This window comes from Lutjanus erythropterus, chromosome 19 (genome assembly GCF_056507025.1).
Source record: "Lutjanus erythropterus isolate fLutEry1 chromosome 19, fLutEry1.hap2, whole genome shotgun sequence".
Lineage (NCBI taxonomy): Eukaryota > Metazoa > Chordata > Actinopteri > Lutjaniformes > Lutjanidae > Lutjanus > Lutjanus erythropterus.
The window spans coordinates 14,471,462-14,543,550 of NC_139335.1; positions in this window are offsets into that span (position 1 = coordinate 14,471,462).

Sequence of the window (72,089 nt, forward strand, 5' to 3'; positions counted from 1 at the left end):
ACGTTTGCAAATATAGCCACTGGAAATGTTAAATGCATGGCTTTGTGATCTTTAGTAAATTCCTATAGGCCCATATATCTCATTAATCTATTTATAGGAAGTCATGTATAAAATATTTCACCATCTTGCTCCTCTCTCCATCATGCCTGGCCTTAAGCTCTAGTTCAAACAAACAAATGTAGTCATGAAGCGTACCACAATAGCCATGGTAATGTCATTATCAGCACACATCAACTAGGAATCAAGGTTAGAATAATAGCTTGATGTAATGAAAGGCTGACATGTAAAACTGAAAAAAGATAATAAAATAACTTGAGGGACTTGACAAGTAGAAACTAGACAGTTTTTAATCCTCCCTTCATGCCAGTCATTCCAGGTCTTTATCACATCTTACATGAGGAAAACTACAGTTATCTAGTTTTCTTATTGTTTACTAACTTATGTCATTTGAACCGAGGAAACATGACAAATAGGGCACATGTCAGTGACCAAACCAGTCATTATAACTTGCTAGAATTGATAGTGAGGGTGTCTGGAGAAAAGTCCTTCACACTGCCAGGTTTAGCACGGGCGACTCCCGCCACTGGTGTGGTACGTGTCCAAGAACAACTTGTCTGAGGTTGCTGCAGAGCCAGAGTCTGACACAGTGATTATAGGTGGTGCTCTGGGTGAGGAAAGCTGCGGTTTTCGTGCTGAATATCTGAGAAATCCATTGTGTGGTTCACCTTTTCTGAGGTAGCGCTTGACTGAATTATTTGCCATAGGGAGGAAGCGGACTGTTACTAGGAGCTATATCTCAGCCGTGCTGCAGCGCGGATAGGCCCGGGTGTTAAGAATGCACATTCACATATGTGTTATGCATTTTGTTGTTTGAACAAGATATCGGAATAAGTGCAGAATAATCCGGCTGCATTTGTTAAAATATGGGTTGCACGTTATTTTATAGTCAAAAACTTGAATTAATTCTTCATTCGACAGTGTTAGATCCTTTATTAAACCCAAACTAAACTCTTTTAATGGGCAATTAGAGAAATTACTGTACTGTAAACTAAAGTCTCTTATTTTTGCACTGTTGCACTGACGCTTATTAGCCCTTTTTAGAGGGTAATTAGGGACAGAATACAACAAAACTATGCTGTAAACTCAAAAGTCTAATAAGGACCTAAAAACATTTTAGTTTACAGTGCCGTTCTGTGGTAACGTGCCCCTAATAACCCTCTAAAACAGTCTAATAAGGGTCCAGTAGATGGTCTAAGACTGCCTAATAAAGAACATATATATAATTTAATACAAAGTGACTTATTACATGTTATTACTGTATCGTTAGGTGTATGGTGTCTAATTTAAGCATAGCTGTGTTTGTTTACTGACTAATAAAGAACATATTATTCTAGTTTTTGTCTAATTTAACAGAGTACAGTGTTAAATTCACAAACTGCAAAATAAAGTGCAACCAAACTACGTAATTTTGTACAAAGATTTACATGAGTGAAAGGATGATTAGATCTGAGGTGATCGCCACTTTAAGATGTCACTCACTTTGCTTCACTGTTAAGGGACCTCTGAGGAGGAAATAAACCATAATCCACACTCCAATGGAGCCATTGTATGTGGCAGCACTTACCTCATGTGTACCAGCAGAGACCCTCCACGCAAATCTCCATGATGGAGGGATCGAGATGTGGGTTGCGCCTGTGGGTTTGGAAAAACTATATCTTTCTATCTGAAGAGCCATAATGTCAAGCACGTTACAGTCCATCAGCTGGATACCTGCCACAAATAACTTCGACCAAGAGGTCTCCGGGGAGCCGTATCGCAAACTTTAAGTTTTTTTTCCCCCCTCTCTTTTTAGACAGAACTGCCTTATGACATGCTACTCACGCAAGAAAAAAAAAATCATACACTTGACAAGTAACATCTCTTTTTTTTGTGTGTGTTTGTGTGTGTGGTGGGTGTGAGGGTGGGCCGGCATACGTGTGGCATGTTTCGGGGAGAAAACAGTAAGCACGATGCGTGTACATGCGGATTGTCATGACGTGTTTCGTGCTGCTCAAGACACGTTGTAAACTCTATCAGTCACCCAATAAATCCTGCTGGAGGGAAAACACAACACAAGATATATGGCTGTTTAATGATCGCAGGCCGAGGTGGAGGTGTAGCTGACCGGACTGAGCCTGAATGGGGTGTACGGGTTCAGTGGGGGTGTAATCCACTGGGGCTTTATGCTCGGCTCGGAGAGTACCAGCCTACATGGGGGTAGACACAAGGCCCTAGTCACAAGGGGTTAATTGTAGGTGTTTAAAGAGCACATGTCGTTAAAGAGCTGCTGGGTGGAAAGAGTTCTATTTATACATGGCAGAGGTAATGAGGTGAAATTATTCTGTCCGACAGAGATGGGATGTGACCACAGCAGGCTGGTGGAGACTCTCCTGGCCGGGCTCGGACTCTCGAGAATGTTTTCAGTCCAAATACGGCCGCTGAAACGTAAGCTTGTTAATTAATTCCCATTTACATATGGCCAGCTGTGGTTTCCATCGCGCCCCACAGCCCGGGAGCCCTGTCACAGCAGCAGGCGATTGATTGACTAATTAATGATTCCCCAGATGCAACAATTAAATCGAAATTAACTTAATAGGCCTCAGTAATGTTTTCATGAAAACATAAACATTGGCATACATGGCTTTGACAAAGGTTTTTATTCCTGTTCAGTTTTAAAGTTTTACTGAGGGAGGTACACTTGTGTAACTCTTAACTTTACACTAATCTGTGTGTTTATAGCGCTGTAGCTCTACTGTGAAAAAGTATGTAAGACTGATTAAGTGTAAATATCCCTCAAGTGATTAAACAAGCAGTATATGATCCACTAGAGGGAGCAACTCCATAGGGATCAGATACAAAAGACATTAACACTGTTAAGTTGAAACAGCAAGGCATGATGTGGTTTATAGATATTATCATGAGTTACATGTAATCAGGATTTTGTAACCAGATTACAAAAATAAGTAACTATAATCATCCCAGATTAGATTTGAAAAATGTGTATTTAGATTTGTTATGTTTCAAGGATTACTTGATTACATTTTTGATTACTCCTTTAAAAAAAAACAGCACTTTTCAAATTCAAAAATTTCAAATAAACTTTTTTCATAATAAATAATACTTTATTAACCTGACTTATACCTGACATACAGAATTTCTTAGACAGCTGCTCGACATAAAAGAAACCTATGCAAAAATGCATTTCATTTGCATTGAAAATGTTTTGAGATGTTTCATTTTGTGGCTGTGTCCAGTTTTTTAGTGACAGAGTTCATTTATTAGGGGATTTTATTACTTCACATAAAGAACCAAACGACCACTTGATGCACTGAATTACAATATAACATGATACTTGCAAAGAAGTCAGTAAGTGACTAGCAATTACAAGGAATTATGATACTTAACCTTATAAATCATTATAAAATGTTTTATAATGTGTTATGAAGCATTATAAATGTTTCTCAATGGCTGTAGTTATATAGAATTATACAGTGCTGGATGCATATTACTCATTGTAATCATGTTTATAATGCATACCTCAGTGTCTGAAATCTAACTGTTTAGTCTTAAGACTTGTCAGTATAGTTAGAACTGTATGTTCTCTAATTTTATGACTCTAACCAGGAAGTTCCTTAATACATGGAGTTTGTGTATTTCTTTATTTTATGTGTTCTTTTTATTCATATGCACTAAAGAAAGTGCAGTGATGTAACGTAACATTACTGCAGTAAGTGGTTGTTTTGGGATGCATTTTAAAAGTTGCTCTTTCCTCAGTTAATAGAAAAAACAACACGCATGTAGAGTGTACTTCACTGGTCAGTGAGGTGTGGTTCCTGACCAGGTCTGTGACTTGTTCTGCTGAGTTTTGATGGACATTGGAAGGAATACAGCCCGAGGACGTCCACAGGGAAGCATTTGTGGTTGCCAGAATCTGATCATTGGGAAGGCGCATGTAACTGAAGAAAAAAGAAAACAGCAAACTGAGCAACCTGCCAAAATCATCATGCAATTTCTGGAGCACTCTAAAATGCCAAGGGAAGCCGGATCTCCTTCCCTTGCTTGATAGTTTTCTTAAATTACGGCTCAGCTTCCTTTAAATCCCTGTAAAGCAGCATTTTTTGGAGTGAAGAAAACAGAGAAATAGCAGAACACTGGAGAGAAGTGAGAGTTTTTGCTAAGGTTGTGATTAATTGACGCACACAGCAATGAAATGTCTGTCATTCATACAGCGTTTTCCCCTGGCGCTCAGGTTACACGGACTGAACCAGCGTTTGTCCATATAAGCGAGGGCCCAGTTTTTACCCTTCCTGTCTGCCTGCTGGTAAAGGAGAGAGGCCAGAGCGCTATGGCATGACGGTCAGTGGCACCCACCCTGCATTTCCATCGGCGCCTGCTGTCCGCGCCAAGCTGAAAAAGGTGAGATGGCTGATATATAAACTCACACACATAAGGCCATCAAAAATAAGTTAGTGGCCACCTCAGTCTGGATTGATAGACTTTCAGAAAGCAGAAAAGTGGATTAAATCTTTTTGACAAGCAGAATGGATCCATCCTGGCTTCAGCAGGAATGTAAACCGTGTAAGTTCCCCGGCTGCCTTAAAATGTAAGTTAATTGAACATGGGTTAAATTATTGGTTTAAAGTTGTCTTGTGAGTTTTGAAACTGCAAAACCGACTGACCCTCCAATAAGACCCCAACTAGGGTGCCGCAGGCCTGTCAAGCTATGCATTTCTCTACGCGTTGAAGTGGTGCGCGAGGCTCTAAGACGAGCAGTATTTCGCGAATCTGGACTGTTAGAGTCTCTTTGTAGTCTTCATAAACATGAACACAACATAAAACACAAGAGCACACGTGTCAGGAATGGATTAAACTTTGTCTTTATCTGCTCTAACGTAAACTGCAGATGTGTTGGTGTGTGACTTCCCATTTCGGAAACTTGGAAACGTGGGAATGCGCTATTAGCTCTCATGGGTGCTGTCTTCCTAGAGTGTCCCGTGTCTCACTGATCTGGCTGTGTGACCGCCCCAAAATCAAAAGCGGGCCAAGACTTCTAAGGGCTAAGTAGTGTAGTGTATGACTTGACTGATACTAACCTTTATCTATCCATTACTTATCTTGACATGTATTAAAGAGACACAGCGAGTTTCCATCGTGTTTCTTTTCATCAAACTATAAAACAGAAGGGTCTGAAGACAGTTTTATCTCTCAGACAATTGCATGGTGTGAAGTTTTGAGGTGATCTGAAATTAAAACTAGAAATTTTAAAGAAAACATTGGCTGATTCCTCCAAGTTTCTGAACAGTACGGTGTTTTACAGTGTACTAATACAGCCCTTTTGACCACAAAATACTTGCAGTCCTTTGGACAATACACCCCAGGCTTGAAACGCTTGCTAGCATGACACTTAATATGTCCCTGTGATACTGTAGCAGAGGAGAATAAATAAAACTCATCAACACTGGTGTCATGCTTGCAGTTGGCTCGCTCAGCGTCGATAGTTAAAACGTCATGAGCTGGACACGTATTTCATTACGTGTGCTTTTGATTTAAGTACAAGACGAGTGACCTGCCTCAGGCAAACCCACACAAAACAGTGATTCACTGCCTTTGTGTAAATATTCTTTTTGGCTCTTGTCTTTCGGTTGCGTCTCAGTATGGCTTTTCCAGAGTAAGGGTGACCTGCCGTGGTCATATAGAGCCTGTCTGGGCCCTCCTTGCTTCATTAATTCATTTCACCTTCACAGAAAAAAATACCACTTCACTTTCTTAAAACTTAGATAACTAGTATTATGTTATAATTACACAGCTTATACACTTACCTATTATCATCCTAAACTTAAACTAAAATGTTAAATAACTATTCTGCTAAATAATTAATGCGAGGCTGAGTACAATCCCCAGATATCAGATGAATGTTCTAGCTTTCCTTAAAGCTGTGTAATCTTATGTAAATTATTATGTCACTCAGTGGAATTAACCGTAAACCAAAGCATTAAATTCTGACAGCAGACAAAGTCTCAATTCAGACGTTTCATTTTGCCTTGAAGTGAAGCCCAGCAGACAAATTGAGCCATAAGTCATGATTAAAAGATTAAAAACACGACTGCATCAGTCACATTTGTCTTGGTATGTGATAAACTGCTTGGTAAAGGAAACCTGATAGAGTATTGATACACTTAGATACATTCAATACATTTAAAAACATACACAGTTTCCTGGTTTGGGTGTTAAAGGCAGAGTACTTCTTTTCTTTTCATCATTTCATCATCATTTTCATAATTTCATCATTATTGATATAAATGTATTGATTAAAATATCAGGAAGGAATGTAAAAATAAAATAAAACAGCAAAGGTACAAAGAGAAGCAGAAACGGTGGAACAGCAAATAAAATCACTTAGACACTTTTCTCATTAAATTAATATAAATGTCTCCTGAGACCCTTTTTTATATTTTTCAGGAAAAAAAAATGTATGATTAAAACGTGCCATTTGTCTCTAATACACTTAAAAGTCAGATTCACAAGTTCTTTCTGAGAAATGAAGAACTTTTCAAACTGAGAATGTAAAATTAATTCACTTGTTTGTATCATTTGTTAGTGCGACTGAAGGGCTGTTGGTTCATCTTAATATCCTAACATTATTGAACATATTTTGTCAAGTACAAATGAATTAATATCAGGTTTATTTGACAAGAAAAGTTTATTTGTTTTGGATCATTATAAACTCCCTCATTTTTTTCTTGTCAAATTCAGCCTTTTTTTTTTTAAGATAAAACAAATCATTTATTTTTACAGTGAATGTGTCACCAGTTTTTAAAGAGTAAATTTAGCCTTAAAAAACACACTTGTGCTAATTGCTAGTAAATGAGAATGATTTCATCCACATTAATCGAACTGAGAGTTTAGAGACCCGTGTCTGTTGATAGCTATTGGAATTACAATTGCTCTATAAACTCTATTATTTATGGATCGAATGTCTGTTCTTTTGCAACATCCAACTGAAATGTGTAATGGACTTGGCTGCATCAACAGACACTTTTTCAAATCCTGATCTTTAATGACTTGTCAGGCTTTTAAAGGAGTATCCCGAGGTCATCACATCATGTGGTCGTTGAGAACAATCATAATTCACATAGTGCTCCAGATGTGCTCCCTTTGTCAAGACAGAAAGAAGTTGTAAATACTTTAAAGCATATGTGCAGTGTATTCACAGACAGTGACAATGCACAGACTCAAAAGACGCACTACAAGTGTGTGGTGGTGTCTCTATCTGTATTATTTTATTTCATTTTATTTTGGTACATTTCTGGGTGTGAGTCTTTGGCCAGCGGTCTGATTTACTGTTTTGTTCTCACTGATGCTGCTCCCTCACTTCATTCACTCTCTACCTCCCTTGGGGAGGAGAGGCCAGCTTTGAATGGTGCATTTACAAACATCAATCAAAAAAATTCCACATTTTCTACCTTTAAAAGTCTAGTGTTTAAGATTTAGGAGAATCTATTGGCAAGCTATGGCAGAAATAGTATACAGTATTCATAAGTATTTTTAATTAGTGTAAAATCTTAGTGTGTTTTTGCTACCTTAGAATAAGCCGTTTATATCTGCCAGTGGAGTAGGTCCTCTTCTGTAGAGTCTGCCATCTTGCACTGCCATGTTTCTACAGTAGCTCAGAACAGACACGCCAAACACTGGCTCCAGATACAACCTTTTGCATGAGCTTTTCTGCCACCATAGGTAGGCTTGGGTGGTATAAAGGTACAGCATACCAGCGTATTAAAAAACTGCAGTGGTATGATATTTTAATGCCAGATGGGTGGAAAGGGCAGCACACCTAAGCTTAGAAATATGGCATGTGGAGGATGAACTTACAGGACTAAAAATACAAAATTCGTCTGCACTCAGAGTATTATGAATTCACTCCTCCTGATTTTAGCGAGTGTGAGCTAGGGTGAGTTGGCAGGCTAATTAATGTCTATGGTGGCCGAGAGTGATGGTCAGTGGTCACCAAACAGAGTAAAAGGTGAGCAGTGAAGCTGTCATCGTGGCAGTAAATGCACGGTGTAGGTTTGAGTTTTTCAAGGCCAAAGCAGAGCTCCTGAGTGTGTGTTGTTTCCCAACTGTGGGAACAGTGTTGTTATGATGATCAGCTCCACATACGTAAAGGGAGCACCGTCTCGAGTCGAGTTTAGCTGCTTTACACGAAAAATAAAATGTCAGGAGGGTATGAAGGTATGAAAAAACAGATACCACCCTGACATGTTCGGAAAGGGAAGGTGAGGCGAATTTGTTATTTCGTTGCTAGATACCACCACGTCCCACACACTGGACCTTTAAATACACTATAAAGTGAGTCTAACATGCAGCCCTTTTTGTCCCTCTTTCTACCTCAAAGCACGTAGCTGCGGCTGCAGAGGAAAAACTCATCAACATGTCCGACAATTAAGCCACATTTCATCAACACCAATCCCAACAGGAGTGATAGGACTATGTTTGCTGTGTTTTGTTTTGGAAACCCTGCAGTGGCCTTTTGATGGGAATCACAGGTCTGTCCTGGTTAGGCAGCTGCTGGAGACATCACCGTCTGCGTTTGCATGGCACCCGCTGAGAGGCCCGAGCACCATGGGAGAGCTCTCCCAGATAATTTCCATAAATATGAGTAATGTGCCCCTTTTCCACTTTGGTGAAGGTCCCTCTGGGAGGACGTGGGGATAAATGCGTACGCCGTGACATCCGCAGACCAATAAGTTATCCGCAAATGTGTTTCTGCATTTACAGAGATTTGTTTATTACAGTTTAGTAGCAAAGACCAACATTTTAATGAGGGCAGGATTTGACCCCCTGACTGGTAACGGCTTCCTTATGAAAAAAAGACATGTCTGGGTGTGTTAAAGACACAATAACTCATATGCTTGAAAACTGCTATGTTTAAGTCATCACCTCCAGCATATGGTGTCTTACATATAGGCACACACACAGGTAAGGATCTGGAGACTCTGCTTTAATAACTCACAACATTTCAACTTAACAATCTCTTCAAATTATCACATCTTCAAAACTTGGATATTTGTGTGCAAAGTTACTTGTAAATGAGAGAGAATACAAAACAAAACAAAACAAAAAAATAATAATTGGATAAAGAATTCAGCTCAACAAAATAATGTCTGTAAATTAAGCAACCGCTAAGGTAAGAGATTCAGCAGCGTAATTCTAAAACCAACGAGTCAATTTCCCCAAACTCTTGAACTCCACGGTTATTTTCACATTTGTAGCCCCTTCTTTCTAGTTTTATTTTCTCTAAACAGTAATAAAATAGATACTTTATATCCCAGCGTCACGGTCCATTTCATTTAAGACTGTCCTCCATGTCATCTTCTCTGTTTTGGCTAAGCTCGCACTGTAAACCTTATATACCTGCTTTAGGCACAATTAAATCCACACAGAAAGGTCTGCATGGGTCAGAGCACAGCTCGTCCAAAATCAGAAGAAGCTCAATAAAACCCAATGTTTCTGCCAGTGTTGTCGTTCAAGTAGCGCAAGAGAGGGATGGTAATAACTTTTTATAATTGTATGGACAGGCAGGAAGGGAAAGAACATAAAAACAGTAAAAACACAGGCTCAGCTTCCTCATGATAAAGTAGTATTTTTTACCTACTGTTTCTCATATGTGTTAGTTACAACCCCTACAAGATAGAATATATACAGGAGGACCCCCTCATGTATGTCCCTTGACATAATTTGACATTTCCTAATTTTTTTTTCCACTTCTACTAAGTTATGTCAAAGAACAACACAAGACAAATGTCTTAGAAAGATATCAGACATGTATTAAAAACATTTTACACCACGACAACACAGAATACCCATAATACACACACACAAATATCAAGAGAGTGTTTGTATCGAAGTGCTTACATGAAATAAAATCCAGATTCTGATTATCTTGGATAATGTACAATAAAACATTATAAAATATAAAATATAGAAAATATAAAATAGTCCTAATCAAACAACAAAAAGAACAACAGGATATAATATTAATGTAATCAATTATTATTATTTAATTAAAGGAATCTGAAAACTTTTCACGGTCTCCCTGGCAGAGTGTCGAACCAGACCACTGAGTTAAAGAAACATTTAATAGTATATCACCACATGTATGTGACATTTCAATCAGCATTAATTTTTAACTCTAATCAATGTGAAACAGGAAAACAAAAACAGTCATTCCAGCCCAGAATGGAAATTTCAAAGCAGGACAACGTGGCTGGCCTTCATCTCTGATTTTATGATGTATTACATAAATATATTACAGATTTCTGCTGTGCACATTGCAGCAAATACTTTGGCAGAGAAAATGCATCTTTACTCAACCAATGTTGCTGTTTATTGGTGAAAAAAAGGAAAGAAACGTTAAAAATACTGAACTGAAACCAAAATTCAGCTCTTCCCCACTGAGTTTTGGAAGCCTCAGTTCTTGTGTGGTTAGATAATATTCAGTGCAAGAAAATGGGAGAAATAATGACAATATTCCGCTTACATATAATAGCTAAATACTGAAATATAAACACTATATTTTAGAATCATGAAATAAAAGAGGAGCAATTACTTCTGCAGCTGTCAGGGTTTAAATAAATAAAAAACTAAAAATGGCTCCTATATGTTTCAACGAGTACTTCAGCTCCCAGAATTCATGTCACCCCGTTCCCACTGTAGTCATTACGGATGTTTTCCCCTGTGGGAATAGCAGGGTCAAAGGGCAAGACCTCCAGAGCTTGTGATGGTTTACACTGACTAAACATGGCATAAATCGACTCCTCGGACACGAAAATATTTGAGTTGATTTTGGATTATTGTCCTTTGAAATGTAATTTGTAGTTCTGTGCTCACCCAGCTCTTCACACACCTTCCTATACCTCCTTTCCATCGCTTCCACACACACTGTAAGTTCAACTGTGCTCGGGACAGTAAATCAAACTCCTCCGAGGAAACCATTTATAAAAGCCTGACATCCGGCTTCCGTTTTCTGATTGCTGATTACACCTCAGAGTTTTTGAGTGCCGCTTTGCTAGTCACCTTAGGACCGGCGCAGGACAAGATCCTCCGAGCTGTAAATTAACCACATACATTATCTATGGCCCCAAAATTTGATCCGCTGATCACCGTCTCCTCTTTGCAGCGGGCGATGTGAGGCCTCCTATCCTGGAGATGATGAAAGAGAAGAAAGCTCTTAATGGATTTACCAGCGTGCTGAATCCCTGCCTTGTCTAATATTAAATCACTGCTTATATTTCTTACAGCTGGCTAAGCCTTGAATGGCAACTCAGGCAGAAGTCACAAACCGGTGGTGCCTAACAAAAATATGGATTATACCTTGATATAAGTCAACATTAGGCTTTAGTGTGCGGCAGTGTGGACACATTAATATTGTTGTATGCCCTCGGTTTGAGTAAAGCCAAGGACGTAGCTGCACATCACATGCATCAGAAGGTCAGGGACTTTTTACTTTAATGCAGTGGCCTTTCTGAGGTCGGCTTTTAAGCGTCACATGCAAAGAACAAAAAACAATAGTCCCGTGGCTGTTTTAAGACTTAGGATCTGCAAATGAAGTGTATCGATGGTGACATAAATCAGATTGATTGAATTTTAATAGCGGCATCTCCTCCTCTCACAAAGTTGAAGATGAATCCACATGCTCACAATGTCCTTTGTGCAGGCAGGTCAGAGAACGTGCCTGAGACAAGATAAAGTATCGTAAACAGAGCTCTAGTATCACGTTATTTCACAAAAGTCTCAAAGAGCTGCCTTTATCATATTTTCAATAGATGATCTAGTTATTACGTCTCTGTCACTTGTTTAGTACAGTTTATTCTTAAACCTGGGATACACGCTAACATTATTAAGAGGCCACCAAGCCCTTTAATCTGGAAGCCAAAGTATATTTTTGGTAAGTTTTTGGTGATACACTTACGTAAGTTTAACAAAATTTAACATAGACACAATTTAACACAACCGTGATACTTGTGTTGTCCACTTTTCCCTTTAAATGTGATGTGGTGTTTCCTGAAGGCACTGATTACAATGAAATCCAGTTAGACTTCTTGGCAAGTTGCATCCATTTACTTCAAAATTTTTATTGCTGTTTTTTTTTTCATAGTCTTTTGTGTTTCTGGTTCTTCTGTGAGGATCATGCTAGCAGTTTGAGTGGGCTTAGTAGGTGCAAAGGAATTGAGGTGTTTGTGGAATTGTTTTTTGCTGTTTTTGTTTTTTATTGAAATAACACAAATAATTCTGCATATTTAGTCATTAGTAAATATTCAATCTGATATGGTACACAAACATACTAGATGGTAAAACATCCTGAACATGGAAAAATATCAAGAAATACAGGGAGTTGGCAGGGTCTCTGCAGATGCAGCCACCACCACACATTTGTAGTGAGTCATTACTGGTAATTATGGTTTATGTTTTTGAGTCTATACATAATTATGAAAATGTTGCATACTATGCCTTTAAGATTGGGCTAATAGTTCAATTCTTACTTCAGAAGCTCTTTCTCCTTTAGCTCTGACATTGTTTTAAATCCCATTCATGCTCAAACTCTTAACGTGTTGTAAAAAAAAAAAAATGGGTAAAAGGCCTCTTTCATCAGTAATTGATAGGTGCTTGTTTTGGTTCAGCGGCCCTGTGTCACTCTTGCCACTATGCGTTAGGAATATATCAGAGCTGGAGCGGTGTGTGAAGGTGGGGAGATGGTGGAAACAAGTGTGTCATGACCAGAGAGAGTGACACATACGCCATGCTTGTCAGGATGACTAATAGCCCGGGGCAACAGGTCTCGCTGTGGGGTGTTAACAATCAGCCAGGCCTCAGGTTGTAGCCTGACAGCCAGCCATGTGACTGGGCTACAAGTTGGTCACCTGCACTCTGTATATCCTAACAGAACCTTTATGTCAACTACTGTAAAAGATATCATTGTTCCATGCTGTTAAAAATGAGTTGCACTTTATTTTACATTACACTAATAAGACATAACAACCTATACTTTGTATCAATTAGACATGAACTACAAATTATATGTTCTTTATTAGACTTTATCAGAAGGTAATTAGGGACACATTACAGCAGAACTGCAATGTCATGTTTTCTTTCATCCCATCAGATGGCGCAAATAATGTTGATCAAACCTACCTGCTCATAAACAAACATCAAATTAAGAATACTGAATCTGTCCTTGTTATGATATGTTACATATATTTACATTTTAAAATAAGATTTTTTCCAGAACAGCCTACATTAACTGCCCGATCAGCCCTCACAAAGCTGATTTTCTTATGAATAGAAGTCAATTAAATCTCACAACAAATTTCTGGTGGTCCTTTTTTATTGTCCTGACACATTCTACATAACTGTTTACAGGGTGGGCAAGGCTGTCTGCCCACACCATATAAAAGCAGCTTAACACACCTGGAAAATAAAATGCCGTTGGAAAACGCTTGTCTTCCAGGGCAACATAAAATCCACCACCTCTGCTCAGGAGTAATTGGCTGTTAACACTGTTTTAACAAACCTGAGCTCCAGTGTTACACTGATGTGCAAATGAACAGGCATAATTGGAAGAGACGTCAACCAGTGTTGGCACAAAGAAAACCAGTAGTCACTTGAGTGTGGGTGTGGAGCCGTGCTGTATTTATTTTATGTAAATGACGTCACTGCTGTTCGCACTCTGGACGGTAAACAAGATCTCTTCCAGTGATTTTTTTTTTATAGATAGTTATCTGTACAACATGTACACCTATCTGTATCTGTACGGCATGTTCAGCATGTTCAGGTAGGTGTATTGTATTTCAGGTGTTGTGCAGCCAGTTAACAATTATTTCACAATGGATATGAAATTCCAGAAAACCAGAGATGGGAAGTGACAAAGTGCAAATACTTAGTTACTGTAATTAGGTCAAATTTTCAGTTATCTCTACTTTATTTGACAAAGTCATGACAACATTTTACTTTTTATGTTTTAACACAAATATCTGTGCTTTCTACTCCTTATCTTTTCCAAATCCATAACTTCAGTTTTAAAGGATTTGAGGGAAATTTTCGGTTATGTTAATATTGCATCATTCAGCTTTCCCAAACTCAAGATGGACAAAATGACAATTTCTCTGTGTATCCATCACTGCATATTAAGCATGGCAGAAGTAACAAGACAAAAAAGAAGTAAGAAGACACAACAAGACGAAAAAGATGTAACAACAAAAAAACAACATAAAAGGCATAAAAGATGAAAAAATTACATAAAAGACGAAAGAACAAAAAGACAAAAAAGAAGTTACTAGACAAAAAAACAAAAAATGTAAAAATGCAAGATAAAAACAATGTCAAAGATGTAAAAGTTTCAGTTAGCTTTGCACAGAAACAGCAGGTGTACTGTAAATGTATACTTGAGTAAAGAGCATGTGGACTTTCGCCACCTCTGCAGACAACCAAGTTTTAAATGTCAGTACAAGATACATAGAAAGTAGTGATTAAGACTCAGTTGTTACCTATATCATGAGCTATTCAGTGTTGCGGATACTAAATCTTTCTGTTTTTTTTCTGATCTTTTTACTCTCACAGTTCTAAAATAAACAGCCTTTAAACAGTTTTTATGTTGTCAAATGCATGAATCTTGCGCTGTCAACATGTAGGTTTAAGATGCACACAGCCAGCTGTATATAATATCAAATGTTCTGTGTAATGACAGCATGTACTGCTAAGTCTGGTAGAAAACAGGTCTCTCGAGTGCTGCTCAGCACAGTGCTGACGTGTCCACTCCGGTCTTAATACTGTACGTGCAACCTCTATACCACTGGCTTTCATCAACCGATTTCAATATTGAGAGTTAAGAGATTGTGACACACACGTAAAGGTATTTTTTTCTGTCAAGATGCCTTTCTACTTGTACACAATGATAGAGCAAGTTCTAGGAAGAAATAGTAAGTCACAATCACCCCGTACAGGAAGTTGGCCAACAGACAAGCTTCTTAGTTTTCACCAAGGCGTCTGACAAAGCGGTCCAACCGGTGGCTGTCTACAGTTAACACATTGTTTCACCCATTCTAATATTTCAAGGTAATTACTGGGCGAGACATTTTTCAGCATTGACATGATTGCTTAATTATCTAACACTGTGCTTAAAGGCCCAAAAGTTATAATTTCACAAGATTATATGTGACTGGTCACTGTATGTAGAGTACTACCATGCATTTGTGAAGATGTAAAAGGGAACAGTGTTGCACAGGGGCTTGAACAGGCAGGTTTTGACCCCCTATGGGTGAGTGCGAGCGTAAATGTCACTCTGAATTGATGAACTGCCTTCTGTGCTGACTTGTCAAATAAAGATTCTCAGCTGTGGCACGAAGACTTAATGATCCATGTGATCTGATCTGAAGCGTTAAGCGTCTTTAAATTGTTTTAAAAGCCGTTCCCAGTTATCGCGATTCATAATTTCACCTATTGTTAACTTCTACAGTGTGAAAAACTTTCACAGTACACTTATGAGATGCAACAAGCTGTAGTCTGCATTAAATTAGACAAAAAACAGGAATAATATGCTCTTTATTAGTCAGTAAACAAACACAGCTGTGCAGCGTTCTGCGAGGTGAAATTACTGTTTGTGTGCAAAGAGTCTTGGTGGCTTTGAAGAGAGTAGATGGCGGCTTCAGTTCCCCATCAAAGAAGGCTGTATAATAATATTTGTGAACATTTATTTACACTCAAATCTTTGTGGATGCTTAATGAGAAACTTAACTTTGATATATATATTCTTTAATATTTGTTAACAGCAATAAGCTACTGTAGCTAACATTAGCCTCACAGATTAGAAAGTTTCAGCTGCTCGGCTGCTTCCCTCTCATTCAAGACTCGTCTCTCTTCTCTTTATCCTGTTCTTGGAATCCATTGCTCCTCGAGCACATGCATGTAAATTTGACAGGCATATAATTGGATATCAAGATGAAAAAATGGCAAATTCTGGGTATCAGGTGGTTGATTGGTACATGTCAAATAATAACTCATCGATTACTAAAATGTTGTTGCAGGATGTAATGTAGTTACAGTGTAACTTTTGGAACATGTGACACTGGACCAACCTACCGAGTGAAATTCCAAAGTGTCGCCATCCACACGTTATTTTAAATCTGCTGGTATGTTGTCCCAATGTTATCCCTTCCACTTTCTGGAGATGTTGTGACGTGTTAGCAATGTTGCAACAGTGTCATTACACAACATGCGGGAAATGTCATGCAGAGGACACTTAACAGACAAAAAAAAGTCATATAGCACCAGCATAACGAATGGTAACACTGTAACTGTAATGTTGCAATAACGTAGTTACAACATCACAAATGATACGTCACTTTGGCAACACTGCAGGGACATGCTACGTTTTTAGGGACATTATACTGAGCAGTTATTAAGCAATACCTAATTACTTCATAATTACCTGACCTGATAATCTTGTGCACTATATTGCAAAATGCCACAGCTTATTACATCAGTAATTTTTGTAGTCACACAAGTATATTTTCAGATGAAGTATCTATAGGTTAAACTCTATTGTGTATATGAATATGCATGAATTTTATGTGGTTGTAAAATTGTGCCTTTAACACATGCAGTAAGGTGACTTGTGCTTGACTAAAATCTGGCATAAACGCCATGTTATGTTAAAATCTAAATGATATGTGTATCGTATTTCTCTCAGGGCAGTTGTTTTTGTGAGTCATGCAGTAATCTGAGGGGAATATTTTTCCTCCAATCCAGAGATGTGACTGCCTGAGGTCTTGGCAAAGTCCCGCACAGTCCGGGAAAAACTCTGCTGAGCACTTGTGATTAAGTGTCTTTATTTAAGCCCATGAACTCAAACGAGCAATCAGAGCCAAACCGAGGCTCCAAACTTCCTCAAAATCATGTTGCTGGAAGCTCTGAAGAGTGTTACTGACCGCCTATCATCATTTCTCTCCTGTCAGCTGGTACTGCACATTATACTTTAGTTGTTAGATTCACTAACTTTGCAATTAAACAAAAGACATTTAAGGTTTTGCTTTCAAGTATTGCCTTTTTTTTTCCTGGGAAAGGCAATACTTTGATATTTCTGCCAAAACTTGAAATATACTCCTCTATACAGGAGTAATTACTGCTATATTATTATTGTAGCACCTATTGACAAAGGAATTATGCTTAATATAGCAAGGTCATGTCCTGGTATATAGTATTTTCCTAAACCGACAGATCTGGGACACTCAATCCAGACGTCTGCAATGGCCTCATTTCATTGTTCTACTGTGCTATCATGACTGTAACTATGCATATATGCATAATATTTCACACATGCATACAAAATAACATTTTAATCTATCCCAGCACTTTACAAATTTTCTGAATTCTGCACTACTTGAAGAAGCTGGTGCACAGAGGGAAAAAAAGGTGCGCTGAGAAAAAGTCCTGAGAACAGGTTGAGAGATGCAACACGTCTGGATGATAAAGCATGTTTTGTTTTCTGTGGTTTTTGTGAATGAATTTATGTTCCTGTGTGCAAGCAGCCCAGGTCTTGTCTCTACCTGTTTGACGGTGAAATTCCCACATTCTCTCTGTCTTGCTCACATCACTCGCCCTGATGAGCAGATAATGTCAAGGAAGTTGGATCATGGACGTGTTTTTATTTAGTCTCCTCAACGAGGTGTGATAATATGCTCTGTGATAAGAAACAATATACAACACCGCTGCCTCAATTCAACAAGCAACTGTCTTCATTTGTTGTGTAATTCTAAATAAACTACCGAATCCTCCATTAAACTGTGTAACTTATCATAAGCTTTTAACAAACAGAGCTTAAGTGGGACTGAAGGGATGTGATTTTATCGGCCTGCGTGTGACACACAGGTATGACACCAGCTGGGGTGGGTGGGGGCCAGAGGGGGTGTGGGTGCGCAGCCGTGCTAAACGCTATTTTTAGAAACATTTAAAGGGTGGATGAGGTCAGAGCACACCTCAGGGGTGATTCAGTGGCACTAACTTGTGAGACTGCGTCTGGCTGGTCAGCACAGATGTTGAAGCACCAGATAAACACCAGGAGACACTGCAGATCACTGGTTTGATTTTCTCTGTAATGATAAGCTGGGTAATTTTTGACTATGGAGAGTGGTTTCATATCCATATAAGGGATGCATGGATCGATTTTTTTTTTTTTTTTTCAAGCAATGATACATCGATACACTCAAGCTTATCGTTTGGTATCAGTTCCTTTAAACCAGACATTCTCAGTTTTTCTGAGTCAAGGTGCCTTTACAAGATCCCTCACGTGTCCCTTTAGTTAATTAATTTAATGGCAGAAAGGAAACGTAGCATTATGTGGTGTAAGGCTGCAACTAATGATTATTTTCATTATCAATTAATATGTTAGTCATTTTCTCCAATGACTGTTTTTCAAAGCCCAAAGCGACATCCTCAAATCCGCACAAACCAAAGATATTTGGTTTACTGTCCCAGAGAGCTGAAGAAAATTTAATTAATTATCAAAACAGTAAACAGTTAATTTTGCATTTGACAACTAATCAATTATTCAGAAATTGTTGCAGCGCTTGTGTGGGACAACTTTTCAGCTGTAGATAAAAGTACAGTAAGATGCGCTATTTATGACAAGAAAGTGCCACGCAGCAACATGCGTAACATCTTCAAACAATTATAAACAACACACCTTGAAAGTTATAAGGACTTTTTTTTTTAACCCTTATTAGTACAAACATTGTTATTTAATTGTACTTATATTTGTTTCTGTAATACATTTGTATTTAATGGCCAGTATGTTCACAGTTTGTGTTTTACTTTCTAAAAAGTGGTCATTATTTTGAAACATTACATACCCATTTAAGAAATTTTCAGGAATGGTGTTAATAAAATTGTGACAAAAAATTAATTCTGAATGAAAAAAATGTAGCATTTCCTATCTCTAATGTATCTTCCTCTTATTTGGTATCATGTGCTCTACCATAATACACACATGACACAGATGTTATACACATTTATGACAGTTATGACAGGTGAGAATAAATATAATAACCTTTATTTCGTTTTTTTTCTACAGACAAAGCCATATCAGAAATAAAACATTAGACACAGATAATACAAAAGGAAGGATAACATAACATATAACTGATCAAGACGGTTAAAGGAGCAATTCGTAACAAATTTATGCCCCAAAATGAGTACCGCTGTCCAAAGAGGGAGTTGGACTCATAAATGGTGTATTAAATAGTTTGAAATCCTATGTAAAATATAATATGTGCTTTAAGTGGGTTGTTTCCCCTGTCACCTCCTCCTCAGACTCGAGGAAGCTCAGGCAGGCCGCAGGAACACTGCAGGAATGCAAGCTATATTAAAGTGAGAATCAAGCATTTAAAAGATTAGCTATTTAGAGACAGAGATGTTTATATAAACGTTTCTACAGGGATGATTTCAGAGGAAAGTGTTTTGCAAGCCTGAGTTGTTTTTTGTGTTAAGCTCACATATGTCACTCATACTGTGCATGAGAGCACAGCCAGGCATCTTAATCTTTTTGTTGATGACAGACAGAATTATACAGTCAACAGCTGGGAGCTCTGGGAACGCTGCTCTTGTTCTTGTGTCTGTGTTGTATCTGCATGTACGGATATTTCTGCGTGTGTGTCCTGCCAGTATAGCATTTCTGCGAGAGTGTGTGTATCGCAGCAGGTTCAGACGTCCAACACACTAACCTGTTTAACTCACTCGGCGCCTGAGCCACTGATGGGGGCCCTTTACTGCTCCTGGTTGGTCCAGCCCCTAAAACAAGCTCCCGGGCTGCAGCAGCGGTTAAGACCCAAACCAAGCCTCCATTCACCTCATCAGGCCGGCTGTTTATTTTCAGAGGCATTAGAGGAAACACTCGACAGAGCTTATCAGATCCAACAGTCGTACGTCTTTGTTTTTTTACACACAGGCCTCTTCTCAACTCAGCCTCATTTTCAGTAATTGTTTTCTTTCTTGCTTGGTAGAATAACACGGAGGGCTACATTTAACACAAGTTGTAAGGGAATCCGTCAGTGTAAACAAGGCAGATACAATGCACACTGGGATTTTATCTGAGCCTTTTCTGTTATTCTGTGTTTTTTAAGGGCAGGGCTGGAGCAAATATTGGAGTGTACGTGTGTTAAAGTGAAATTGGTCGAAATGAAATATAGGCTGTTTTGACCCAGAGTCTTCAACGTCTCTGTTTTCCTCAATTACTGCTTCACTAAACATCAGATCCACTCTTGGCTTCTATTGGCTCTGTGGAGATACCAGACTGATGCCAGACTGATGCCAGACTGATAGGCATCAGGGTAAAAACTGCTTAATTCTTAACAGTATAATTATATCAGATTTCAAACTATTGTTCCGTTTTCTCTCAGCTAATTGTGTTCACTAGGGAAGAATACTCTACTATTACTATTAATACTATTCGTGAGATAATTTTTTTAATTAATGAGATAATTTTTATGTTTAAAAATATCAGCTGTTTCATTTGAATTTTTGTGATAATTTTTCACATCCAATAAAAATTAGGCTGTTTTTTTGATTTCACAAGATAATTTTTCATGCAAAAAGCAGTTGTTTCTGTTTTTCTGAATTACTGAGATAAATTTTCATGTACAAATCGGCTCTGATTTTCTCATTCATGCGTTAATTTTTCATGTAAAAAAAAAAGAAATATTTCTGTTTTCCTGAATTAATGAGATAATTTTTCATGTCAAAGTAAAAGAAATTTTTTCTTGTAAAAAACAATTGTTTCTATTTCTCTATTAAATAATCTTTAGGTAAAAAGAAATTGGCTTTGTTTTACTGAATTAAGAATATTTTTCTCATGAAAAAATCATGATATTTTTATTTTTACATAAAAATTCAGAATTCAGAAAAACAGAGGAATGTTTTTTGCTCAAGCGAATGCAATAAGCTTTCATACTTTTCTTTTGGCAGTTCAGAAAATATTTGCTTGTTAAAGTGTGGTACAGAAAGTTTGCTGTGACGATGAAAAAAGGCTGAGTTGTTGTGACACTGTAGTACACATGTTCAACATGGTGGCAGTGTTGCACTGTCTTTGGGACACCTGAAGCCCTCTGTGCCACTCCGTACCAAGCAGCTGGAGACAGAGCTGAGGATTATGAAGCAGCCATGTGGATCAACAGGCTGATTTTTTACCAAATTGTGATGTACAGAGCGCCACATGTCAGCTTGAGCGTGGTGCAGATTGTGATGTGGAGATACACACATACACGATTGTCTGAGCTCAGAAAATGTGCTGAATTATGTAAGATCTAATCATGTCTCCTTATCAAAAGAGACAGCCTCGCTGGAGAAATCAGTGAGTTTTCAGCAAGCAGGAAATGTTTGCAGTCACTCATGACTGACAACACAACCTCTGTTCAGCCTCGAGGTCCTCAGACAAGCCAGCGTTACAGCCGAGTATCAAGGCAAACATCATTCAAATCCCCCAGTCCACCTCCTCATGCTGCCAGCAGGAGTTCTCGTAGATGGGCCTGGCTCCGCTCTGCCAACTGCGCCATAAAATAAACACACAGTAAATCCAGCGTGATTAACATTAATCATGATCACGTCACTGCTAATGCACTGACTGAGGGCCATACAGTGAAATCACACTGACCGAGACGCTTGTCTTCTCGTGAGGAGGGGGTCGGCGCAGTCGAGAACGGCGCTGTGATAACGAATAAAAATCCATTAAATGTAAAAAAAAAAAAAGTGCAATGAACGAGTTTCGGAACGCGAATGACGTGATCCGAAATGCACAAATCAACATAGGTGTTAGACACGGTAAACTGCACTTTATTTGCTTGACCCCTGCATCTGGAGTGAGCACTGCTTTGAAAACATGCAACTTTTTGGGTAAGACATTTATTTAAAAGGCTCTTTTCAACTGTGGCAGTGCCAGACACAGTTTGACTAAAAGGTCCCACAAGGCTTGTAACTTATTGTCGAGGATTGGATTTCAGCTAAAATTAGCCATCAGACCCAATTTATTACTCTGATTGAGGACTCTGAAAATGCCAGTAACGGGCTCTCCATTATATAAGCTAAGCCCTGAGCTGAAGATATAATGTTGCAGTTTAATTCAACCCACATCACTTGCGAGGCAAATGTGTAAAAGTGGTAGTAATGGTAGCTTAGGTTTCCCTAAAGTATTGAACTGGCCTGAGAGGCTTGGAAAAACAGCAAAATCCCCTACCAATTTTATGGAGGTGGCAAAACAAGCGTCTTTCCTGAGGTGACTTGACTTATTAAACCCACTGGAGACCGAGAGTTATGAAACGATAGGCCAAACTCGAACTGGCACGTTACGGCTCGGTCAGTTTCGGGACAAAATGCACCTCAGTCTGCAAACAGGATCTGCTCACAGTTAAAGAAATGTTCCCGTCATTTCATTCATGATCTTAATTAAAAATAATTTAGTCCTGGCATGGTGAATTTAACTGTAATGTGTTTAAGTTACAGTCATCAGTGTCGCAGAGATGCTTAATAGCCATTCATAATGAAATGGTTCTGTTTATGAGGCGCGTCACATTAGTTTACAATCATAAATCATTTGTTCATCTGTTGAACAGAGTGCGCAGCTCTGTACTGTAAAAGACCTCTCTTAAATGTACACTGTAAAAAAAATGTCTGAGAAAACTCAAGCTACTGTCCTCACTAAAGATTATTAGTGATTGAAACTTTTTCTAAACTTACTCAAACCCCTCAAAATTTGAAGTAAACTGGTTTGAAATTCTGAGTTGAGATGATTTACTTTTCTTCTTTAAAAAATAACTAACTCTAATTTTTGAGTTTTAGAGATGAAGAAATGTGTTAAAAGTTGTTGAGTAAATTCATTAAAGTGAAAGCGAATAATGGTTAATAATTTAAAGGTAGAATCAACAGGATTTGTCCAAGCTGTTTGCAAATGCACCAGAAATTTTGTTTGTTGTTATCTGACCCTCATTCCTCAGGCGTAAGATTTTGACATTTTGGGATGGTACAATGTCACAAGCACAACAAAATATTAAGAAATACATGCAGAGGGCAGAGTTTCTGCAGACACAGCCACCATCACACATGTCTAGTGGGTCAGAGGTCTTGAGAGGGATTAAGCTCATATATATTGGGTTTTTTTTTTTCAGGAAAATGTTGCATATTGTGCCTTTAAAACTTCAAAACGTATCGAAGCCAACTGCCTTAAAATTCAGAATTTTTTCAGCTTCTTTTTAAAGTGTATACTTTTCTCTGCTTTATTAGAAATTGTTTATCATTGTACCGATCTGTCTTAAGCGAACAGTGGCAACAGTGTTTCTCCAGAGGTTTTGCACACAAGCTCACCTGAAGACAAATGTCCTTTTGATTGAAAAGTCGTTTGCTCCTCACTGTTTAAACACAGGTGTTGATTCTGGTGAAAATGACTGCTGCTGCTGCTGCTACTGCCTCCCTCCCTGCGTTTGCTCGTTCAAATATGAAACAGGCCAACTGGTGCCTCTGCTGAATACACTTAGGGCAGGACCAGTGGACACTCCGGCAATTATCAGAGATTATTTGTGCACTACAACCCCCAGGACCCCACCCCAGCGCACACATACACTCCCTCTCTAGTTTTTTCCACCCACCAAACTCAAACAACGCGAGCAGCAGAGGATCATAATAGTTTGTAGTTTTGAACAGGTCCACCGCTTGAACGTGTGCACTGGCGCTGCTGCCAGGAAACAGTCTGTGCTGCCGTACCGCTGCAACACATGAAGACAGGCTCTGCCATGGCTCTGGACACAAACAAGAACACGGGCCAGACGTCCCTCTCTCCACTCTCTTAAAGAGAAAGTTTTGGATTTCTGGGAGTTAGGTCATTTGAGGTATCGATAGTTGGCCTCAGTTTGGAGAAGCAGAGATGAATACTGCTACAGGTAGCTAAGGAATGTGCTGCTGCGAACAGGGTCAGCAGCAAAATGAATTTTAGCAACTTAAAAAAATCAATACCAGTTTAAATGTATGCTATATTTTCAGCCGGCTCTGTGGGCGCCAACGCTGGTCACTACTGCACAGACTCTGGCACCAAATGACGTCACCAGTGCAAGATGGCGACGCGTGTATCCAGGATATTTTAGCTTCATTTTTTGTACCATAGGAGGACGTGGAAAGGTGTCATCCATCTTTATTTTGTTGTTGACCTTGTTCACAGCAGACTGAATGTGTGCCGACTGCCGTCTGTACCGTATAGATTAGTACTTCATACAACCCCCACTTAAAAAAAATAAAATAAAAAAACTAAAAATCCTCACTATCCCCTTAAGAGAGGGAGAAAGAAAGTGTCTCACTCTGCAGCCTCCTGAATGTTCACAGTACATGCAGACAACAACAAGGAAGCACAGAGATATTGCTATGACAGCAGGCGTCAAAATGTGTTAACAGCCCTCTGTGCTTTCTTTCGTTCCGCTAAGATTATCTGAGTAGGTTTTACTTCCCAGGGTGCAGTATGGATTCCTGCGCGTCTGTGGTTGGCACAAACTGCATGTCTCGTGGCACACAGACCCTGGCCCGTGGCACTGGCATCCTTCGAGCCCACACCCAGTGCCATGCTGCACACTCTTCACCACTGACATCCTCCACTCTGACCAGAGACTGTAAACACCAATGGAATGGACCACACACACACTCGCAATTTTTGAGTGAGCTGCTTGGTGCAGGAGCATGCGTGAAGGAACACACACACACACACACACAAAACTGGACTTAAAGGCCCAATCAGAAAGGTTGCCTTTTTTATGAGCATGTAAATTACAGATCTTCATGTGTATTTTAAGAGTTTGACAAGCTTTTCAAACATGAGATTGTTTCACCTGTGTGTTTACAGCCATCACTGATTTAATCCACAAAAAAGAGTTCTGCACTAAAATGTATTTTACTTGCACTGGAAATGTTTTGAGATGTGGAACTATTTGTTGAAATTTTTGCAACTGCATCCAGTTTTTTTAGGACAAGGTGGTAGTAGTATCGTAGTATCCAAAAGTATTCAGATTAGATTACATTTTCTGTAATCCAATGAATTACTTAATATCTTTTTGACTGTATGTTTGCTTATTTTACTTCAGTGAGCACAGCAATATCTCAATGAACAGATTACTGCAATTTTGAAAACGTTATTTGGTAAGAATGGACATCCTTTTAAAAAATCTGAGACAATTAAACAACAATTGAAAGAGACAAAAATAACAGGTATCCAGTAACAGTTACATAATATCCTAAACAGCAGTGGTGTAAATCAGGGTGGATGGCACAGTAATGCAGTAGGAGAGGCGCTGCAGGAAGTGGGCTGTTTGTACTGCACGACAATGTGTACTTTACAGGCCTCTGCGGGTTTGAGCCGCGTGTATATAATGGCCAAGTTGTACAGTAGCTGACCACTCGGTGACAGATGCCAGCTGACAGGTGGGACCACAACACCTCTTCTGAATCTTAGCGCCCAGAGACCAGAGCTTCATTTCTCATTTCTGCCAGGCGCTGCAGCCACTTAGCTGTCCATTCCTGTGGAAAAGGTTACAGCTAAATTTGCACGGACACTGAAACTATCAAACAAAAAGGTATCCTGTGAAAACAGAAAACCAATAAATACACTATGCTGTCATTTCTGGATCATAACAACAGCTACAATTAGTTGAAAGCCCAAGACACCAATCAGTCACTGAAACTGAGTTCTCCGAGTTCATCCTGCTACAAGCTTTGCAGACTTTGCAAACACTCTGGGAGCTCCAGCATGCTGCTGTTCCCTCCAACATGCAGTCTCAGTTGGTGGGATTTACAACCCCAGGCAGGGCTGAGAGTGCAGGCAGGGAGGTATAGGACCTCTGTCCTGACCAAAACTTCCCTGCTTTCTCCATTATCAGCAGCAGGTGTGCCCTTTAAAAAAACAAGGTCAAGTAGTTCCCCTGCGCTTGATTTGAAGGGTGAAGATGAGGCAGGCGGTTCCTATCAGCTTACATTCATTGGGCCCTTGGCTGCCACCATGCCCTCCAGGTGACTCCGCTCATTTATATTGAACTTCTGTGGTCAAACTGGTTTTACTGGTATGGCTGCTGCAGCGCCCTTTGCACTAGAGCTTACGTCAAACATGCGGTGCACAGTAAACAGCTTTGCCAATCCATCTAAATATTAGGAGAAGGAATGAAAGAGGGACGGGAGCAACGCCGTTCATGACTCAAAAGGCCTTTCACGTGGGTCAAGGCAGACTGAATCGCTCTCGTAGCTTTGAGGGAGTTGCCAGGCTGCGTTTGTTTTCTGACTAGTTTTAAATAAACAAGCCCAACTCCAGATTTAATGAACAGGAAAAACAGGCTGATGAGAGAAATCAATTTATTTAAGGGCTGATGCCACATGATAAACAGTGCATAGACATTTCTGGCAAGGATGGATTTATAATATCTCCCCCCCATAATTGGAATGCTGTATTAAATGTAAATAAAAATGCAATGCAATGATTTACAACATGACTGTTATTCAGTGCAATACTGTACCTAGACAATATTTAATGTTTGAAAAGGTAAACTTGATTATTTCTCATAAATATGCACTCATTCTTAAATTTGATGACAGCAGCACTTTCCAAAAAGGTTGGGACAGGGACATGTTTACCACTGTGATATGTCACCTTTTCTTTCAGCAACACTCAGTCAGCATTTAGGAAGTGAGGACACAAATTGTCGATGTTTTGAAAGTGAAAGTCTTCTTTGCTTGATATATGACTTCAGGTGCTCTGTGGTCTCTGTTGTCGTATTTTGCACTTTGTAATGCACCACACATTTTCAATGGGGGACAGGTCTGGACAGCAAGCAGTCCAGTCTAGTGTCCAAACTCTTTTACTACAAAGCCACCCTGTTGAAATATGTCTTGGCTTTGTCTTACTGAAATAAGCAGAAGTGTCTCTGAAAAAGATGTTGTCTGGATGGCAGCGTATGTTGCTCCAAAACCTGTATGTGCATTCAGTGTTGGTTTTCAGCCCTGATGTGCAGAGATTTCTCTGAATCTTTTAATAATATTATGGATTATAGATAGTAGAGTTCCTGAATTCCTTGCAGTTTTGTGTTGAGAAACATTCGTAAACTGTTGGACCTTTATCCCACGCAGCTTTTCATAAAGCATCAAGGATGCCCCTTTAATACCTAATGATACTGTCACCTGCTACCTGCTCACCTGTTTATTTGTGGAATGTTCCATACAGGTGTTTTTGAGTATTCCATGATTGTCCCAGTCTTTTACTGTCCCTGTCCCAATTTGTCTGAAACATGCTGCAGACATTAAAATTCAGAACGAGTGTATATTTACAAAAATAATAAAGTTTATCAGTTTTGAACAGTAAATATCTTGATGTTTTACTGCATTCAGCTGAATACAATGTGAAAACTTCAACTTTTTTGGAACTGATGTTTGTAATTTTATTTAATGATACTAGCCCAGCCGTTTCATGAAAGCTATGGTAATTCAGGAGATTATAGCTCACCTGTAATGCGGCTGGTTTTGAGGCTATGAAAGGACTTCTGTTTGTTCACTTCGACGTCCCATAGCTGAACCAAAGTGAATCCCCCTCTTTGTCAAAGCAACATTTGCATGAAAGCTACCAGAATGACACAGATCAACAATAATACACAACCGCCCTACTCAGATGAAAACTGCTATCTTCATGATCTGTTGACTTTGTGAACAAATAAGATGAGTAAATGTTAAAATGTGTAAAGCATAAGAACGGAGCAGTTAGAGGGTAAATACAACAATGTCAGAACAGCTGTGAACGCAGCATGTCCTTTAGATGAGCTGGTGACCCAAAAAAATAAACAGATCTTTGTGTGAAAGTCGAAATACAAGTCACACTGGATGAGCAACAAATCCTTGAATCCTTAAAGCCTTTCACTTTCTGCTGTAAAACTGTATGTTAGTGTAATATGAAGGTCCCCTATATGTATAAATGTGTATGTGTTTGATCTGGGCCAGCTGATATTAGCCCAGTGCATATAATTGGTACTGATACATACTGATCTATGAGTTAGTGAGACAAGTCGGTATAGAAATGCCAAAATAGACGTAATTTAGAAACAGTGTCACCTTTGTAAAGTTTGTCTGTCTGATAAGCTGATTCAACTTTAAAGGTCCAGTGTGTAAGACTTAGACGGATATATTGTCAGAATATGGAAGAAATTTAATATAATACTCATAAATGTTTTATAATGTATTAAACCGTGAAAAAATAATTAGCAACAGTTTGTAAACATGTTTATCTTCTTCTACATATATACAGAGATTTAACAAAGTTGATGTACTTGCATGATTCTTTCACTTGTTAGTAATCGTAAGTCCCTCAATATAATTACTATGTGTCTTTATACAGAGTGTATTTGCGACACTGTCTGTGCTCTATATGTGTGGAGTTTTGTTTGTGTGGTCCGGTGGGCGGTGGAGGATCATTATAATACCAAGTCAGGTCAGTTTAAGTGTAAAAACTAGTATTTCTATTAAAAATAGTGACGTTTTCGATTAGTTAATGGGGTACTCTTTGAAATTAAGATGCTCAAAGTCACATAAAATATTTATTTAACCTTTATTTAACCAGGCAACCCTCATGGAGATTAAAGCTTTTTTTGAAGGTGGTTTATCATGTGAGATTTAGATTTTGTTTAATTTTTGCTACTCCAGAAGGCCAGTTAGACAGTGATAATGGGAAAGATAATAAATAACTCCCTATAAACATATTTATTGTCAGGTAAATCTCAAGTAACAAGGAGCTCATCACTCACCGACACAAAGTGCTCAGGCAGAAGAGCCTTTTACGCCACATTAGGGAAAAGAGAAATGTGCAAGAATAACAACCGTGTCACTGATGATTTTTCAGGGGTTGAAAAGGAGGAGATATTATAAAGAAGAAAAAAAAAAGATTCCATGACAGTATCCAAGACTGGCTTTCAGATCAGAGGCTGCAAAGCGTTACAGCTTTCAAGGCTTTTATCATCCCGAGCGAAGGGCGGCCGGGTCGGAAGGATAAATGAGGAGCTGCACTCCACTCTGGTGTCAGGTGGGTTTCAGGTTCCTGCTCCCCAAAATGTTTTTAGTGTTGACTTTCACCTTGTAGCCTGCCTGCAGCTCTCCTGGGCCTACTTATCATGTACAACAAGAATGATTGATGACCGGGGGGAGTGATCATCAGCTTCGAGGGCTGATGCAGCAGCCAGCTCATAATTCTTTGACTGTGAAGAGATTAAATTAAACTGGAAACCAGAAGCTTTCCTGATCTTCTCGGAGAGTCGGTGAGTCAGTGTAGAAACAGGTGCTTGATTTGTTTGTCATCCATGTTAGTTTATGTAAATATACATCCGTTTGACACGCCATCTACTTTTTCCCTGTGTTTTGGCCTTTTTTTCCTCAGCTACATGGAAAAGTGGAAAAGCTTTGTTAATGTTTAAACTTCCAGGCATGATCATTTATTCACATCTTTAAATAATAATTATTTTCTTTTTTAAATTGAAAACGCATAAACCGATCTGTATGTTTTTCGTGTGGTGTACTTACTGAGGTTATCACAACTGATTTACATGTATGATGAGTAATATGACTGAATTTGAATGTTTTATAGAAAAGAACAGGCATTCAGTGGTTAGTTTGAAACAAGGAAACACAAGGCGTGAAAAGAGCCAGAACAACAGTGCAAACATAGATAACGTCCTTACTCAGTTTATAGCTAAGCAAATATATTATGGTAGTCAACTCTGAGCTCCAGCTCAGGAGATTATGCTGATTTGCTTTTTACGGTTTATTTAAACCAACAGTCAAAAGGCATTTTCTGCACCTGTGTCTCGTCACCATGTGTAATATTCTTCAGCTTTGGTCACTGGGATTTTTATAGACATATATATTTTTTACCAACAGACCAAAAAAAATATTGGATTTCTTTGGAGGAAATAAAAAAAGCGTCGCACATTCTTAGTTTCCTTATGGTTAATCCTGTCTCCTAGAAATTAGTTTGTATATTACTGAATTGTTTTCGTAATAACATTGTGGCCACAACATAATTCCTGCCTAGATTTTGTTCACAGACGATGTTTCTTTAAAATAATACATTTAATAATATATTTAACACACTGGATCCGTCTGGGGTTCAGTCAGGCGTCCAGACTCCTGCAACAGAAGCATTTTGGTTAAGTATTAATAAGTAAATTTTATGTCTCACGTCACTGCTGACTTTTGAATATTGTTGTAGTCACTAGGACTAGATAGTGTATTGCAAGACTGCAAATGAAATGAAACATATTGTCACTGAACCTTTTAGTTACAGGGTCAGTATTAACAATTTTGCAACTTTCTGGGTAAATTAATGAAAACATTTCCTCATTATGTTGAAAGAAAAAGTATTTTGGTTGTCGCATATTTTCCACATTTATCCCTAAAATGTGACTCTTCTCACCAAAGTTGGTCATCATCATCTAACTTTAACTTATTATGTTGTCACCACTACCTTGTAAATAGTGAATAAGATAATCTTTCTGTTAAAATAGGACATTTATAGATTATAAACCAAATAGTCTTTTTCAGCTATTCTGTTTGACAGATACATTGGAAGGCAGATAGAAAACACTACAAGAAACGTATGGCATGCAGCAAATGCTCCAGGTCATATTCAGATCTCCAAAATGTGATACAGCCAATGCAGCCAGCAGGATTTAAAAGATTTTCCTGCTCAGCACAAAAGGAAATATCCACCACATGACTTTGCACAGAGTTGTAGATCTCACAGCCTTTGTTTTCTGCACATTTAAACTGAATAAAATACTGGACATTGCACACAGTGACGACACATACGGGGCAGGCAGGTGGATGGACTCATTTGTCAGGCAGGTGAATGGTCAGACAGCATGTCTGTAGACAGGTCCGGCTATCCTGGAATGTGCCTCTTTGATCCCAGGATTATGGTTTCATCGTTTGGGCTGGGCTCATCTGCTCTTCTCTGATCCACGGGGCCCCTCAGATCCTACTTGTCTGTCATGATATGTAGATCATATCGCCTGCATGGTTCCTTCGCTAGGATTAAACATACCTACATTTGCAATATTATACCAGTTATGAATTATGAAAAATGTTCATGTGAGAATGTCCTTTCTACCAAGACCACAACTGCAAAAAGTTAGTTTTGAAATAGTGTGTGTAGTAGGCTAATTACTCATGCAACAAAGTGCTTTATTTCCAACCATAAGAGGATGACTTTTAATAGAAAAAAAAAACAAAAAACAAGAAACAAACAAACAACAACAACAACAAAAAAAAAAAACTCAACGTACACAGAAACAAAATTAATCCCAGAAGAGTTTAGAATTTTTTGAACATGTTAAATTTGTACAAATCCCAATTCCAAAAACTTTGGCATACTAGTGTTTATACTACAATCATGTGGGTTTGAATGCAGTGCCACCGGAGGGGTCAAAGGTCACAGGCATTCACTGTTGGTTTTGTGCAGAAATTTCTCCGGATTCTGTCTATCTTTTGGTGATATTATGGATTGTGGTTGATGAAATCCCTAAATTCCTTACAGTTTTGTGTTAAGAAACATTGTTCTTAAACTGTTGGACTATCGGCTGTCACGGTCTTTCACAAAGGCCGTCCCAACTTTTTTGGAACATGTTGCTGGCATCAAATATTGAATATCTTGTCATTGTATTGTGTTTAATTGAGTACAAGGCAAAAAGGATTTGCAAATCACTGCATTCTGTTTTTATTTACTTTCTACACAGAGTCACAGCTATTTTGGAGTTGATTTTTTTTTACTTTTTCAGAAATGAATCAAATAAAAATGCAGCAATTTTCATTGTTTCTACCTAAATAACATAAACACAATGTAGAATGTCAAAAACCTACCTGCAGAACAGAATAACAATAACACTGAACAATAATGGAGCTTCTAATTGGTGCATGAAAACCTGATCAAACGGACTAACCACCCGATTACCAGTATCAAAGGAAACTACTTTACAAGTACCATTTTACAGGAGTATTGCTACAGTAAAGTGAACATCCTGTGGCAAAGTTAAGCAATCAGTAATGTTTTTTATGAGGTGCATTCCTCTGCAAAAGGAATGCCAACTGAGTGACCTCAATAAGGAGCTGTGGGCAGAGCCATGCACTGCAGTAACCCATCAGGTCTGAAATTCTCTCTATCTATTGGTTCCCTGCCTCTGGCTCTTCCCGTAAGACCATGCGGTCATGGCTATTTCATTTTGCTCCAGTAGCGATGACCCTGTTGATCAACAGACAGGAGTGTAGCTCTGCTGATAATGCACTGACGTATATGGCTGTGGAACTTAGCTGTAATAACTTCGGCGAGACCAATAAAAGCTCAATTATGATAAAGATTAGATGAAAAAAAACAGTTGTGACATCTGAACAAGGTGTAGTTAATGATACACCACGCCATTTCTTACCTGGATTGCTATCAAAATAATAATAATGTTTGAAAGAATTTTGCACAAACAATATATAACCGTGCATTGGAGTATACATAAAACAAGGTCACACTATTTATAAACGTTGCGTTGTAAATTATTTTCTTCATGTGACTTACCTAACAGAGTAGATTAATGGCTCAGTCCTTGTGCTGACATGTTAATTATACTAAAAGGAAAACACGACTTGTGTTTGCGCCAAAGGTGGAGAAAGCTGTGAGTGATGCTCAGCAGGAAAGTCAATTCATGGGCTCCCTGGATCAACATGTATTCCTACTGAGTGACATTAGTCATGATCGCAGTATAGTTTTTAAATAGTACAATCTTTGCTTTTTGTGTTTTTTGTGTAATTATAGATATGTGTATAAATAACCGCTGAAAAAATCTTGGCTACAAATGAAAAGTCTCTACAACATGTGAGATCAGAACCGAAAACGCTCTTGAATTAAACCACATCTGCACTCCTCATATGTTTGTCCTTCAGTTGCTGTAACTGTACAGTACGAATGGAAAAGAGTCCTTGAGTGACTGAACAGAAAACTGCATGTGCTTCCATACTGTTCCTTTATCTGACTCACCCTCGCCAGGAATGCAAGAGCCATTTCATCAGAGGCGGTGGAGACCAAAAGGCGTCTGAAGTTCATGAGAAGGAGCTCTGTTTGTCAGAACCTGCGCACCAAAGGTTGTTTTAATGGAGCCCTGCGGCGGTGTCAGACAGGAAAATTGTTTGTATCTCCTCCGACATGAAGACTGCAAAGTGCAGTCCCTTCAAACAAACCATAAGGAAACAAAATGGAGTTGAAATTTATGAATCCCTCATTGCATTACAGAGGTTGTTGCTGTATTTATTTTACACTACACTAAAAAAGAAATCGTTTGCATATTGTTCAATACAAAAATTATTAATTGTAAGCATCAGAAAATATCTCATAAGATGTAGAAACAAGAGGAGTTATCTGTTTTCAAAGAAAAATGCAAGTAAAATTATTAAATGTATTCATATCATTAACATATCGCTATAAATGTTAATTCCCCTGTTGAGCTAATAAACCTATATCATTTCCCTACAGAGAGTTCAGTATATGAATCCCCTCAGAAAATGAAATATCTTTCACCACCAGCACACAGGATACCTTCCTCAGCCCCACCACAGCTCTTAGACAATAATTACAGCCTTTTCATGTTTCGTGTGTTTTACATTTCCTCTTTCGGATGACAGTGCAATGAAGCATTCCTCCGCAAGTCCCACAAAGTTTATCCAAGCGTGGTTTGGAGGCTAAAGCTATTATCTGAGTATCTGCTGATCGGACAATAGAAAAACTACTTTATGAGAGATTTCCACAGAGAGAGGCAGCCTTCGGCTCCAACCAAATGTGTCATTAGTGACAAACACAGGTATTTAATGTTACTTTCTGACTTATTGTAGGAGAACACACAGTAATACTTTGCAGTAAGGTACATGAAATTGTGTTGTTACCAGAGAACAAATGCAATTTGTAATGCAATTCATTCCTCACTCGTTTCTTAATTAACTAGTCATAAACTAAGCACTAGCAACTCTTTACAATTTGATTGGTTGTACTCATTAACTAATGGTTAACTAGCAGTTAGCTCCTTTTTCCTTCCTTATTTGTTTAATGGTAACCTCTCCAAATTTTGTGTTCCTTATTGTAGAGCGTTACCAAATAAACTGGTGAGTCAAATATTTGCCATTCTCACCTGATAGTTTGGTGATGTACCCCTGAGTCTCATGACTCAGTTGGACATGTATGCACGGTTATTATGTCTTTACACCAACATCAACACAGTCGGCCTTTTACAGTCTCACCCAGCGTTCAGCTACGAGGTGGGTGTGCTGCTCAGGGTGTACTGTGGCTTCCTTTGTGGCAACGGTCTCATTCGGAGCCATGTTTAAGGGAAAAATAAAATTTACCCTGTATTTTTACCCCGCGCACATTTAACCCTCTGACAGTTTCCTGCCGCAAATCCTTCCTGTCACACAACACACATCATGTTGAAGAAATAGCTAATTTCCCCGTCGACCAGTCCACTGCGTGTGACTCAATAGATATACTATTACTCAGACACTATAATTAAACTTGTGCTATGAACGCACACACCCTTCCACATACCTTTGTCTTTAGAGTGCGTGGGTGCAATTTGATCCCTCACCTGTAAACTTTGATTATAGGTGAAAAGAGATTTATCAGCTTTTAATCTAATGGGTTTTAATCTAGTGGATTTGAAGTCTTTTTTTTTTTTTTTTTGCTTTCCTTTTTTTCCACTCACTTACCTGTGTGAATCGTCAGATTAAAATGCAAAAGTAAGGCAAACTATATTATTTTGCAGTGTGAGTTTTTCAGGATTACACTCAAACACAGACAGACACAGCAAATGTTCAGCTTTTTCCCTTCTGATATTCATCCTCCAGACAGTAGCACAGTGGGCAGGAGGCCAATGATCTCAGACACAGACAGTATTAGGCTTCTGTCTCAGCTAATGCTCAGACGATACATCCTCCGGACCACGAGTGATTCATTATGGCGCTGTCTCACAGACTCTTTAGTGTATGGGGCTTTTTTTTTTTTTTACATATCCAAGGCAACAGAGATGGGAGGTAACTGAGTACAAATACTTATTTCTGTAGAGTTTTCATGTATCTGTACTTTACTTGAATATTTATGTTTTTGACAATTTATTATTTTTACTCCTTACATGTAATATAATAACAAATATATGTACTTTCTACTCCTTACATTTTCAAGACAGACTCGTCCCTTTAGTGTTGATGCATTTGAGGGGAATTATAAATTATTTTTGTTTTGAATTTCAACCTAAATGTATCAAGCAATAACACAAAGATAGTTTATCCATCAGTGTATATCACACACCACAGACATGACAAGACGAAAATAATGTAAAAGATGTAACTAGACGAACACGACATAAAAGACATCACAAGAAAAAAACAACAAAAATATGTAACAAGTTGAAACCAACATAACAATATGGATCTGACAAGACTAAAAAGACATAAGATGAGAAGAATGTAAAAGATGTAACAAGACACAACAGACAGAGAGGGAGTCTCGACCGTGGGGAAAAGGTGAGGTTCAGTTAGTTTTGCACAGAAACAGCCCGGAGAAATGTCCTTCAGAGGGCAACTATTTACTTTTATACTTCGAGTACATTTGAGAGCCTGTATTGTTTCACTTTTACTTGAGTAAAGTAGATGAATCAGCACTTCTTCCTTTGCCAGAGCTTTTTATGCCTTCTGAAATTAATGGGAGATGCTTACTTCTTATAGCACACATCTCTTGTCAGAAAATGTGTTTTCCAATATCAGTTTGTTAAGTGGAGCACAATAAATACTTTGTAAAAACAGAGTGACACAAAGTAATCATGCTGACGTCTAGATTTGACAAACATTGATACATGTGAGTGAGACTGATAGAAGACACCTGGCCAGATAGAAAGCACAAGATATCAGAGGGAACTGCACAATGGACAATCCAATCAGTGTAGAGAGGGCTGAGCAACTGTACGGATGTGCACATTAACACACACACACACACACACACACACACACACACATGCACGCACGCACACACGCATGCACACATTCACACACACAATCTGGAAAGAAAAGATGGAAAACAGAAACTGGCACAAAACAATGCCAGTGAGATTTCAAGCTACTTATTAAGAACATAATATGTCATTTCAGAAATGCTTTCTTGATCTCCAGGGGGATACTGGGTAATTTGAAATAATTATGGAAAAATATGGAAAAATATGAAAAGTCTGTTTGTTTTGCTACTGTGCAGGTTATGTTTACAGCAGAGCTGCACCTGATTGTGCTAATCATTGGGCTTTTGATGCTAATTTAACCCCTGTCACAAATGAGTGCGATCACAAGCGTATTTCATGATTGGGGTCAAAGGTCAGATAACATATTCCGCAGCTTTGTGGCGTTCTTTTTTCAGAGGGAAATCTCTCTGTCTGACCTTAAAACACATCTACTTCCCATTCTCCCCTCACACCCAACACACCCTCCCACTCATTTGACCTCTGACAAATGGGGCCCCTGTGCTGCAGCCTATTGATTCCTTGGCATTGAACTTGAAATTTCGGGGCCACAGAGACTACAATCAAAGAGGCATTGTCTCTCTCCAAGACAGATTGCAGACCAAACAATACTTGTTCACTTTCCCTCGTTTCTCCATTCATAGAATGAACCACTTATCCTCAGCTGTCCTGGACTTTTTGACCATTCAGTTCATGTGGAATGCGTGCATTTCCTGTGTATAGAAGATGTCCTATTTACTCTGACGGATCACCGGATGATAACAATCTTCATACGCCCCTTGGTGTAACCCGACCAGCGCTGGTGGCAGGAAGTCAGAGAGGTCCCCAGAATCTATTTACAACCTCTAACATTTATATTTCACATCTGGACTCATAGCCAGTGTATTAAATGTTGTTTATTTATTTATGTATTTATTTATTATTTATTTTAGATAATAAAATAAAAAGATTTAATATTTTTTTAAAAAACAAGGCAAGGGACAGCAATTATATACAAAACACACATCACAAAAATGTACCAAAACATTTTTCTATATTCTTTATAAACCATTTATTAAGCAATTATTAAGTTTTATAAATCTCATAATGGCAATCCAATGTTTAATAGTTAATATTAACAGTGAAAACTGCACCAGTTACAAACTGCAAGGCAGTGTGAGAGACAACATTGAATGTGAAAAGAGTAGAAAGCTACAATGCTGCTTTATATTTGTGCATAAGACCACATTGATTAAATTGTCAGCAACTCACTAACTGGCTCTAATTACAATTAGATGTCACTGTCATCACCCTGAGTACCAATGTGGCAGGCAGAAAGGCATTTTCTGTATATTGAGAGGAGATGGCATAATTGCAAACTTAATTTTTCAGCATAATTACAGGAAAACGTCTTAATGATTCCAAGGGAACAACCGTATGGATATATATGGTTTACTTAACCTCGAGCTGTGTTGAAACAAATTAGAAATGGATTCACAGACCTCTGCCGGTGTAAACATGAGGCATCTGAGTTTCATTACAATGAAGAAATTAAATAAACAGTAGCCCGAAGAACACTGGAGGATGCATGCTTCATTAAAAAGCAATGTTAGTGTAAGTGGCTAATTAACATGAGGGCACCCTTTGGGTTCTACTACTGTAAATATACAAATTAATGGATATGCTCCCTGATTGGTGTGAGAGTAGACCTACAAATCACTCTGTACACATTCTGCATCGGAAAGGACTAAGGAAATACCTGCACCATTTAAACTGAACTGAGTCTGTTCAGATCAAGAGCTAGTGCAATGACTAAAATCACATCTAGGACTAGATGATATGCTAGCATTATTTACTTTTAATTTATTTAATGAATACAAAATGCCACAGTAGTAGCGTTGTGCAAAACAGAGGATTCCCTCTGTATCAGACGAGCAAGGATTGTTTCATTTTTCTCCTGCTTCTGTTGCACTCCCTTGACCTTGCATATGTTCATAGGAGAAAATGCAACTTTTTTTATTTCCAAACCACCAGTTTAAGATATGATAAGCTGTTCATGACATTTAAAAACAGAAACAGAGGAAACATTTATTGATTCAGTGATATTTATTTTCACACCGACTGTGCCTGCATGCCTGTCTCTTGTGAAATGCGAATTCCAGAAACGAACGAGGTAGATTTCTTTATACATCATACTTTATTTTACAGTAGACTAATAAGATGTAACAAGCCATACTTCATATCAAATTAGATGTTTGTTATTAGATATTAAACAAATACATTTATAGCCTAATTGACAGCATACACGCAGTAGTACACTAATGTAACATAACAAGCTATTGGTTGCATCAAAAAACAAGAAATCACAAGAAATATATTCTTTATTAGACAGTAGAAGACCCTTTATTAGACCCTTATTAGACTTCAGAGATTAGGGGCCCATTACAAAAACACTGTACTGTAAACTGAAGAGCACTGGGACGAGGATTTAACAGTGGAAAATAATACACTTTAAAAAAGCATAAATAATACATAAAGCAGGTCTCTTGCATTAAATGGGGATGTATTACCCAGAGGAAACTACTGAGAAAGATATCTAGTTGAGAGAATATATTGTCAATCATTTTTTCTCACATGAATTTCACACCAATGACGAGAATTTGCCAGCTTCCCACCCAAAACTGCCAGTTGTGTTCACTGGAAAAATCAGCCAAGCCAGAGGTACTGCTATGGGGAATCCAACCCAGTGTCTTTGCAGCGGTGGGAGAGAATTTTGCATTGCATGTGCCAACCATGCATCCTTTCTCTCACGCTTCTGACTCACCATGTTCAGGAAGACATGATGGGCAAGGTTTTCTGTCTGCCTCAACTTGCCATCACCGGCCACCTCAGTGCAATTAAAAGAGGCTGTCCCTCTCCCTAGGGGTGAGTGTTTTGAGCGATGTCTTAGGATTCTTTTTCTGCTTTTCTCCTCCTCAACCTCACCATCAGTGCAGCTGGTGCTGACCTCCTTCCAGAGGTGTGGACTCGAGTCTTTTGACTTGGACTTGAGTCAGACTTGAGTCACATATTTCACAACTTTAGACATGACTTGACAAAATCATTTGTGAACAAACACTATGTGAGGGTCAGCAAAAAATGAATTTCAGAAGCAAATGTGCAGGTCGAAAATTACAGACGGAGACACAACAACTTCATTCAACATTTAAAGTTGCACCAAGGACAGTAAGTTAAGGCATTGTTGTTGAAATGACATTACATTTGGTTAAGAGTACATTATGACTTGTTTAGGGTTTGAAACTCACAGTTTAGGAAAAGTCAAGACTTCTCAGTCTCGACTTGAAACTTTAATTGGAACTTAACTTGAGACTTGAGTGCAAAGACATGAGACTTGCAAAACAATCACTTAGTCTCATATTTGCCTCCTTTCCAGGGTAGTATGAAGACTCCCTCATCAACTCCATCAAGGCAGTTGTGTCAGAACTGATGATATTTAGTTTTCTGAGGATGGGCACTATCAGCAGGATTCCCCCTCAGAACACTATTTCCTGTTTTCTACTGATAATGGAGACTCTGCACTAGACTTTGGACGGTTTATGTTCCACACTGTCTCATCACAGAGTTGCCGTTTTGCATGCTGACCATAAAACAACTTTTGGAATATTTCCTGGCAAATGAGTCACATTCATAAGCATCAAACATGTATTTCTACATTCCCTCCCTTGCAACAGGAAATACTAGCCTTTCGGGCAAAGATGTTCCAGTACTCTTGTCTCCTCTCTGGCTCCTGTAAACATGACCAGACACACTACCTGAGACTGTGAAAGGACATGGACAGTGACAGGCAGGCGTATCTAAATGATAGAAGAGGTTAAACAAAACAAGGTTTGTTTCTCCATGCAAGAAACATTCTCTTCTGGGTGTGGATGTTTTGTTCATGCTTTATGGCATCAGGGTCTGCAATGTGTTTCCTGCCCAATAAGTAATGAGACAATTGCTGTGTTTTTAGTCATTGTACTAGCTCTTGATTTTCAAATCCAGAGGCTGGCTTATTGCATGGGTGATGTCTTTCTTCATGTCTCAAATATGGCAGCTTGGTCAGTAGTTCTGTGGGTCCAACTACGATGCTGAAGGTGCTGTCAAAGTCAGGTTAGGTGGTATAGCAAGCAAGAAAGTCTGCATATTGAGAGGATGCAATTGATGGATGGGTCAAACAAACACAGAAATTTCACCCAGGAGCCGCAATGGCTGCAGCTCCTGAAGAAAGAGTCAGTGGGCAGGAGTTGGGGAGAGGAGTGTGGGGAGAGAGATGGTGCGATTGACAAGAAAGGAGAACTGGCCCAGACCTCACTCTGGCTTATGAAAGTGTTCAACTGGATTGAGGCGCAGCTTTGTAGGTGGCCATTCCACATTTCCCCCTTCCATCCTCGTTCCTCCGTCCTGCTAACACTACTGTGGGTGAAGGAAAAAGAGCCAGAAAGTGTGTGCGCAAAATTATGCATGGGTTATCTACAAGTGTCCGACCAGCATGTGACAGAAGCAGACACTTTTCTCTCCGGGTCTGGTCGGTCTTCAAACCAATAGAATCTTTTTTGACCGATCTGTTAAAGACGACACGACAGCTGTCATCCCATCCTTTGCATACTTTGCAGGTCTGTTGATTTTTATTAGGCTTTATAATTGTAAGAATGATTCCTTAATCCTTATTAATGAGAATAATTTTAGATACACACACGCACACACCGTTTAACATAAATGAAATGGCTGCACAGACCAGGTGCACGTTCATTTGCTATCTTGCAGATGTGGCAAAAATGGCACAGTGTAAGACAGCAAAACCACCTACGCCACTGGACAACAGTTTTGCGCCAGGTGTAAGATAGGGCCCTTTATGTTGGGTTCTGGGTAGAAATCTCTGAAAGGGAACCTTTGTAAAAAAAAAAAGAACTAAAAAGGGTGCTTCTATGGAGACAAACTGAAGAACTGTTTATAGTTCAACTTAGCATCTTTATTTCTAAGACTGTCAGGCTGCCAGGTAGACAAAACTCTGGCAAGGTCGAGGTGAAGTCATTACATCATAACTCATCCATCATGTCCCAAACAAACAGTAAAAACAGTCAGACAAAACAGTGTACTTTCCAGCCCCCCAGTAGCATTGATCATGTCAAAATGTCATAATAACCCATGATAGAAAGAGAGATTAATAGTCTCATTTATGAATACTGATTAACCATGACCATGAAGGTCAACTCAGTCATATTGGATTTCATGTAGCTTACATGGATTGCATTTTTACCAAATGTTTCTCTTTACAGTGTGAAATAGGGGAGTGACAGCGATTCAACCTCTCATATGTCAACCTTTTGCACACTTCCCTGTCCAAATAGCCAATCAGGATCCATTTAGGCAGCAGTGGCCTGGAACAGGAACTGACAGGCCTGGCAGAGGTGTTCTGCGCCACATGTGAGCAATGGAAGTCCTCAGCAGTCCAGGGTTGAAATCCATACTGTGGTTTGCACAGACACTGCTGATTACCACACTGCTGGTGCAGACGTGCAGGACAAGGTTGTCAGGTCTAATTGTCTAATGGACAGAGAGCGAAGTCACCCCAATAATGAAGAATTCCTAGAACGTTTTATTTCTTACAGCCCTGAAATTAATTAGCCACTTTTGGTGTGCAGTCAAAATCCTAATTTTTGTTTTAAGAATGTTGACTATGGTTATATTTGGACACTCAGAACTGTATTTTCCCTCTTTCTTGTCTTTATTTTAGAAATGTCAATCTAATTTTTCAAATAAATAACATTTCTGTTTGTTTAAAATGGTAATTGGTAAAAGCCGTACACTGGCAACAGCACAGGTAAAAGCAGGATAACAAAAAACAGTTCCTTCTGCACAAGATAAATGCATGGTTACTTGGCATCCAGCACTGTTATTTTGTTCTTCATTATTTTTATTTATCCAATGTAAACTTCAGTCCATGGACTGTGGTTCTGCTGCCAGATCACCTTTCAGGAGGCCTGCAATTTCAGTGTCCTGCCTCCACGCTTGGATTAGTTCGGTTTAAACAAACTGGCTCTGGGCTTTGTGAAGCCATTCAGAGCACAATCATTGTTGAGGGCCCAATCAGACACTTCTAGCCACAACCCCTCTAGCCTCCCTGTTTTTACACTTCTGAGGGTAATGACTATTTTCAAATATAAGGATAAGATGCGCAATGTCATATCTGTTGTAAGTGACAAACTTTGTGATGATATGGCACCAACTGCTATTATTTTGAGCTTGAAATTAAAATGTTCTATATTCTTGATTTCATATGATGAATTGTCGTATGTAGAAAAGTTGGTTGCACATTAATTTCCAGTACACCAATAAGGCGTAACAAGTCGCACTTTGTATCAAATTAAACATAAATTAGAAACGATATGTTCTTTATTCGACAGCATTAGACCCTTATTAGACTTTTTCAGAGGGTAATTTGGGACACATCACAGTAGAATTGTAACTTAAACTAAAATGCAAATGCAAACCAAAATTATAGAGGCAGATTTTAGCAAATATGTGATTTCGCCTTAGTTTACAGTGCAGTTATGTTGTGAAGTGCCTCTAATTACCTTCCAATAAGGTCTAATAAGAGTCTAACAGTGGAAAATAACATACTTTAGATTACAGTACAGTACAAAGTTTAATAAGAATCTGTTACTGTCTAATAAAGAACATATTATTTCTGCCTTTTGTCTGATTTGATACAAAGTCTGGCTTCTAATGTATTATTAATGTACTTTAAAATAAAGCATGAATAAACTTTCTACAATATCCTTTCTAATATACAGCAATGATGATTTAAAAAATTGCTCGCTGGCTGGTATGTTTTGCTAATGCTATTTAACAGTACATGCTGCTTAAAATCTATTCAAACAAAACCTTTACAATAAAGAGCTAAACAACAAAAAGGCACATACACATGTATCCAATACAATTTGTCATCTAATGTTTGTTCTTCAGTGCAGAACCTGTCATGTGAAATGACCTGCTGTGTGCTAAGCACCAAGGCACCACGCTGGCTAGCTTCACTGCTATAAGACTTCCTCTTTTGAAAGCAGGACTCCAAATGTGCTCTAACATGAAACCCTTTGTTTACAGAAAACACATGTCAACCTACTGGGCAATGCACAGATTTAAAAACAAAAACAACATGAAATGTCCCAAGACTCTCTTGTGTTTACTTTGTGAACGTTGCTCAATTTGTCTCAATTGCTCAGTCACGTCACTGAAACTGTATATGACCTGTCAAAACGAGGCAATATATGACAGATCACCCTGACTTGATTCATCTAGTATTTGGCATGTTTTGAAGTTGTGTACTCTTTCCATGGCGCCACACTAAACTGCCTAACATTTAATTAATTTCCCTTTATTTACACTTGGTCTTTGCCTCTCTCTAAAAGCCTATGCATAAGTCAGGCTTTTTAATTATCATTGAATACCAATAAAAGGTTCCTGCCAGGAAAGCTTGGCCAGTATTTGGTTTGCTCTGAGTCCAACACAACTACAGTCCCATAAAAACATTATCCATTTACATTCCATTCATTACCACCTCAGGGCATCTTTGAGTGTTGCTCCAAATGTTTGGAAAAGCACGTTTTGAATTTGGGGGCATTTTATGCCTTGCAAGAGTTTACTTTATGTTGTGGAATCTAGAACCCAAGAAGCATTTACCTTTACACTTATAGTTTTAACATTAATTTGAAAATCTTGAATTCCATGAAGGGGCCTCATCTCATCTACAAACTGCAGATGAGTATTTCTCTGGAATATTCTCCAGGGTCTAAATTGTTTATTAAAACCCAAAGCCTGACTGTTTTTGCTACCTAACCACAAACCATCCATCATCCTATAGCAGAGGTTCAGAGTGGAGGGCGGGCCTCCAAACACTGTCAGGGGAGTGTCTGGAAATGAAAATATTAGATTATCAAAAGGAGATCACATAGAATAGCCTAAATATGTGTGATTTGATTAAAGAGATGGTTCAGAGATACAATTTTGGGGAGTTGACTCTTAAGTCCCACCCCTTTTTTGTCTCCAAAACAGCTTTAAATAGCTAACTAATCTATGCCAATCATTAGCGAACTACTTGTGAAACTCTAACTAACTAGCTAGCTAATCCACATCATTTGTTAGATAACTTCTTACATTTGATAGCCATGTAAGCAAAATTCTAGCTAACTGGCTACCTAATCTACCGAATTTAATAGCTAAGTATCTATTCATCAATTGTTAGATAACCACTTATGTTTGATAGGAAATGTTAGCAAAACTCAAGCTAGCGACCTCATCTGCCTAAATCATTAGCTAGCTAGTCAGCTCATGTTTTGCTAACATTAGCTAACTTAAGATGACAATATATAGGTCTGGCACATAACCCACAGAGTTGAGTTGGGACTTAGGGTTATTTATATATCTGAGACAACAATATTAGGCTATAATGGTTTATTTGTTGAGTGTCTATGGTATATAATCCCATACATATCCAGGAATTGAGCAAAACTAAGCAAGTAAACTAAGAAGGAGCACCTTTTTCCAAGCTTTGTCTGAGGGGAGGCCAGCAGTCTTAGACTTTGAAAGCAAGTAACCAAATTAGTCTTCTTCCACCCAGAGACTTGAGGACAGAGTGCACTGGGCTTCCTGCAAGCTACGAGGGGATAAATGTGTTCAGAGAGCCACGATACAATGAAAACACCATCATTATCACACACAGGCCGCATACACTCCAACATACTTTACTTCAGCGTGGAAACAGCTGCTATAGAAATACTAAAACACCTCTTGACATTTTTTTGCCAAAAGCTGATCAATTATCCAGCAAGGAATACAAGCTAATGAGCTGTGTTCTTAGCCCGTTACAAGCTTTATTGTAAACGTCTTTGGCTTTAGCTCTCAGAAAATAAAAACAAATAAATAAGGTGCTGATAAGTTGGTTTACCTCTGTGCTAACACCCCTCTGTGTATAAAGTGTGATTAACGGCCAACGCTGGACTGCGTCCTAGAAAGGTTGGTCTTGAAGGAACGGTCAAAGAAGTAGCCTTACCAAGACAAGAGAGATTCAGCTGATCTGAGACAGAACAAAAAACAAACATGAAGAATTTTCTCACTGCACATTCAGTGTTGGACTGTGAAAGTATTTCGTTTCTCTTGCTCAAGCATTCTTTATAAATCAAACCATCAGTGTGAAGACAGGTTGATGACGTCATTCACGGTCGATTTCCAGCAGCCGGCAGGGCTTTGATTAGAGCAGTAAATCTCCTCCTGTTTGTCTGTCCTCCTGAGTGCAGGGGCAGCTCAATGGTCAGCCCTCCATATGTTGTTGAATGCTGTCTGTCTTTAGCTGGGCTCAGTGGAAAGGCTTGCATTTGCCAACACTGGAGTTGTATTTTAAGTACTGGAAGCATTATGTACTGTGGTTGACATTTACAAAATGTGGATGATTAGAATAATATAAATTTACAAGTCAAGTCATTCATAAGAGAAGGAATTCTATGCTATTTAGTTTTAAATGCCAATAATAACTACAGCAGAATCTGATGGTCCATACTGTTACTACTCATTTTTATTGGAGCTGCATTACATTTCGTGTTTAAAATAGGTAATTTAGGTTCCACTGCACCAGAACACTATGAGTTTTCATGTCAGTTAGGTTTGATGGATTGACAACCAAATGTTGCCTTTTGGAGGTCATAATGAGGCTATTACATCGCCCAACGTAATCCCTCCAAAATGGCTTCACACACAGTGAAACAAGAGTTGTGCTGCACACACATCTTCATTGACATCTCCACTACAGTTAGTACCCTCCATTGCCCCATAGTTAGTATGAGAAAAAGAGGAAGTCAGGCAACATAGTATAAAGAAAGTCTAAAACACACCCAGACTTTCACCCAGGAGACTGCCATTTGTATACTAGCTTTGGCTTATTTTAACTTGAACTTACCTAAACTAAAATTTGGAGCATCATATATGTTTGTATTATGAGTCACGGGCAAAAAAAACCTAATCTGTTTTTCAGATATGAGGGCATTTGCAATAAGCAATATCCAGTTGCTAATGACAGAGAAGTGGTTGGCAGATGTGTTATGCTACAGCAACCAGTGAGCTCTGTCTGGTTAGAGGCACTGATCTATAAAGAGAGTTAAACGACTAAAGCAGAACAGGTAAAGAGTTAGAGATGTTGTGAATGGAAGTGAAATGCATTTGTATCCATACTTGTATAATATTCATCTATCAGAATATACCTGCATTTTTACAACAATGGTTCAAACATGAGTTTGCATTTGTAAGGGCGCTTGTTTTTCTACAGGGACATCAGTGCTTGGACACAGCTCTGGCAGGTTTTCTTATCAGTGCTTGTACCACTTAAAGAGATCTCTGCTATGGCCTGAGAGTCTAAAGAACAGCAACAGAGTAAGAACAAAGTCCACAGTCAGAGCTGCATCACAGTGCAACAAAGGAGAGGGAAGGGACTGTGAATATGAAACTAACTTTGTAATTTCTAGACTTACATCAAATATGCGGGGTCTTGCATCAGCTTCATGTATGTAAAACTGATTGCTTAGGTACCATGGGAGTCACGTTCACCCCCACGTCCACAACTTGTGCAGAACATAATGAATGTTCAGGACTGTCTCATTACTCCAGTGTACACATGGGGAGTAACATTGCATCCCAACATGCATTTGACTGTTGTCCAAGCTGTCATTGCTCAGGGAGCCTATGGTCTTAAGTGCTCAGTCGGTAAACAAATCAGGGCTTATTAAATACACACTTGTCACTCTCCACTAGCCATGCATGGGAAAATTTATTTTGACAAACGTTGCCCCACAAGACTTAAGTGTCCCTAGCTGACGCCAAGAGATAAATACCTCTGAATTAGGAAATGGATTGAATTTAGCCAAGGTATGCTTTTAAAACATGGATTTCTCCCTATCCCTGTGGCCTATCTAAGGTCAATAAACAGTCAATGAGTGACACATCTAATTGCTTAATCTAATTGTGCTGCTTAGGTTTAAATGTCTGACTACTGTACATTAAGGCTAAGCAGTTAGATTAAAATAGTGTCAGAACATGTTTACTTACAAAAGTGTTTATTAATGTAGTGAAGCATTTGGGAAAAGAGAAAAAGAAAGAAAGAAAAAGAAAGAAAGAAAGATGTAGAAACTACATGAATAGAAAAAAAAGAAAGGTCTACACTGCACATATGCTGTCGAAACACTTAAGTCAGTGAAACATTACGGGAAAGTATATTATGATGTACATACAATATGTGTGCATGCATGCATCCGTGCATGAGTGTGTTTATGTGCCTGTGCCGCACACAATATCGCATGCAGATGTGAGATTATGTCTTCAGGACTGTGAACATGCATTCAAATGTACTTATTCTGGTGAAAAGGTCAGACTGAACAAATGGGAAACCTTTACTCATGTCTGGGCAAAGGTGCATATACATCACGTTCATGTGACACTTTGCATACATTTACTATAAGTGAGGTCAGGAGACTGAAAGTAGTCCCTTCAGCATCACGGCATCTAGTAGCTGTCATTTGCCAGGATTTTTTAGGCCACACAGAGGGAGTCCCCTTTCATACAGCCATCTGTCTGATCGTTGTAATACAGCAGGGCTGCAGTGGCACAAGTGAGTTGTCCAACCTGCCAACCATCAGTGGGTGATTGGGCAGTGGAAAAAGCAGTAACTCTGTGTGTTTGGGTGTGTGTGGTGAAGAAGGCGTCGAGCTTAAACCAGTGCCAGAAGAAAGCATTGCAGTGGAAACACAGTGGAAATCGCTTAGAGTGACCACATTTGTATAGGTTGAATCGATCACTGTAGCTGATGGATCATAACCAAATGTCATTTATTTATTTCTAATGCAGATCAAAATGGACCTTACTTATTACATGAATATAAAGTAATGAAATAGACAAATTAAATTGCTGTACTGTGTATAGTTCAAATACTCTATAATAAAGTACAGTACTGTATCTGAAACATAGCTTACTGGAGGTAAGCTCGTTGGCTCGTTTTTCAGTCAGCTCAGAGGCAGTTGTATTTTTCACTAACAGAAAATTACTTTCTTTTTCCTATACGCAGCAGCAGCCTCAGGTAGACCGCCGGAATCAGACGTGTTACTGCAAAGTAAAGTACAGAATCATAAGAGTTTGGTAAAACAAGCGCAAATTACATACGTTGCAATAGCTGGTCGCAGCTATCCATTCAAAAGTTATACACCTTTTTCTGATGGGCCACTCCCACTGCCATGCCACCTTTTAGCCAGTTGTCATCAACATATTCTTTTTTGTGACAGGAGACTCTTGCTGCCACGCCCTCTTAAAACCAATTAGCCAACTGAGATGAACACAAACGCTGACCTTCACACGTACACACACTTGACCTGGATGCCAGATTTCAGACTCTTAGGGTGGAAACTGTTGTCGCCAAATGGTGGGGAAATTTTTGCGGACCGACTGATCAACAGAGTGACCTATAGAGCTGCTGGTCACTCTAAAACAATCAAAACACTATAGTTTAAATGCAACTGGATGACTTGACTACTTTAATCTAATTATTTAAACAGCATTATGTATAGGAATGATTGTCCCAAACTTTAGAAACCGAGTTATTCTTTATTCTTTAGAGAGATCATAGTCTGTAGCTGCTATCCTGCAAAGCAGAACATTATCAGACCACAGAGTGTGGGGAAGTGCAGTGAGAGCTTCCAGAACTGAAAAAGACCTTCCCTGTAATTCTTAAACATGTGCACAGACACACACGCATGCCAAGTCTGTGGCAGGTCTCACCATGTAAAGCACCAGTGGAATCATGGTCTTTTGAGGCTAGACAAAAACACAGTGGAAAGGTGGGAATGATAATAATAGCGGGAATGTACTTCATTTACTTTGCACTACTTTGGCAGCTTTGCTAAATTGAAACTAAACTTCTCTGCTCCTGTTACAGATTCTGTGTTTTAATGGTACATACTGGACTTTGTCAGAGCTGACAAAGCTCTGAAAAAAAAAAGCAGAAAGAAAACGTAATAAATTTTTGTTTGGGTTCTCTTGACTTTTTCTCTGGTAACTGATCCCATATGGTCAGTGTCACATGTAATCTTTGCTATAGGTCCAGAGAACACAGCCAGGTAGGTGGACAAGAACTTTGCAGAAAAGAAAATGAGCATCTCCATACAATTACAGAATGTATTTATATTTAATACTATTTACATTTCAAACAGGCCCAGCCAATCCTCATGCAAGTCATATAGCAGGGAAGTGTTGTTTGTTCATGTTGGACTGTGTGTGCAGTGTTGGGAGGGTTACTTACACACTAGATCAAATAAGATGCGTTTCCACCACAAGAACTTTCCCTGGGGATAAAGAATCTTTGGAGGAACTCTGCAGGGATGAGGGCCTAAATTAAGCTCTGGAGGTAGTTCTTTCTAAAAGTACAGTAACTTTTTACTTATGTTTATTTTATTTTTATATGCAAACGAATAATAAATATACATACATCTGCCCAGGTGTTTTTGGCAGTTTGTCATAAGCTTTGAGGAGACTAAAGTTTTTAATTGAGGGAAAATAACAATTTTGCCCACTGTGAAAAAAAAAATACAGATGTTGTTATGTGCAAAAGACCCAAAATGAATACTGTAAGCAAATTATTTAAAGAGTATTTGCATATGAATGTTTCTGTCCCAGGCTCATCCCTGTAAGCAGCTGATCACTGTAATTGTGATCGTCATGAGAGGTTTCCAATGTAAAATGAAAAACAAAGCTGTCCAGTTAGTCTATTTTTAAAGTCAATTACTGTAATCAGCATACCACCAATTTAAACTGTAACTATAACAGAATACTCATATTTTGTACTTTAAATACTGTATTCTATCACTTGTAATCAGTTACTCTCTGATTCTGTGTGTGTGTGTGTGTGTGTGTGTGTGTGTGTGTGTGTGTGTGTGTGTGTGTGTGTGTGTTAACACTAGTGTGACTTGACTTTCTAAGCGGAACTCGATAATTAATTAAGAATTCTTTTATATTTTGTCCCCTCTTTGTTTCCTATTGGTTTTCTCTCTTTCAATTTTGTCTGCAATCAACTTTTAACATCTCTCCTTTTTCTTCTCTCTTGTGGGCTGAGTCATTACCATAACAACAGAGTGAGGCACAAAAGCCCTGTGGGCATGTGACAGAGTTGTGGGACGGGGGCACATGGGCTGGGAGAGACAGAGAGGAGAAGGAGAGAGAGAGAGAGAGAGAGAGAGAGCCTGCCCATGCTAATATCTGCAGCTGGGCCTTTGGTTTTGTTCTCTATGCAGCTGGGCTGGATGAGGGAGCCTGGATTCCAACACACCCCCATCGGCATAAATCTTGCCATGCTTGAGGCTGCAAACACTGCAACAATGCCACTGGGTCATTCTATGCCAAGTCGGCTGTGTCTGCACACACACACAAACGCACGCACACGCACGCACATGCTCACAAATAAATTGTTGTTGTGTGGGGTTGTTTGTAGCTACCAAGGCGTTTTTGTTTTTTGTCTTGTGGGATGCATATATTAATCGTTTATCATTTGTTCAGTCGGAGGCTAAGTGAAAGCCCAGACGATGCTAATTATTCCTTTCAGCCTCATTGGTATTGTCCACCGGACCAGACAAGATTGTGTCATGTGCTGGGGTCAGCTCCAAGATTCATTTTGATGATCACTTGTCACTAAAGGTCTGGAGGCTTCCAGAATGATCACAAGTTAGTCCTTGTCCTTGACTTTTGAAATAGAGACAAACAGATACTAGACATGCTGCAACACTGTGACAATCAGACGCGCTTTCTAACCTCTGACATATTCAGCGCCTACAGACTGCTCCACCATAGCGGTGGAATGCACCCCGACTGAACCAGCATGGATTAAAACAAAGCAACGCTCAGCCACAGTAACAAACTTGTTCCCAAAACATTTGTCCACAGCTTTCAGCCTATCATTAATAACCCCATAAAGAGCTCTTTATATCTGAGTGGACAGTGTCACTTTTTGGAGTCAACTTTGATGAGATGAATGTGCGTGGTGAGCCTGAATGCTTCGCAGCTGGGTGCGAGCCGGGCGCTGGTGACAGCGGGTACCAGGGCACAAATCCCATGGCAGAAAGGGCATCTTTGTTTGGCCCAGGTGCTCTCTGGATGCACTGCCCTCACATCCTGTGCAGTCTCATTCATTATGCATGAGCCGTACATTTAAAATCATGAGCTTCCTGTCAAAAGCCAGAAAGGGCAGGCCTGGCCAAGTGGCTTTCTGTGGCTTCAGAGGGAGAATAAAAGCGTAACATTTTCAAGGCATTGAAAAGGCCTAAAACGAAGGCCATTGTGTCAAAGGCAAGCATTATAAAAACATTATAGCGCTAACCTTCCAAGATACAACAAGGCCTCATAAAGCAGTCAGTGCTTTCAGCTCTGTTGACGTGGACTTTAACAGTTGCCGACCTCCTCAGCAGACTCTGCGTGGACCACATTGTCTAAATGACATGTAATGTGTTGTGTGCAGCTTTTTGGGAAGCTTTTGCTCATAGCAGCAGTTTGTCATCAGTGGCTGCCATAACGAATAAAAATGCAGAGTCCACTCCTCTCCTGTGCCCCTCTGCTCCCATGAGAAGATGTGGCTCAGTAATTACTGGAGGATTACAATAATCTACGTTTGGAAGCGTAACCTCCCCCTAGCCTTTGTTGCTCAGCACGAGATGAATCCAGTACAATTAAGCCATTTTGTTTCACTGCATGACTGTTCATTAGCATTATTTACACCAGTGGCTTCAGCTCTCAGACCGGGTCCCCCTCAGGTTCTCATCATTGCATCAGTTCCCTTGGTTACAGCTCAGTCTCCCAGAGTCTGGGGTCAGGAGGGTCAACACCTAATGATGTGATCAGACTACGAGAGTTACTTCTGCAAGTATCACAACTAAACTCTGAGAAATAAAGACGCTAACCAGAACCATGAAGGGTTCTTCTTTTCCCCATAGAAGAACGCTTTGTGATTCTTGGTACAACATTTTATAATGGTTACACTTGGAACCCTTTCAGAGAGATCTATCTAGAGCCCAAAATGAAGGGTAATAACGAGAGCCATCTGTGAAAGGTTTCACCCAGAATACCTGAAAGGATCTAGCGAGAGCCTTTCTATGGTGTTGTGCTTCCTCACAGAACCCTCTCTGGGAGATCCATCCAGGACCTTTCCACATTCTAAGGTTGTTAACAAGAACCCACCCCAGGGGTTCTGCCAAGAACATTTTTATATATGAGAAATGTTTTATTTAGAACACACGCAGGGGGTTCTAAGAACCTTTTTATAATCCAGGGGTTATACCCAGAGCCCACCTAGGGAGTTTTACCAAGAACCTTTTCATTTGCCCAGAGTTTTATTTAGAACCAACCCAGGGGGTTCTACAGAGAACCTTTTTTATTCCAAGGGTTTTATCTAGAACACACTCAGAAAGTTCATGTAGAACCTTTTATAGAGTCCAAGCATTTTGTCTTGAACCCACCCATGGTGGTTATACCAAGAACCTTTTTATCTTCCAAGGATTTTTATCTAGAACACAGATAGGGGTTCTCGTAGAACCTTTTTTTAATTCCAAGGGATTTATTTAGAATCCACCTAGGGGGTTCTACTTAGAACACTTTATATTATGGTAGAAAGAACTCTTGATGAAGGAATTCAAAGACCTCTTCTTCTTCAAAAAAAAGACTCTTCAAATGGCTCTGGTTAGAACATCAGTCTTCAGAAAGAACTCTTTTGGAACCCTCATTTCTTGAGTGTATCTCAACAGTGGTCTCGCTTACACAATCCAAGTCATACCACAATGTCAGATGTCTTACCCACTGAGCTGTTCACCCAAGTCATACCCCGTTATCCTCAACACAGAAGGGTGGCATAAATCACAAGTGTGGCTGACTTTCATGTGATGCATACTCAATCCATTAGTGTCCGTGCTTTATAGTTTAAAGCCAGTAAGCCTTGGACCAGCGGGGTGCCACACCTCTGGTAAAAGGGATCAGAACCCTGTGCGACAGCCATAGCCTGGAGGAGCTTCCCACCATCCAGCCAGTCAATATGACCAGGGCCTGAGCAATTGGCTCATGCAGGGGCACCACAGGTAGGGACATTAACCATTAGAGACACTTCTGCTGACCATCTGGGGATGAAGTAGACCTTTCTGCTTCCTCGGGGCTTGAAATGATCATCTGGGGCAACTCGACACAGCTGAGCTTAAACAGGATTTGGGGAGTGAAACTCCCTTATCAGGGCTTACAAGGATGAGACCGTATAGCTCCTTAAGCAGATCTCTGAGTTGTGATCCTGCTGGGAGGAATTCTCGTAAAAGTAAAGACATTAGGAAACAATAGGCGGTCAATTTAGTGTTGCATTATAGAATGAATTTTATTATACTATAAAAGTTATTTCTGTCTGATAGACACAAAGACTTACTATATTAGAGCATATGAATGCAAAAATGCCCCCCCCAAAAAAACATTAAAATGCCTGGGATTTAGATATATAATGACATAATGTATGTACTATATAAAAAATATTGTTGAGAGAAATTACATTATAAGATACAACCAACTTTCCTGTGTTAATCTAAATTGCTATAATTTCAAGTTTATGGACATAATCAGTTATTATTATTGGGAAAAAAATCCCTGGCTAATGGCCCAGTCTAGAAAATCTCATGCTATTACCACAAGAGATTCATAAACAATGCTATCATAATACTGTCTATTTAAGAAGGTAAACCATACTAGGGGAAACACAAGCTTGTCAGTTTCATTTCAATGTTATATGAGTCTGAGTAATATAAGGCTTTAGACAAATTCTCGATTAAGAAATACTTAAGTGAGTGAGTCATTTAGGTGAGTGTTTCATAAGACATGCAATTATTTTTTAAAACAAAATGACTTTACTCAGAAAAATCACAAGTTTTACAAAACAGTTTGACATGATTCACTGAGCTTTCCCTTGTAGATGGAGTCAGAAAAGTTGAAGAAGTCTAGACTGTGAAATGATGTGTTTACTTTAAGAGAGTAAGAGGTGTTGCATGAGCAGTTCTCACGAAAGCCGCAAGCAGCAATCGGCCAGTTCCATGCAAGAACATTTTGAACAGGCAGTGTGCTATCATTGAAAGCACAACAGTCCCCCAGTAATAGCGATAACAATAATAAAAAATCATTCATGTGTCACTGCAATCCTGTTGAATTTGCGGTCAAGTGTTTTACTGATCAGGCATCTGTCAAATAGGGTCGATTATTGTTCTTAATATCATAATACATCAGTAACATGAAAATTAGATGGTGATTAGATGACTGAATAAAACATTTGAGTAATAACATTTATTTGGGGTAAATGAATTGTTGGACTATATTAAGTGAGTAATCACTTAATATCACAATTAGTAAAAGTCATTAGATTAATCAAAAAAAGTTAGGTGCAGCGCTCGATTTTATACCCAGAGTCGTGTAGAGGGAGGGTTAGGGGTAATCTTCTCTTTCAACGGTGCTGTTTATTCCTAAGGAGGTGTTTTGTTCATACATCTGAGATATGAAATAAATGAATGCTAACGCCATTATTTACAGAAAATAATATAAAGGCCCATATAAACAGTGTCCTACAACTCATAGTTTGAGTTGTCCTTATTTGTTTCTCTTAGAATAAGCAGTTATATTAGGGTTTCGTTTTCAGCAGGTCTTTAGGCTTTGCAGGACGTTGTCCTCAGTCTAGTGGTCAGCAAATCTTATCCTGACTCCTGTCACCCCTCATCTTACTCCAAATCTGGGGCCAGACATCGCATATTAGCTGGTGATGAAAGGTAGGATATACCACCCACTGTTAGTTACAGATTTAATCATGAGCTGCTCATACTGCAAGCAGCAGCTCGAGCAAATCCTGTTTGTTTACACTATTAAAATAAATTGCAGGTTGTAGTGCTCTACATGGTACTTAGGAACAGTTAATTCCAGATAACTTATTCAGGAATGTAACACACACGCACACGCACATGTGCACAAAATAAACTCATAACAAATACCTTTCAGCTCACAGCAGGGTGTGTCGATATTTGATTGAGCCTCCAAGTTTGACTTTCATTTGCTGTCCTGACAAGCTGTCATATTAAATATGTTATTGGTATACACTGAGATCACCCATTAGTGAAATGGAAAAATTAATTTGGCAGCAAAGTAGATTCCAGTGTGAGGTCAGTGTCTGAGGGCCAGGATCTGGATCGTGAGCAGCCTGCTGTGGGTCTGTCTGTCCTGTCCCATAAGCCAGCTCACCCCAGGCTGGCCATAGGCAAGATATCCAGTCATAAAACCCAAAAAGAATGGCATCAGTCACACTTTAATGGATCCTGGATTATTGTGCCCTTGTCCCTCCACCCCACAGAGCCAAGGGGTGGGTGGTTGGCTCCGCTGAAGTCTCCAGAAAGTGCCTACGTCTTCTTTTGTGACCCTCACCGCTGCCTGTGGGCAGACTCAGCATGATAGCCACTAACCAGAGGGCCAGACCCTGCTGTGTCATGCTACTTATTGGCCTCAATTTTGTCAAATTAGTAACCAATCTTAACTCTTGTTCTTTGAGGGTACCTATAATCACACTGAGAGCGGTGAGAGACCAGTTTTGCCCACTGCAGGTGGACGAACAAGAACAAAAGCACTCCCCCGCATCCCACTGATAACATTCTTTCAGTTCCTCCTTCAGACTTGGAAGGAAGTTGCTCAGGATGTTTTTTACATTCACATCAAGATAATCATATTGGGCCACACTGTATTTTACAGTTCAGTAATAAAATGTAACAAGCTCTACTTTCTATTTAATGAGACAAAAAATAGAAAAATATTTTCTTCTTAGTCAGTAAAAAAAAACACACAAGTACACCCTGATTGGCACAATAGACTCTACACAAGATTTAACTAGTCTTATTTTGTTTCCCATCAGACAAAAACAGTAATTAGGGACATGTTAGAGCAGAACTAAATAAAAGTGTATTATTTCCTGTTAGGCCCTTATTAGACTCTTATTAGAGGTTATAACAGAGCTGTACTGCAAAATAAAGTGCAATCACATATCTGCTATGTGAGATGCACCGGCTGGTCTCGTACAACTGGCAGAGTAGCCAAGACTGATGCCTCATGCATTGACAAAATATTCCTCTACCTCAATAATTTTGTCCTTTACTTGGTTGATCTGGATCACATATAGTTTTTAAGTATCAGATATGTGATGTCACTTTAGTTTACAGTACAGTTCTGCTGTAATGTGTCCCTAATTACCCTCTAAGAAAGTCCAATAACGGTCTGACAGTGGGGAATAATTAGGGCTGGGTATCGTTTCAAAAATTAGGATAACAGCAACAATGCCTGTTCCCTTAAAGTGATACAGATACCAATAGAGTACTTCATTCAATACATACTACTTGCTACTGCTAGTAATATGTAAACCTGCATTAAATTCAGTAGTATGTAGCTACTTCCTACATTTCAGTTCTGTTATACTGTGTCTCTAATTACACTATAATGAAGACTAATAAAGGTCTAATACTGTCTAATAAAGAACATATTTGTGCACATTGATGCAAAGTACATGGCTTGTTATATCTTTTTAGTATATTTTTAGGGGTATGGTCTCTAATCAGGATATAGTTGTGTTTGCTGGATGTCTAGTAAAGACCATATTTCTAGTTTTGGTCTAATTTTAAACAAAGTATGGCTTGTTATGTCTTATTGGTGACCTGTAAAATAAATTGCGACCTCATATTGTCTAAAATTCTAAACCTTTTCATTCATATAAAGTTCTTGTTAAGGGAATTAGCTGTGCCAGAAAACCTCATTTAGCATAAAATTTGTTTCCAAGAGCTGACAGATTGAGCTGATCAGCAAAAATGACTGATGAATGCTATCAGAGCTGCTCAATGAAGTAAGAACAATTAACTTGTGTAAAGGCAGCCTCTCAGACCAACAGGCTGCTATCTGATCATTGGTACCACTTAGTGGGAACCTGCTGAGACCTCTGTTTATGCATTAACTGGGCAGCAATAATGAGCACTGGCCCCTCACAGTGTATGAGTCAAATCAAATTCCCCTGCCAATTAGAAGGAGATTTACACGAGCCCCTGTAGCACAGAGGCTAATCTTCTTGTGCGATCTACGGTGTTCCCTGCACTAAAACAGCCTCTTATATTCTCATGGACCACTGGTGCTAGCCCTCGTGGTGGGATTTGTTTCTGTTTTCATATGTTTCTGCAGGATTGGGAGGCTGGAGCCAGTCTGTGTGTGAGCATCCTGCTTGTGGAACAGACCTGGCAAATGGCCCACTCAGGACATTTGACCCTGTGGATTTTTCGTTTTTCTGTGTGGTTTTTTGGAGCTAGCACTTTTCCTTTAGCAAGGGCTAAAAGGCTCAAAAGGGTGGAAAGCAAAATATTATTATAAATCTCCTGGACGCCAGGTTGCATAAAAGGTTCCACAGGCGTTTGCATCAAACCTGGACTGTTGAGACCACAGATTCTGTTTTTGTTGCCATAAAACTGCCCTTTCCAAAAAAGTACATATATGTATATTCCATTTGCTTGACTCTTATAAATTTAAATGAACTGGGAAATCAAGTTTGCTCCCCAAAGAAAAACAGAACACTAAATATATTAGGCGTATGAATGTAAAGATCTATCCATGGATTAATACTTCGGTTGTTTGAAACTCACCCGCAGTTTTGGGTGGTGTGGTGTTCTGTGAATGCACAACATGTATCTTATCTAAAATATTTCAAATCTGACATGCGCCAAAATAGATTTCAAAGGAAAAACTAAGTTCTGTGCACTTGAATCGTATTCATCAGGACATTTATTTGATTAACTCTATAGACCCCATAGTGCTATATTTCAATACAGCGCCTTGGAGCGCCCATCATTTTATAATCATTCCCAGTATATTAAGACATGGGAAAAAAAAGTCCTGTGTTAACTGGAACTGGAAATACTTATAACTTTAAGATCTGTGGTTCTTTTTTAGTAAATAGCCACACCTTCCTGCCTTTCAATGGCCGTTCAGCGCCCATCTTGAATTTGATTCACCGCCGCAACATTCTAGAAGTTATTAAACTTTATTATCTTTATTAATTAATTTTAAAAAAAGACAGGTCTTGCGTCATAGTTTCGATAAAGTGGATGTGACCTCGGGTTAAAAGGTTGTGTTTGGGCTCAGTGTCACAGGTGGTTTGAGAGAGTACCTTGCTGTCATAACAGCCGCGGGCAAAGCTTGCGTGAGCTCCTAACACACTTTGATTCTATGGAAAACAGAGGGAAGCCCTCTAAAGACCTGAAGACCTCCCTTGTTTACTGATGCAGGATACCTTTCGCAATTCTCCTTTGGTCTTACGGGGTGGTGGCCAAACAGAGGGGGGCAGACCAGGTTCCTCTCAGGACTTCCCGCTCTGGTTGATCGTGCTGATTACAGGCTAGTTTGTTGGGGTTGTCTGGTCACAGTAATTGCAGGTTAGTTGTCCATCACTCCATGGTCTGCTGATGGCAAAGGGAAAGGAGAGGACTGTAAAGAAAGGATCCATTTAATCAACCGGGTGAAAAGGTGAATTGTGTGAATGGGCTCCTCACCTTGCTGTGAATGCCAAGAAATGAGTGTAACTCTTAGATAATAAAACTAGCTAGAACAGTGTCTTGGCAGTACCACGAGTTGTAAAATTATGTCTTTGAGGACATACATTATGCATGTTGTGTCTCCCTATATTTTCTATATGGGCAGAATCACTCCTTGTTTAAAAAAAGAAATGATCCTTGAGAGAACAGTTTAGCCATCAATCACTGCATTAATGAGACTCGCTGGTTACCTAAAGGTAACAAAAAATGTTCCAATGATATTTGAGGGTGTGAAGTTATATAAGGCTGTTTATAACTTACAGCTTTATTCACTGCTGGGGCTTTCAGAGGTGGCTATACTGCCACTGGGGAGCTGCTTGACTTGGAAAAGCTATGAATACCCTTTTACCACATTCCCAGGCTTATAAAGAAAACCCGCAATATGGACACAAGCATGTCAGCATGTGTTCTGGGAGCAAACTGCATACAGGTACGGACCCAAGCTATACTTTAACACAGGAAGAAAACATTTTAGGAATAAGCAGGCTCACTGTTTCAGCCGTGCCCGGATACACGACTTTTTTTGCTCAGGGGTCACTTTTGCAATGTGACGGGGGCCAGGGGTCAGTTAATAAACAAACATTATTAATTTAGTTAATAATAAGGTAAATGAATAAACATTACAATGCCCATAACTCATCTTTCTTTGAAATTCTATTGTCAATTTTTTTTTCAAGAACTTATTAATCTGATATTTTACCGCATTTAATAACGGCAACTGAATTTTGGTTGGAAATACTGTAAGAACATTTCAATTAATAACAATTTTAGAATTATTTGTGTTCATTTACCATGAACATAATTTTATCTTACCAGGGATAGAAAGAACGCTGTACAATATCATACAGGAATTTAGTGGAATCAAATCATTTTCTGATTAACTTCACATAAATATATGTTTTTGTTTTTTTTTTATTCTCAACTTAATTCAACTCAAAATTTCTAGTATTTGTTTTCAGACCACCTCAGAACCTATAAACATGAGTTGTTCTGACTTGAAGTGACCTGAAATGATGAGTTGAATAAATGCTCAGCTGAGTTCACTCAACTCATCAAATCAAATTTTAAAAGAAACATGACCATTTGACAACTACTATTTTTAAAAATATGATCAAGGCAACTTTTAAGGCAGTAATGAATCTGCTTAAAATGATTAACAGTGCATGTTTAAGTTCTTCTAGTATGAAATAAACATTTACAAGATCAGAATTATCCTCATTTCTGCATAACTTTTGCCCCTCTGAAGTCGATATTTGTGTGACACATCTGTCCCTTCTTCAAAAACAGTGTGAATCAATTTATTTTCAGCGTGAATTTTAAAACCATGCCAGAGGCCAGATTTGGCCCACAGGCTGCAAGTATTACCGCACTAATGTATGAAGTCTCAGTCCTCGTGATTTATTGGTTGTTCAGTGAATCACTGCAGCATTAATTTAACCTTGTTGACAGCATTTTCCTGGTATGATTTGCCTTCATGACTTTATCAGTGCCCAGGATTAAGTCTGTTTGCTTATGGACAAGAATGCAATTAGCAGAGTCACACTCACTGATCAATGCTGGCATATCACCTGCAGTCACCCATGAGCAAACATGTTTTTCTTTTGAACAGATAGGAAAGGAATGTCAAATATGACCTGAACTCCAAATAGTTGGCTGCATATGTTGGACTTATGTTATGTAAGAGGAAAATATTCATTATTTCCCATGTAGTCAGACCGAAAACTTTCACAAAATCACCTGTCTAATGTGTTTGCACAAAGCCGCGTAGTCTATTTGTCGGCCCACCCCAGTTCTCATCCCTCTGTTTCAGGTGAACAATAGATACGGGACCCCCTGCTGCTTTGCCAGGTGACCTCATCACAGCGCCGCCAATCGGCCCTCGCTCAGGCAAACAAAGGTCGGCCCGGTGAAAATGCCAGCGCTGGTTCTCACAGTCACCCCGATAATATCTCCGTCCCCCCAGCCCCACACGCATTGACATGGAGCAGCCACACAGATAGAGTTGCAAATGGGCACTTCTATGAGTCAAAGCAGGGGAGGGTGGGACACTGGACATCCCCCCAGCGGACGCCTTGTTCTCCCATTAATTGATCGCTACTTGATCTTCGATGGTGATTCAGGGGTACTCTCTAGGGCAGGCCGCCGGTCTCGGTGATATGTGTGGGAACTGTGTGGAGGCCACGAAGGTGCACCTGCTAAATGGCCGTTTCGACCTATTCCCCCAGCACCCTGCCCATTGTTAGGGATTTATATTCAGTTTCCTTCTCAGATGGCCACACAGTGGAGGACTACTGAAGTGGGCTACTCTCTTTACAGAAAAGGGGTTGCTTAAAAGACAGTCCTGCTAAGGTGGGGAGTATTGAAAGAGTGACACAGGAGGAACTGGGATAGATGGCACACAGCAGTGATGTCAGAGGTTTTGTTGTTAGTTTGGGCTTTCCATTTCACACACTAGATCTGATCTCTTCAAGCATTCCTGTAACAACAATACAAAAGTTACTGGTGTTATAATGAAAACAAAACATAAAAAAAAAAATGTGTGGTATGAAATACTGATCAGTATTTTTTCAGAGGAAGGGGGATGATCACAAGCCAACAATTAGCCTTAATGATAGTCTGATGTCCTCCAGCCTGCTGGTTGACCCATGACCCTCAATTTAATGAGGGCTGTAATAAGGGACATTTCTCTGTCAGTGTGGGGTCTTGCTCCACGGAGGATGGCAAGATGAAAGGTACCCGCTGAAGTGTGTGCTGCAGGTGGGATGACGGTTTAAATAGACAATGAGAGACAGGTGCAGTGATCGTGTGGAACAGACACTGTAAGCACAGCAGCTACAGTAGCCTAAAGACGTTTGATATATGTTTACCTCTTTCTACCTCTTCACACTGGAAAAACAGAATCACTGTCATCAGAAAATGTAATCAGCTTCATCATAAAAAAAACAAAACAGAGTATTAATTTGCACCCGGATGAGAATAGGCACATCGCAACTATTTCACAGCCGAACCCCTCAGTCTAGCTATAAACAGCTACAAATTTGCTGGCTACAAGAGGTTGTGCTGAGTAACTGGGTTAAGTACAAGACTCAAAGGAAAGTGGGATTCAAGTTCGATCCTGGGAATACAGGATTTTAGTCTAATGTAAATAATAACTCATTGTGAAATACATTTTTAGCCTTAGTGGACTTACTATATAAAATTTTGAATTATTCTTTTCAGTTTTCAGTCATAGTTTGATTAGGCTTAGGCAACAAAACTACTTAGTTAGATTTAGGGTAAGATGATGGCTTGTTTCTGCCATGTGGAAGTAGTCACATTGGCTATTCCACCCTGGGTGCAAATAGTCACATTTGCTTTTCCACCCTACGTGCAAATAGCATTGTTGGCAACAGAAACCTGGGTGCTTGTGTCTGCCATGCAAGGCTACATACACCCAGGTGTAAATAGTCACACTGCCTCTTCCACTCTCTTCATTACTCTGTTCTGAGTAAATCAGTTGTTGTTTTCAGTGTTTCACTTCTTTACGTTCTCTCTCTGTGAGCGATAGACTCTCTAATCTCCTTGGTGGGAGCATGTCATCACTGTGTCATTCTCACATGTCCACTCTAAGCTGAGGCTGTTACCCGCTGGCACACCACCGCCGCGATCTTCAGAGAGAAGATAGAGAGGCGGAGGAGTGCTGGTGGGGGTGGGAGCGAGGCGTTGTGAGGGGGGTAGGAAAAGAGCCGGAATTACCAGATTTAAATAAAGTCAACTTTCCGGCCATCTGGCCAGTGTTTGGGATAGAGAGGGGGAAGCCTTGAAGGCTCATAGAGCCACAGTGAGAAAGCTTTGTTTTAATGCTCTGTATCCAAAACCTCTCAGCAATACAAACCAAGGAAGGTCATTTTTACAACCATAAACCCTTAGATTTTAGGTGTGTATCAGTAAAAAAAAATGTACCAAATATATAAAATATCCATTACTCATTCATTTTTTTTCAAATTGCTAAAAGATTTGAGTGAGACTCATTATTGAGTATTTTATCGTTAAAATTGGATCCATTAACAACAATTGCACCACTAACAATGACGTTTGTCTCTCTCTGTATCAACTCAGTGCACTGCAGATTGATGAGTCGATCGCAGTACACCCTGCAGTCAATGTAAGTGGAGCTAGAGACATGCATCATGGCTCAGGAAAAGTGGCACATGGGCTGATGAGAGGAAATCACATCATTTGAACTCAGAATAAGGTGACCAAGAGGACATATCCCTAAAGTCAGCACTCCAAAATTAGGGACAAAACAATGTGTCAGGCAATGATTGATCAGTCTGGGGTGTTTTGTCAAAATTCAGTCGTCTTTACAGCCCCACCTCCAGGCACTTCCTATAATCAAAGGCCATGCCCACCCATGGCTAATTAGACATTAACCAAACGTCAAGAGGGTCTGATTTAAAGCAGCCACCCTAGACCTGAGCAAAACAAAAGGGAGCGGAGCGGGAAAATGGGAGAGATCCAGATCAATATTGAGCGGCACTTTTGTTTGCTAAAATGCCATAGAGGTTGAAATAAATCAGATAGAGGAGGGAGAGAAGGGCCGGCGATTGCGTTCTCACGGCTCCCCGGGCACTGCACTGAGAATAGGCACACCTGGCCTAACAAAGCCCAGGAAGAGGGGAGGGATGAGCATGCACGCAGACATGCTCCCACAGAACAAAACACACACACACTATCTGACCACTACTGGTATAAGATCATGTAAACAAGCGAGGATTTATAAGCGTTTTCTTTTAAAGCCATCTGCAGGCTCCTCCTTAGCATTAGATGTAATGCTAAAAATAAGAATAAGACACTGAAAGCGAACTGGAGAACATCACTGAGGATTTATATGTTTTGAGACTCTCTTGTGAAGACTGGGTCAGGAACAATAAAAAGGTATTGCCAGCCAGTGAAACTTTATGTGGCAGTTGAGAGACTGTGCCTTCGTTCGCGAGGGCATCTAAGACTCACACAAACACACTTTGTACTTTATTAAAGCCAAAGAAAACACAAACAGCAATATTTCTGTTACTAACTCAACGTGGGACAGAAAATGCGACAGATAATAAAATGTTTTGTGAGGTAGGTCTGAGTTTTGACGACCAGTGGGCATGATTATTTATCAGAGTAATGCTACTCTTTTATTGGTCCAAAAAAAATCACTGTCAAAGAAGAAAATAATATCAATTATTCAATAAAATGAGACACAACAAAGCACATTGAATGCCAAGGTAATTTTACTTGGAAAATGTACAGTTTTCTACAAAGCTGATACTGTTTTTCAACATCACAACACAGAGCTGCAGGCTTCAGTGTCTTCACTATCAGGAGGACACATGTTATCTCTCTCTATCCTCAAGGCTACTCTGCTTGCCAGCTGTCCAACCAACTTGACTTTTTATACGTGCTGAGTTTGGTAGAAAAAAATAGTATTACAAAAATTGTTCACAGTAAGACGTGAACCTGATTTGTCATTATTTGGGTGCTTGAAAATTAAATGGTTGCAACTGAAAATATTATCATTGACTTTCACTGCAAAGAGTTTATTCAACAATTTTTGAAATACAGTTTTTTATGGGTTTCTAAAACTACTAGATTATCGCAACAAAACTTTCTTAGTTGGTAAAACTTTTTCTGCACTTGAGAGCTTGAGCTGGGCTCAAGACTCAAAAACCTATTGTAGTAAGCTGCTTTGAAAATTTGCCTTTTCTCAAGTTTTTCATTTTTACAGTGTTATTGCCTCTAAACTAAACTGTGACCATATCACAACATTAACCACATTTTTGTTGCCATAACTAACTGACTATGTAACTGCTCTCCTAATGGGAAGGATTGGCGTATCACCTGAAAGTGTGCTATTTGTATGCAGATTAATGAGACCGGCTGATAGTGATGTTTTCATTATGAGCTGACTGTCTTGTAGGCTTTAAGTCACTCTGAGAATAACCGAACAATAAATCTCTAGAGTTTCCTGTTTGATGAAAACGGTTCACTTCACCCCTCCCTCCTAACCAGTCCTCGCTCTGCAGCATCTGTGGCACGGCTCCCCCTGTAAATCATACTGTCACTTCTCACACTCAGCACCTCTGGAGCGTGAGCACCCGAGCTGGTTTCAATTTGAGCCCCGAGCAGAGTTAATAAGTTTGAGATAAATTCAGCTGGCCTGGCTGGAGCTGATTTGGAGTGGTGTACGCTTTCGCCCCCCTGATTAGCCCTGGTCCTAAACTTCATTGGCAAAGCACAAAGAGGGAGTCTGTCTCACCCTGACCCCTAATGCAGTGTGACCCCATGCAGAGAAGCCTGTTATCATTGCTATTTAGAGAGTTCAGGTTACAGGTGAGTCAGGTACTAAAAAGATAATACTGACATATCATAGGCTGACTGCTAGCTGTGGGGGCTCACTTAGGAATAAATATTGAGAACATCCAGTTCAGTGAATCTTCAATTTCAAAGCAAAAATCAAGCTGGATTCTTGAAGGAGAAATATGTGTTCAAAAATGAGTACTGCACTCCAAATAGTGTATTCAAGTCATAAACGGCATATTAAATAGGTTGAATAGCTTTTCAATTCAGAATCTACGGGTGCATGGATACCGAACAGGAGTGCAAGACAAGCACAACATTATATTTTGATACTGACAAGTGATGATGAGTCCTACACTGTAAGTTGACCAGTTGCTGTCAATTGTCTGTCAATGTAAAATTAAGCACATTATCCTGAAGACAAAAGCCCACTGCATGGGAAATATACACTCTGAAGTTTCAGTTCAGTGACTGCCTGCCTTACTGCCTGCCAGATCCCATTAACATACTGCTCATTTTAACTGTTATTAAAAATCTACCCCTTCTAAAAGATCATTAATAAAGCTGTAGTGCTTTTTGTACTGGAACACACCAATGTGCATGAATGCACGTGCACATTCAAACTGTGGCTTGCTTCAGGTCACATAACCAATGTTCCTATGGTTGCAAGTTTACATACACTGGACAACTATAAGTGACCACAAAATCAAATGTTCTTTTGATTGACTTATGATTATTTTCATCACATTGAGAACATTACACGGCAGTCATGCCACATGAGTGCTATCTCTCTTTCTGAGAGACTGAGAGTCTGCATCACTTTTTTCTAATCTACTGTAAGTATCACAGCATTGTCTGTTTCATTTGTTTTTATTGGCTGTCTTGTCTGTCATCTAAAACATGAGGTGCTCAGAATGCATTAGCAGTGCACAAAATGCTCACTGCAGCCTGAAAACAACTAGAAAAAGGCACCTCTCGGTGCAAAAAACGCACTCTGTCTGATCGGAGCCATGCGCTTTCGTTATTATTTGATTGTCACTCCAAGTGCACTCTGGCAGGGATACACCTACGATTACTGATGATTTCTTATGACTCATAAATGGACACAAACCCATTTGATTACCATTTGGCATTATTTTGAACCCTGGCCCAGAATAGAAAATTCAAAGGAGAACATGCTGGCTATATTGTAGGGTTGTAGTCGGAGAAACTGGTATTTCAATTTAGCATGTTTTCTTAATCTCTTATGACATATCATAGTCATTTTATGATTTAGCACAGTAAATATATTAAATATCACTACTTTAATAACAAAATTCTAAGTTTTATTCAGAACGGTAAGATGATGTGGAAAGCTGTGGTCCAAACGGAATCAACAAGTCAGACAAGTCAGCATTGTACCCGAGGTGAAATTATTCATAGTAATTGAGAGTGGCTTGCCTCACATAAGTGCCCATGCCATTTAGTAAAATAAACCTCACATCGGGCTAATATTCATCCGTGGTAACCTTTGGCAACTGGCGTGATGTTGGTAAGCACCCGTTTGGCCATCATTAACCAGCTGGAAGTGACTAGAGTCTTTTCTGCTTTCCACCACATGATTGGAGGCTACCCCCAGTAACCTAACGCAGGAGCCAATTATAGATAATTTAAGACTTAAGCAATTTGGACAGATTTCTGGAAATTACTGTAGAGGTCTTGTTGCTGCCACCGAACAGAAATGAGAGTGGGATATTTTGACAGGTTTTTACCACAAACCGGTTCTCAGATACACAAAGGCAGAGGTTACATAGTGCCTAATATCCATGTGTTGATTGGGGCTAAAGTCAGGGGGTTAAGCAAGGTCTAGTTGGCCAGGTTCTGAATTACCACAGAGAAGGTTAAGCAAAACAGCAGGCCTCCATCCCACCTGTCCACCAATTACCGCTGAATAAACACGACGGTCGGTCGGCTGCATGCACACGCATAAGATAAATTTACGTTGGTGGTCGGACTTCCCTAATTAAGGAATCTGACAACTGTAGAAAGACTGAAAAATGTCCACTTTGAGCCAAATGCTATAAAACCCCCGAGCAGTGACCAGTCTGGGTCTGCTTTGGAGACTCCACTGTCAGTAGCTCCGTTCATTACAACTGTGTTTCATGCTCAAATGGTTCAGTAAAACATATTTTACACAAAGCAGTGACAGCCAAAGCTGGAAGAAAGGACAAAAAGATCAAGATGTCATTTTCAGGCTATGTTAGCATTTACTTTAGACTTCTCTACCATGCTGTGAAATAAAATTGAATTGTGATCCTATAAGACATACATCTGTCCCTCTAGAGCTGAGCACTTTCTCCTGCTGTCTTTGGCCCCTGTGACCTGGCTGTGTTAACAGGTGGATGCACCCATGTTTGCTGCCCGTCGCTCGCTGTTTGCCCACGATGGTCGGACAGGAAGCTGGCCAGACTGCGGTCAGCCTGAGCCGGTGCTGAATCCTTTCAGCTAGGTGCGAGGAAGACTTGGTGACATCACTGTTATGGGATAGTCTTCTGACGAAGGCGAAGAGGAGGAGGCCTGCTGTGAATCTATTTCTGGCTCTGCTTATATACACATCATCCTAAATATGAGACACCACTGCTTTACTGAAGTAGTATTTGAGCACTGTACCTAAGTACATTTTCAGTACTTTTCTGTACTTTACTTGAGTTTTTTTTTTCTTTTGGAAAACTTATAACATTTACTCCATTGCATTTGAAAGATAAATAGTGTACTTTTGACTGCACTACATTTCCATGAATGTTCATGTTACTTGTGAAGCTTTGAAGACAGTGGATGAATTTACTTTTCTTTTCTAAAATGCCATAAGCCATACACTGTGTTCATCACAGGAGAAAAAACAAACACAGTAAACTACTCACAGTCAGTCAAGTTCAAAAGTACTTGCTGTATTTGTCGAACAGTTCAATCTGAACCCAGCGGTGGAAATATTTGCCACAGCAGATAAAAATTATGTATTCATATTTTAAACTTTTGACATGAAGAAAGTTTCATATTGTTTTACATGTTTGCTATGCAACATATCTGTTAATTCCAGTTTAACATCATATATGAAGTTGTCTGTGCTTATTTGTAGACCGGTTCTGGCCCGCCAGATTTGACACCTATGCTTCTGTATATGTATATATGGTTGATCAAATTACCTTTTGTGGATTTTTCAAAATGGCGGGTAAATGTTAGTGATTTAAGTTCTTTCTTTTGTTAAATAAACATAGTCCAACAAGTCAGGGATTATTTTTTTAAAGACCACAGTATTGACAGGCAAAGTTTTGTTTCTGTAGATTCTACAAGCAGGTCAGTGCATTCAGTGAGCTGTTTGAGAGTTATTAGGTTCTTCTACATGCATTGTGACAGCAATACAAGTCCTAACACTGAAAAGAGAATTTACTTTTGAACCCCTAGGTATTTTTAAAAGTAAGTTTAACAGTAAACTCAAAATTTGACTGTTCATTAGTATTTTAGTAATATTTGACCAGAAGTATCTATACTTTGCTTAGTAACAAAGTAGTGCACTTTGTCCATCTTTGTCTAAAATCCATAACCATAACCCATCAAAACGATATTGTATTGTGTGAATATGGGATGTCTTGGTCTAATGTTGCATAAGGGTTAAATTAAAGTTAGAAACCAAACCCATTAGGACATCACATTTTAACTGAGTTGAGTCATGTTATAAAGGTACCTGCCTCAGGTTTTAGTTAAACCATCCTGGCATTAGTCAAACTCAGGCTAATCCTCTGGTCTTCCTGCTGCTAGGCCCTGCTGTGTGTCAGGGACTAACAGCTCCATGGACCACAAATATCCAAAAATAGTCATGTCTAATTACAACTTGATGGCCATTTATTCAGGCCATGGGATTACAGTATTTGTGCGTCTGCATGTGATTGTGTGTGTGGTCTTATTCACATCACACATACATGCCCCCTCCCCACCGCTGGAGCCGCTACCACTTCACCCAGAGACACAATTAAGAAGCCCTGGCCGGAAAGCGGGCCTGAGCGGGTGGACGCTGAGACGAGACAGGCTCACCGGGTAGTTCCTTTCCCTCCACGTCTCTGAAGGCTCCTTGGCGAGACGCAGACAGCCCAAAATGTCAGGGCCACGCAAAAGTGCAATCTGTCTCAACACAGTTGGCTGACTGCGAGACCCGGAGCAATCCTAACATGTCGCATCTCTGCTTGCTTTGCACTGAGCCATGCATGCTCACACAGAGGGAAACAGGAAGGCCTGATCAGGCCAGCGTTTCGCAGCAGTTAAGGTGGTCTGCATGTAGTGCCGCTGAACTCATGGGACATGGCCACTGATAATTTTCTCTGCTGTGGGCCAACTTTTCTTGAGAGCCAGTGAGAAAAGTTCTTCCTCTCAAAGTCACTTCTGGCGTCTGGTCAATAATTACCAACAGATGCTTCTTCTTTATTTGTTCTAATTGGGAACATTAGTCTAATGTTAGGTTCAATAACTGAGAGAATTTTTACTCATTGCATATTCCTCTTGAAAATTTTTGTTCAGTATTTATCTAGGAAATGAGCTGTCAGTAAGTGACATCTTACTCTATTGTAAGATCTGAACAAAATAACGGTTCCCACTGAAATTACAAAATGACCGCCAGTGTCCTCTGTCAACAAACTGAGACAAATCACCTCTTAAATGTCTATTCCAGAGTCCCTGGGGTCAAATGACAGTCCTGACTACATATAAAGGGCTATATTTAGGACAGTGTCTTGTATTGCCTCTAGCACCACATTAACCTCTGACCTCTAGCTAGGCACTAAGCTCCTGGTGGTTTACAGCTGGGACAACTACTCTGTGCACTGAGACTGGTGATAATTTATCTGTTGGGACAGTCCTAATACATACACATTAACACAACTAAAAAAAAAGGGACAGTTCAAACAAAGACTAAAAATATTAAAGTTGAATTTCTTTATTGCAAAGAAAGGCAGGCATTATTATTATTTTTCAAGTGGTGTGCACCCCTATATAGAGAGGACAGTGCAGAGTAGGAGCCTCTCTGTCTTTAGGCTCGGGATGTATGCTCAGAACAAACAAACACATTTACTACTTAGAAACGCAAGTGCTAAGTGAGAGTGTTGCGTCTCATTGGGTTTGCAAGGAGACTCAGGCCTTTGAGCTCCTCTGATATGAAGTGTCAAGTGTTTGTTTACCTTTAACCTTTGTTGTCACGAGTGAGTCACAGCGCCACTTTAGAGTCTCTGTGTTTTGAAGTTTGAAAAAGTTTCTCTCCTGCATCACTGTGTTTGCAGGTATCTGCTTTATTTTACTGTTTCATGTTCACGTTCAGCCTAAATAGAGTTGTGTTAAGTTACTGCTGATGAAAATCCAACATTTCCTGATTTTGCGGCTTCATAATGAAAGTTTTTGAATAACATAAGATTTTTGAAGAATTATTTTAACTTAATTAATTGATTTAACATCTAACATCACTTAAATTATAAATGTCTAAGAAAATAGCATCACAAAATATGCAATAAATTAGAATTTTACATCATAATGAAACAAAAATCTATCACAGGAAAAAAATAGCTAATTCCGGGAGTTGTAAAAATTTCCTTTTCCTTATTTCCACCAGTGTCTAATTGGTTGCTGGTGTTTGACACCAAGGCGACAGGTGTTTGTATTTCCCTTCCTGAAACCCACAGTAGGTTTATTTAGGTTTTCACACGCAGACTACATCCACCGCCCGACTCCCGCTCTGTCCTATAGAACAGGAGGAAGGCATCATCTGCCTGACTCACATTTCTATCTGTGCAGCTCAACCAGCCTGAAACACAGCTGAGGTCCTGGATGAAACTTAGCCTGTTGCCTCTATAACACCAGCTGTAAAATGACACAAATCCTCAAGTAGCTCCTCAGCAGCCATCAAACCCCAAGTGCCTGTTAAAGCTCACTGACTCCCCCTCACCACCACCATCCCACCCTTGTCTTATAAAACCAGGAGCCATAAAACCACCACTGGGCTCATTCTTACTCTTCATGTGTCCTCCGTGTCGAGACGAATGGACAATTCATGCATAAAGATGTCATGATGAATATTTTGAACGTGATCAGTTCGATTTGGGATTCATATTAAGCAATTTATTTGCTAAGGATCAGAGGTCAGAACACAGATGCTGCAAAGTAGATGGCCTGCACATGTGATTTCCAATGCAAACTGAAAAAATAGTGGCAGTTTACACTGTAGTGCCGTGGTGCACCTACACAGGGGACAGGGAGGTTAAAAAATGTGTTTTCTTGGTAGCCTCTGTGGTAGATAAAACATGATAAATGCCTTCTAGAGTGACCTAGTGTTCAGGACGTGATAAAGTGCCATCTAGAGTGCCCTTCCTGTGGACAAAATTGTGTCCTCTAGGATGTCTTTCCAATGGAAAAACACAAAAAAGAACCCTTGAGCCCAGTGGCCGAGTCAAAGTGATAAAATGCCCTCTAGAGTGCCCTTCCAGTAGAGAAAACATGATAAAGTGCATCACAATTTTTGGTACGCTTTTTCTTTTTTTCATCCATGCCCTTTAGACAGCATGAGTCTGCCACTGTTCCAGTGATATCAATATATCAGAGGCATTTTTTTATTATGTGCCAGTCACGTAGTCACTTGAGCTGAGTGTGCACTGTGCAGAATGTCCCAATAATGAAGCAAACAGAGGGTGACTGGAAACTTTTATGACCAGCTTCCAGGCCGACACGAGGAAAACATCACCAGCCTGAGTAAGTGGGCTGAGGAGTTGGATGTCAGACCAAACCGCCCCTCCCGATCATCACACCACCCCTTCTATTCTGTGTTCTCACTCCACCCTTTTCCTCTGCCACTCACTCCAACTCCTCTCCATGGGCTGGACCGAGA